This window comes from Miscanthus floridulus, chromosome 14, assembly GCF_019320115.1.
Source record: "Miscanthus floridulus cultivar M001 chromosome 14, ASM1932011v1, whole genome shotgun sequence".
Classification (NCBI taxonomy): domain Eukaryota; kingdom Viridiplantae; phylum Streptophyta; class Magnoliopsida; order Poales; family Poaceae; genus Miscanthus; species Miscanthus floridulus.
This window is the reverse complement of record NC_089593.1, coordinates 1,743,561-1,815,226: the sequence shown is the minus strand read 5'-3', so window position 1 is coordinate 1,815,226 and position 71,666 is coordinate 1,743,561. Positions and strand designations below refer to the sequence as shown.

Below are 71,666 nucleotides of genomic sequence, written 5' to 3'. Positions count from 1 at the left end.
AGGATAAGGCCGCATCTTCTCCTTCATGAAGTCCACAGAAGCAATACAGTGATGTGCAGAAGACTGTCCTTCTACAATCTTACATGCATAGAAGCACACTTCTCAATTGCAGTAGTAGAGACTATGCTGATATGTTTATACAGGTTCAGGTTTTAGAGGAAGTTAGTTACCTCTTTAATCCTCTTCATGAGATATGATAAACCTTCATCTGAAATGCTCCTCATGGTGCCACCAAAGGTCACAGACTCTGGAATAACATTGAAAGCTTCTCCTCCTTTCACAAAAGTGATAGATACCACCTGGAAGATTATTCAGTAGCAACAAAGAGGCATCAATCTTTCAGCATTTCTACGCAACCCATTCATACACACATAATTTTTTTTTTGCAACGCAGTGTAGTAAGCTTAACATCACTTACTGCGCCATGGAGGGGATCGACTTCACGAGCAACAATCACTACCGGAGATGGCCTCAAAGGCCTATTAACCCTCGGCAAAGGCTTTGCCGAGGGCGGCCCTCGGCAAAGAGCTCTCGGGGAATTTTGAGTCGGCGAAGAGGGTCTTTGCCGAGGGCCCTTTATCGGGCACTCGGCAAAGCCTTTGCCGAGGGCTGGAGCGGCACTCGGCAAAGAAAAGCAGTCGTCACGGCACCGGCGCCTGGGACGGAGTCTTTGCCGAGGGCCGTCTCCGGGGGCCCTCGGCAAAGAATTATTCTTTTTTTTAAAAAAAAATCTTTGCCGAGGGCCTCGGACCATGGCCCTCGGCAAAGAAATGTTGCAGAATTTTTCCAAAAAAATCTTTGCCGAGGGCAATGGGACAGCCCTCGGCAAAGAATTATTCTTTTTTTAAAAAAAAATCTTTGCCGAGGGCTTCCCCGCAGGCCCTCGGCAAAGAAATTTTAATTTTTTTTAAAAAAGTCTTTGCCGAGGGCCTCCAACCATGGCCCTCGGCAAAGAAATGTTCCAGAATTTTCCAATGAATCTTTGCCGAGGGCAATGGGACGGCCCTCGGCAAAGGACCCTTCTTTGCCGAGGGCCTTGGTCATTGCCCTCGGCAAAGAGGCAGAAATTTAAAAAAAAAAATTTGTTTTTTGTATTCCATCGACACAAGCATTTCATATATATACATACATATATATATATATATATATATATATATATATATATATATATATATATATATATATCTCAACCATCACATATATATATCACACAGAACCCATTTTCTCACGATATATCACAACCATAATTGTGAACCACAAATCACAATATATTACAACGACAACCCTACATATAGTTCTATCAAGTACAAGCGTACAAAACTCAGGGGAGAAATAGGGAAGACAAAGTGGGTTCGCAATCACTATCCTGAACTACGTTTTAACTGGCACCATCGGCACCTCAGTAAACAAAAGCAGATAAGAATACCTTGCACAAACTTGAGAGTAATCAATCTTTAAGGCTGCAAAAGAGAAGAGAATGAGACGAATTGAATTAAATGGTACTAAAAACAAAAAATAAGCATGTTCAAGTAAACACAAAGTACAGATCCGATTGATACATCAGATAGATCAGACACAAAATAACCACACCTTACCGCATAAATCTCTATGTAAGCTATGGCCAATCAAAATATTTTCTTTGGATAACATTCTCTTCAGCGATTTCTAAAGAAGGGATATAACTTCCATGAGATAATATTCAGAGAAAATGCTTAGATGTTAAAGACAATATACCTGAACATCAACTAATGATGATGTGACTCCTTCTAAATCCTTCTTTGATACACCAGTGATGTGTGTCCTATAGTCAGTTATAGTCTTCAAGGGGTTTACAAGTATGTCCAACTTAGCCTGGAGAAGAAAAGAGAGAATATGGTGAGACCTTGGAACAAAGATGGAAATCCCTGACATGATTCACTGATTCATAGTCAATAAATGCTAAGGAAATATGTATTGTGTAAGTTTTGACAGAAACTTTATTGAATTCATCTAACATTACAGCAATGTCCATTAATGCACACGATAGTTCCATGAATCTTAACATACTTGTTCTGACTAAATAATCTAGTACCTTGAGCTTGTCATCTACCACGCACACTCTGACCACAGCCTCTGTGCCATCATTGCAAAGGACCATCTCACAGTCAATTGCCAACATAGCACTTGAGCTCATTAAACTAGAGACTTCTCCTATCCGCAGTACTTTCCACTCCTGAAAATACTAGTAATAGCTGGTTATGGATCGGTCTCATTGTTTGTTTCTTTTTTTTATCAATTATGAGACAAACAACGTGGATACAAAAGGTTCATCCATTATGGGGATGAGAGTATAAATCAGTCATTTGTTTTAGAATTTTGACTAGCAAAAAGCATGCCTTTGTGAAGAGTACAATATAAGGTGCAACTCTAGGCAGAGTATTAGCAATCATGAAGATTATTGGACTACACTGTTTAAGAATTCGTCATTAAATCATGAATAGGATATATCAAAGGAAGATCACCAAGGAAACTATACAATCCAAAAAGGGCTTAATCATCATTCGTGGATTAACAGAAGCACAGTAAAGCTCATACCTCCTGGTATGATGGGAAGCAATAGTGTTTTCTGTACTCCGGGTGCTCTGCCGTCAGTTGAACAAGTTTCTGCATTTAGCATGCACATCAATACAATTGTTGATCAACTGATGCTTGACACCCAGGCGTCAGTCCTATTCAATGTAATGCACAAATTCAAATGGCATGATCTAGCATACATATCACCTGCTCGGGAGAAACTTCGTCAGGAAAATCAGTCATATACTGCTGAACGGCACTTCTTTCCTTATGACGCTTCACCAATTTGCCGAAGTACTGGAACCAAAATGTTGCGACGTTTTAACTATCAACACCAGTACTAACCAGTACCAACTACCAAGCCGCTTATAGACTGCAGCAGCTGCCAGTGAAACCAGGCATGCTGAACTGAAGTGTGAAGAAGAAAACAAAAGAGTAGCCAACCTTCTGCAAATCCTTGGAGAAGGTTTGCAGGAAGGCGAGCAGCACATCCCTGGTGCGCTTCCTGGGGTCGCTCAGCGACGCGCCAAACTTCCTGCCGTTCCGGGCCAGGAAATCCTTGCACCCGCCGTCACAGCCTCTCAGGCCGTTCTTCTGCGTGAACCTCACCACCTCGACGAGCACCTGGCGCAGACCAAACGGGTGAGCGAAACGAGGAGGCCAGCCCGGTTCGGGTGCTGCTGGCGTGGCGGGATGCCCCTACCTCTTTCTCGGCGGCGGCGAGCCGCTTGGCCATCGGACGACTGCGCGGAGACGAAAAGCAGCGGGTGCAGCGGGGGACGGAGGCAGTAGTATCCGCGAGTGGTTGCTGTGGACCTGCGGTCGGCGTTCGCGTCGGCGTCGGCGGCGGCGGTGGTCGCGTGGCGGGCGGCTCGGGAAGGCCGGCGCGCGGGGGCGAGAAGGCCGGCGCGGGGGGCCGCCGGAGGGCCGGCCGGGGCGGCCGAGCTCCCCTTGCTCGACCGAGACGGGGAGGGGAGGCAGGGCGCGCCCCCGGGGCGGCTCTGGGGCGGCGTCGGCGGGGCGGCGTCGGCGGGGCGGCGCGGAGGTCGGGCGGCGGGGCGCGGGGCGGCGGCGGGGCGAGCAGCGGCGACGGCGCGCAGCAGCTGCGTATGAAATGTGGGCGGGGATTTTGGGCCAGGCCGCTGGCCGATTTAGGGTTGAGCCCTTTGCCGAGGGCCCAGATCCAGGGCCCTCGGCAAAGATTTTTTTATTTTTTTTAAATATTCTTTGCCGAGGGTCATTGGCCAGGCCCTCGACAAAGACCCCCTTTGCCGAGGGCCAGGCTAACCCTCGGCAAAGAGAATTTTGTTTTTTTGTTTTTTTTAATCCAGTTTTTTTGTGGTGCTATAATACATTATTTAAAACTCAATTTTAAAATTTGGGCCAAATTTGACTTTTTTTTATATCTTTCCCTAATTTATTTCTTTTCGTTGATTTTTTTCGAATATTTCAAATTTGAACTGCAGGTGGATGGAATAATGCAATTTAGTGATTCGAAAAATGATATTCATGGTATTTGGTGTATGTTGAGTCCCTATCCACGAACTCACATCAAATTTCGGGCATCTTCTTCACGTAACATGACGAGGAACTTGTCGGAAAAGTGTTTTTAAATTATATAAGATCCATATGAAGTCCGAAAATCATTAAACTTGTCGAGGTGTCATGTTATTGCATGTGTAGGGTGTGGTAAAAATTTGAGAAGGTTTCGAGCAAGTTGTGACGTCGGATGCCTAAAACCCAGACATCTCCGCATGTGATCACATGTGGATATGTCTGGGTTTTAGGCATCTGACGTCACAACTTGCTCGAAACCTTCTCAATTTTTTACCACAGCCTACACATGCGATAACATGACACCTCGACAAGGTTTCGTGATTTTTGGACTTCGTATGGATTTTATATAATTTAAAAACACTTTTCCGACAAGTTCCTCGTCATGTTACGTGAAGAAGATGCCCGAAATTTGATGCGAGTTCGTGGATAGGGACTCAACATACACCAAATACCATGAATATCATTTTTCGAATCACTAAATTGCATTATTCCATCCACCTGCAGTTCAAATTTGAAATATTCGAAAAAAATCAACGAAAAGAAATAAATTAGGGAAATATATCAAAAAAAAGTCAAATTTGGCCCAAATTTTAAAATTGAGTTTTAAATAATGTATTATAGCACCACAAAAAACTGGGTTCAAAAAAACAAAAAAAAAACAAAATCTCTTTGCCGAGGGTCTAGCCTGGCCCTCGGCAAAGGGGGTCTTTGCCGAGGGCCTGTCCAATGGCCCTCGGCAAAGAATATTTAAAAAAAAATAAAAAATCTTTGCCGAGGGCCTGGCCAATGGCCCTCGGCAAAGAATATTTAAAAAATAATAAAAAATCTTTGCCGAGTGCCTGACGGCGGGCACTCGGCAAAGAATGACGCCAGTGGCCGCCGTGACCCATCCGGCCATTTTGCCGAGGGCCTTTTGTTTGCCGAGGGCCAGGCCCTCGGCAAAGGCTTCTTTGCCGAGGGCCTATCTTTGCCGAGGGCTCCTGGGGCTGGCCCTCGGCAAAGACCCCTTTGCCGAGTGCCCGAGATCTGGCCCTCGGCAAAGCCAAAAGCCCTCGGCAAAGAGGCCGTCTCCAGTAGTGAATTTGCTGAAGATTGAGGATTGCAGTGGACGCAACCACAACAGGATCAATGGATTGATGGGGCATTGCAGCATGACCACCTTTCCCATGAATGGTTGCCAAGAATCGACCTGCTGTTGCAGTGACGGGTCCTGGTTTAGATGCAACAACACCTACTGGAAGTGCTGGGTCCACATACAAGCCAAATATGGCTGACGCGTCGTCTAGGGCACCTTCTTGCAAGACATAGTAGGCTCCTCCATAGCCCTCCTCTGATGGTTGGAACACAAGTTTTACAATACCCTAATGAACAAAATAATTGTAACCACATGAGTTGTGAGCATGGAATGCAAAACAAAATTATCTATTGAAAGCAAGCCCCTAGAAGAAAAAAAAAACATATATAACTACACTGACGGTTCTTTCTTGATAGTAAAGGTCATCAATTCGCTGATGGCCTGTGATATTTCAAAAATTCAGATTATATATTTCAATTGCAGATATAGTACCTTCAAGTCACCCTTCCGATCTTGAAGTAGCTTAGCAGCTCCTAGGAGCATTGTGGTGTGCGCATCATGTCCACAAGCATGCATTTTCCCACTTTCTTGGCTCTTGTATGCCCAATCTACCATTTCCTGCAAAAAGACAAATAATACCAATTTAACTACTGAGCATTGTTGTTAGCACTACAGGGGTACATTGAAAATATGGCACTGACTAGCCAGGACCACATCCAATTCATGATTGTGGTGCAAAGAATACCAAATGGTGAAGCTATTTTTTTCCTCTTAACTTGCTGGCAAACTATACATTACGTTGGCATTTGTGTTGCTTTCACTCCCTCACAATTTCTTCTAACATGTTCCTTATTCATTCCAGGATTTAAATGACAAAACAGTATACTTGAAAATAATCCTGTTCAGAGTTGATGCATTTAGTTGTGTGAAAATTGGGTATGGACGTATGGTGTTCTATCTGATACACAATTGGTAAAATCTTAGTGAACAAATAATCCTATAGAGATAATGTGATAGATATATACCTCAAGTGCCAAAAAGGAAAAGGTAAGTGGAAATTACTAGTGGTTAGATAACAAACTTTCATATGACTTATTATCAATTATCAACAAAGCTGGCTATAACTTCTATAATCTTTTTCTCTCGAAAACAACTTCTATAATCTTGGCGGCCGGACATGTCCACGTTAACCAAACACTGAAGAGATGCTTCATGGTTGTACACAATAATATTGAACTTCATGTTACATCCTCCCCAGAAATAACTTGCGTTATTTTGTTATTGATTAAAAAGTTCATAAGTCCCTCGCTGCTGGCTTCTCCATGGAACCAACTTTTATCGATCATTATGCCCGATCCTATTTCATGAAAATAATGCATCATCTTGTACAAAGTTTGACTGAAACTCAAATTAATCTCTCTTCTTGGAGAGAATTAGATCGAAGTTCTTTTTTTAATTTATTTTTGGAGAATTAGAAACCACGGAAGTATAAACAATTCTTTCTCTAGCTATGTCCATACATACCTGTATGGGGAGCGCGTCCATGTCAGCCCGGAGCGCGACCGTGGGCCCGGCGCCGCCGCCGCCAGCAATGGTGGCCGCAACTCCGGTCTCGGCGACGGGCCACGTGTAGGGCACGCCGATCGCGTCGAGCTCGGCGCGCACGAGCTCGCTGGTGCGGTGCTCCTGGAACGCCAGCTCGGGCCGCTGGTGGATGCGGCGCCGCACGCCGCGGAGCCACGCGGAGAACCCGTGCCCGCGCGCCTCGCCGAGGTTGTTGTTCTCCGACGACGGCTCCGACCGACGACAGGCACAAGGGGAGTACTGGTGCTAGGTACAGGGTGAGGAGGAGAGCAGAGTCGGCGGCCATGGCATGGCACGTATGAGATGGATCAATTTTCAAGTGGTAATGGTCGCTTTGAGTCTGCATGCAATGTGCATGCTGTGACTTGGCTTTATTTTCCTTCCGTTTGATGTTCGTTGGCCGATCCGATTACAAAGGGATAGATATATATGTGTATGTACTGAGTTAGTCAGTACCTTGATGACTCTTAATATCTCGATCATTTGACAAACAGTACGCATACATCTACAAAGCTTTTTGCATACGCCAATATTTTGTCACGAAGGACAGGGCCGGGCCATGCATCCTATTCTATCCTATGCTTTTGTAAAGTAAAACCCCTCTAGCAATTTTTCTTGACATATAAGGTGTCCACCTCAGCAGTCCACTATCACTTGCAACTAAAGTTCACTAGCACAAGCAATTATGATATCCACGTCAGCGAGACACACACTACTAGAGAACAGACTTTAGAACGATGTCCCAATTTGGCGTTAGCTTCGGCATTTTTTGCCCTCGGGACTAAAGGACCCTTTAGTCCCGGTTGGTAATACCAACCGGGACTAAAGGTCCCTGCCCAACGGTCGTCCGGGGGGCAGAGATCTTTAGTCCCGGCTGGTATTACCAACCGGGACTAAAGGATCCCGGTTGGTAATACCAGCCGGGACTAAAGTTTTTAGTCCCGATTTGGGTGATGCCCCGAGAATAAATATTAATCTTTAGTCCCGGTTTGGCCCCATAACCGGGACTAATTATCTCGGCCTATACACCGGCTCATTTCTTCCTCCCCGAGCCCGAGCCATTCTATTCAAACTCACTGCCTCTGTTCTTCAGCTTGCTGTTGTTCTTGCTCTCTCCCCCTCTATTGGTGTTGCTCTTCGATTTTGGAGGTAACAAACTTAATCCTCTTATGTTTTATCAGTAGCTTATCTCATTTTGCGATGTAGATGCATATGTAACTTTATATGTTGGACTTTATTATGATTTTATATGTCATTTTTAGCTCAAAATCACATGATGATTTGCATATATGTTTGGATAAACAAAAGTTAAATTAGTTCATCAAAATCACGCCTCGCTCGTCCTCGCTGGAGCACGCGCCATCCTCGTCCCCGGCGGCTTACGTGATCTTAGAATTAATTTTTTCATGAAATGAAAAACTTGGAAAATAGTTAGAAAATTATAGAAAATCCATACTAGTTGAACTTGCGGACCGTGTTCAGCTCGGCGAGCATGTTCTCTGCCGAGCGGTAACGGACGTCAAGGAGGAGCTTTGATTCTACGAGGGAGAGCGGCAACGGTCGTGGAAGACCGTGTTCCCTTCCTCGTAGAATCGGAGCTCTTCCTTGGCCAAGTACGGTGCCGTCCAGTGGAAAAATGCTCGTCGAGATGATCACGTAAGCAAGGTCAACTAGTACGGATGGTTATTTATTGAAACATGTTTTTGAGCTATAATTTGATGGATATTTGATAACTTTAGACCTACAAATGTCATCTACAAATGTTACTATCCTCGGCAACCTAAACGCCCGCGAGCTCGCCGATATCGAGCAGGTCACTTAGAATTATTTTTTCCATGAAATGAAATACTTAGAAATCATGCCTTTTATTTTTTAGAATTAAATTTTCCATGAAATGAAAAACTTAGAAAATAGTTAGAAAATTATAGAAAATCCGTACTAGTTGAACTTGCGGACCGTGTTCATTTCGGCGAGCATGTTCTCTGCCGAACGGTAACGGACGTCAAGGAGGAGCTTTGATTCTATGAGGGATAGCGGCAACGGTCGTGGAAGACCGTGTTGCCTTCCTCGTAGAATCGGAGCTCTTCCTTGGCCAAGTACGGTGCCGTCCGGTGGAGAAATGTTCGCCGAGATGATCACGTAAGCAAGGTCAACTAGTACGGATGGTTATTTATTGAAACATGTTTTTGAGCTATGTGATTTCTATGTCATTTTTAGCTCAAAATCACATGATGATTTACAATAGTAAAATCACTTGATAGTTTGGTATTTTACTATTATACATAGTACATATTTCATGGTTTAGTTAGATAAATAAATAATTTTAGTTTTGTTTAAATATATTATTTTAGAAAATGTGAAATTTACACTAGTTTGCAAAAATAAGTATAGAAAGTAGATGACAACTGGTACCGGATCCTCGGCCTCTCGTTCGGTTGCGAAATGACTGATGCCAGAACTCCCTCTCATTATCTGCGGCAAGTGTAAGCAGAAGATTGTGATGGAGTACCGAGTCAAGAGACAGGGACCCAACAAGGGTCGTGTTTTCTACAAGTGCCCGGATCGCGATGTGAGTTTCTTACGCATTTGATTATTATGGCTAATTGACCTGCTTTTCTTGAATATTTTTGACTAAATATTTTTTGGCTTTAATTTCAGTGGGAGGGCAATGGATGCGATGGTTGGTACTGGGAGGAAGATTATGCTATATACGTGCAGAATTCGGGTGCGCTTGAGGTAGCGGCTGATGATGATGAGGCAGTGAGCCAGCATGAGAAGCTTATTGATATTCAACAGAAGAATGATTTGTCTGTTTTAGTTGCGTATGGTCACGAAATAATTATGTTACTGAAGTGCATTGTAGTTTTAGTTTGTTTAGTGATAGTTGGGATTGCTTACGTTGTAGCCAGGCTTAGTTAATTAATCAACCATGTGTGTGTCATCTATGTTGTGTAATAAAATACTTAATTATGTTCAAGGTTTTTATAATTTGTCGTGTAATGCAGATTATGTCACACCATTGGATGTACAATGCCGATCGCCGCTCCCAAGACTTTATTGAGGGCGTGCACTATTTCTTAGGTGTGGCCGAGGCAAATAAGCGGGATGGTTTCATGTGCTGTCCATGTGCCATATATAAGAATTTAAAGGAATATTCAAGCTCAATGAGTCTTCATTCACATTTGCTTAAGTCAAGTTTCATGTCAAACTATATATGTTGGACTAAGCATGGAGAAAGCGGGGTCATGATGGAAGAAGGTGAAGGGGAAGATTTAGACATTGATGACATTATTGCTCAGTATGGTGCCTTTGATGATACTACAATGGGGAGAGATGAAGAAGAGGTAGCGGCAGAAGATGATCTCGGTGATGCTCTTGGCGATGCCATTCGTGATGCACAACAAGAATGCGAAAGTGAAAAAGAGAAAGTTAAGTTCGAGTGCATGCTTGAGGATCATAGGAAGTTGCTATACCCGACGGCCGAAGAGGGGCAAAGAGGGGCAAAAAAAGCTGGGTACAACACTGGAATTGCTACAGTGGAAGGCAAAGAATGGTGTATCCGACAAGGCATTTGGGAATTTATTGAACCTCATAAAGAAGATGCTTCCGAAGCCAAATGAATTGCCCACCACTACGTACGAAGCAAAAAAGGTTGTCTGCCCTTTGGGATTAAAAATCCAGAAGATACATGCATGTCCTAATGACTGCATCCTCTACCATGGCAATGAATACGAGAATTTGGATGAATGCCCGGTATGTAAAGCAGCGCGGTATAAGATCAGGCGCGATGATCCTGGTGACGTCGAGGGTGAACAACGTCCTAGAAAGAAAATCTCTGCCAAGGTTATATGGTATGCTCCTATAATACCACGCTTAAAATGTTTGTTCAGAAATAAAGACCATGCAAAGTTATTGCGGTGGCATAAAGAAGACCGTAAGGTAGACAATATGCTGAGACACCCAGCTGATGGGTCCCAGTGGAGAGCGATAGACAGGGAATTTCCAGAGTTTGCAAATGAGGCTAGAAACTTAAGGTTCGCCTTAAGTACAGATGGTATGAATCCTTTTGGGGAGCAGAGCACTAGTCATAGCACTTGGCCAGTTACTCTATGTATCTACAACCTTCCTCCATGGTTATGCATGAAGCGGAAGTTCATTATGATGCCGATCCTCATTCAAGGTCCGAGGCAACCTGGCAACGACATTGATGTCTATCTAAAGCCATTAGTTGAAGAACTTCTAGTTTTATGGAACAAACCAGGTGTACATGTCTGGGATGAGTACAAACAAGAACACTTTGACCTATGAGCAATGTTGTTCGTAACAATCAATGATTGACCTGCTTTAAGTAATCTTTCAGGTCAGACAAACAAATGATATAATGCATGCACACATTGTTTTGATGACCTTGACATTATATATTTGAAAAGATGTCGAAAGGTCGTGTACCTTGGCCATCGTCGATTCCTTCCTTTGAATCACCAAGTAAGAAAGAAAGGTAAGCATTTTAAAGGTAAGCCAGACCACCGGAAGAAGCCTCATAACCGAACCGGGGAAGATGTACTCGCAATGGTCAAGGATGTGAAAGTAGTATTTAGAAAGGGACAAGGCAGCGAATCTGTTCCCAAAGATGCTAAGGGACACGCACCCATGTGAAAGAAGAAGTCCATCTTTTGGGAGCTACCCTATTGGCAAGTCCTAGAGGTCCGCAACGCAATCGACGTGATGCACCTGACAAAGAATCTTTGTGTGAACCTGTTAGGATTCATGGGTGTGTACGGGAAGCCAAAGGATTCACTTGAAGCATGCCAGGACTTGCAGGGCATGAAAGAATGAGACAACCTTCATCCAGAGAAGACAAATGATGAACGTCATTACTTAAGTCCTGCTAGCTACACGCTTAGCAAAGAAAAGAGGGACAGCATGTTCGAATGTCTAAGCAGCATCAAGGTCCCATTGGGATTCTCCTCCAATATAAAGGGTATAATAAATGTGCCAGAGAAGAAATTCCTAAACTTAAAGTCCCACAACTGCCACGTGCTTATGACGCAATTGCTTCCAGTTGCTTTAAGAGGAATTCTACATCCACATGTATGTCTAGCCACCGTAAAGCTATGTGCATTCCTCAATGCAATTTCTCAGAAGGCAATCAATCCAGTGGAACTAGCTACTCTACAGAATGATGTGGTTCAATGTCTTATCAGCTTTGAGTTGGTGTTCCCTCCATCCTTCTTTAATATCATGACACACCTCCTAGTTCATTTGGTGAAGGAGATTAGTATTCTTGGACCTGTGTTCTTACATAACATGTTCCCCTTCGAGAGGTTTATGGGAGTCTTGAAGAAATATGTGAAAGTTCGTTCTAAGCCTGAAGGAAGCATCACCCAGGGATATGGAACAGAGGAGGTCATTGAGTTCTGTGTTGACTTTATTCCTGACCTTGCCCCGATTGGCGTTCCCGAATCGCGACCCGAGGGGAGACTCAGTGGTAAAGGAACTTTAGGGAAGAAAACATATATTGGCATGGAAGACGATTATTTCAATAAAGCACACTACACAGTTCTTCAGAACTCATCATTGGTGCATCCGTACATCGAGATACATAAGGAGTTCTTACGATCCAAGTTTCCAGGGAAGACTGAAGCTTGAATTAGGCGTCAGCACATGGAAAGTTTCAGTGGTTGGTTGCGAAAAGAATGTCAAGGCGATGACAATATTGATGAGCAACTGTATTTGTTGGCTAGGCAACCATCATGGCATATCCTCACGTACCAAGGGTACGAGATAAATAGGAATACATTTTACACAGTTGCCCAAGATAAAAGGAGCACCAATCAAAATAGTGGTGTTCGCATAGATGGCACAGATCCAAATGGGAATATACAAACATATTATGGCCGCATAGAAGATATATGGGAACTAGACTACGCATCTAATTTTAAAGTCCCTTTGTTTCGGTGCCAATGGGTGAAGCTGATCAGAGGAGGGGTAACAGTCGACAAAGAGTATGGAATGACAACAGTGGACCTCAACAATATTGGGTACAAAGACGAACCATTCGTCCTTGCTGCCGATGTGAGTCAGATGTTCTATGTGAAAGACATGTCTACAAAATCAAAGAGAGGAAAAAACGAAGACATCAACTCAATGATCAATGAGCCAAAGTGTCACATAGTTCTTTCTGGGAAAATAAATATAGTGGGAATTGAAGACAAGTCAGACATGTCAGAAGATTATGAAAGAAATGTCCGAATTCCACCCTTTATAGTGAAGAAAGATCCAAGCATCATGTTAAATGATGAAGACACTCCATGGTTACGATAAGATCATAACCAAGGGTCATACGTCAAGAAGAAATTCACTGTTGTGCCCGCATGATACAACGATGCACTGTTGTGACATAGTATTAGAAAGTCTATATGAGATTCAAGAATTTGTGACTAGTGTTTGATAAAACTTTCTCAAATGGGAAAATGAGCTATGTAACAATTGTAGATCTTGTTGAGATGATCAAACTTGGTATTCAGAGTTTTTTCATCTGAGGTCATTTAGTGTCTCATTTGAGCAAGTTTGACCAAGTCAAATTTGGTCAAATGAAAAAAACAACACTTTGACTCTAGTATTATGAACTATAAATGACTTAAAATTGAAAAGTTTTGAATACCAAGTTTGTTAAAATCATCAAGATATACAATTGTTGTTTTGGCCAACTTTCCATTTGAGATAGTTTGGACGGTTCAAATTTGTGATTTTTAAATTTCGACGCCTACAAACTAGTTTTTGGAACCCTAGATTGTCTCAAATGAAAACGTTTTGAATACCAAGTTTGTTCAGATCATCAAGATATACAATCCTTATATAGGCCATTTTTTTATTTGAGAAAGTTTGAACAAAATGTAGTTTAAATTTCACAAGTGTGAGACATAGTTTTAGAAAGTCTATATGAGATTCAAGAATTTATGACTAGTGTTTGATAAAACTTTCTCAAATAGGAAAATGAGCTATGTAACAATTGTAGATCTTGCTGAGATGATCAAACTTGGTATTCAGAGTGTTTTCATCTGAGGTCATTTAGTGTCTCATTTGAGCAAGTTTGACCAAGTCAAATTTTGTCAAATGAAAAAACAACACTTTGACTCTAGTATTATGAACTCTAAATGACTTCAAATTAAAAAGTTTTGAATACCAAGTTTGTTAAAATCATCAAGATATACAATTGTTGTTTTGGTCAACTTTCCATTTGAGATAGTTTGGATGGTTCAAATTTGTGATTTTTAAATTTTGACGCCTACAAACTAGTTTTCGGAACCCTAGATTGTCTCAAATTGAAAAGTTTTGAATACCAAGTTTGTTCAGATCATCAAGATATACAATCCTTATATAGGCCATTTTTTCATTTGAGAAAGTTTGAACAAAATGTAGTTTAAATTTCACAAGTGTGTGACATAGTTTTAGAAAGTCTGAGATTCAAGAATTTGTGACTAGTGTTTGATAAAACTTTCTCAAATGGGAAAATGAGCTATGTAACAATTGTAGATCTTGCTGAGATGATCAAACTTCGTATTCAGAGTTTTTTCATCTGAGGTCATTTAGTGTCTCATTTGAGTAAGTTTGACTAAGTCAAATTTGGTCAAATGAAAAAACAACACTTTGGCGGGCTGCAAAAATTTCAGGCCTTCAGTCCCGACCCAGGCCAGGAACCGGGACTAAAGGGTGGGCGGAATTGTCCGCCCAAAAATACCTTTAGTCCCGGCTGGTAACACCAACCGGGACTAAAGATCCTTTAGTCCCGGCTGGTAAGCCGAGCCGGGACTAAAGGGTTGAACCTTTAGTCCCAGTTCGACTTACCAGCCGGGACTAAAGGCGGTTGGTGTTACCAGCCGGGACTAAAGGGTCCCGGCCTATATATATCGAACGGTTCCTCTGTTCATCTTCTACTTTTTGATCTACAACGTCGATCTCGTCGTCTCTGCCGCGCCCGGCCGCGTCGAGCTCTGCCGTGCCGCCGCCGTCGTCTACCCCCGCCCGGCCTCGTCGTTGAGCCCCGCCCGGCGGCCGTCGAGATCGTCTCCGCCGTACGTCGTCCTCGCGCGGCTCAGCTCGGCCCCGTGGCCGGCCAGCACGCCCGGCCGCCATGGCCATCCGCCCCTAGCCTGTTGCTAGCGCTAGGCCATATTTTTTTAGATACTTTTTAGATAGTTTTTTAGGTAGTGTTTGATATATATGTTAGATTAAAATGTATTAAAATTTAATTAGTAGTTTATTCATAGATAGTTTTTTAGATACTTTTTTAGATAGTTTTTTATTATAGTTTTTGATATATTTAGTAATTATTATTCTATCTCTCTCTATATATGTGTTAGATTTAATTTTGATTTAGTAATTCTATCTATGTATATATGTTAGGTTTAATTAGATTTAGTAATTAATTCTATCTAGAGATTCTATATGTATACACATATATGTACTTAATTATTTCTATGTGTATATATACATGTACTTAATTATTTCCATGTGTTGAGAGAGAGAGAAAATTGTATCTAGAGAGACATTCTATTGGTTATCACATGCATATCTAGAGATATATACATATGCACTTATTCTATGTGTTGAGAGAGAGAGAAAAAATTATATCATTCTATGTGTATATATACATGTACTTATTTCCATGTTTTTGGATCAAAAGTGTTTTTTATTCGATTCCAAAGCCTATACCTTATTATTGTTTATCCTTATGAAATATTATGTGTTATTATATTTAATTGGATTTAGTAATTCTATATGTGTTATCACATGTACTTATGTTATGTGCCATAGTAATTCTATCTATGTATTATCTTGAAGATACAAATGGCTGCTCTGGATGATAACTTGAATGATGACATAATGGCGAATATTATCAACGCCGACACCAATGTGGATGTAGATGACACGAGTCAGTACTTTGCTGATTATGAGGATATCCTGAATATCCTGGTGGTTGAAGATCAACAAATTGTCGCGCAAGAAAATACTGGCGAGGTATATTCGATTATCTATCATCTCTTATAGATGCATGCGTACGTATATTTGTTGTTAATCGTTGTGTTTCTACTCATGTAGCCAGTCTCTGGATCTACATCAACCACCGGCAAGAGTAGGAAAGTTCGAGGGCCAAAAAAGCCATTAGAGGGCCGTTTCATAATATCAGAATTCGACACCGACACCGGCAAACCATTGGGACCACATGCTCAGACATATGTCAATCAATGTGGGTTCATTGTAAGGGATAGGATCCCAGTTAGTGCTCGTGAATGGAAGCAAAAGATATCCACTCCTAATGTTAGTTTTGTATCTGATCGTGAAGAACCTAGCTTGGAGAGATATCACTCAGCATTTCACATTACAAGCAGATGATGCTTTGAAGGAGCTAGTGAGGGATTGGACAATGAAGAAGATGGCAACATTGTTCCAGAGTTGGAAGAAGACATTATATAAAAAGTTTATCTTGAAGAATGAAACGCCGAATTTCAATGCTAAGGCGTTTGTCAAGTTGGAGTCCCATTGGGATGACTTCGTACAATACAAGACATCTCAAGAGAGTGAGGAACGTGTGATGAGGAATTAGCAGAATGCCCGACAGGAGCAATACCATCATCGCATGGGATCAGGTGGTTATAAGAGTGCTATTCCCAAGTGGCAGAACCTAGAAGCAGATATTACTACCAAGGGAATCATACCTGAAACAATAGAGAAGAACTGGCCTCAACGCACGAAGAATTGGTTCTACGCTCATGGGGGAAGCCTAGACCCAGACACTGGCAAGCTAATTTTCGGCCAAAAAATTGAGAGAGCAACACAGAGACTAGCTCGTGCTAGGGAAGAAACTAATAGTGGTGTTTTCAAGCCCAACAGAGAAAAGGATGAATTGACATATGCCCTAGAGAATCCCGAACACTGTGGTCGAACAAGAGGCTATGGGGTGGTTCCGTGGCTACAAGCATTCCCAGCAGACAAGGATACCTATAGAAGCCACCAGAGAAAGAAGGATGAGGAGGCAGACCAAATCTGTGTATTGGAGCAATTTGTTAATGAGTCACGACAAGCATTGCTTGAATCACGTGAACGAGAAAAATCTCTTGAGGCAAGAATGCAGGAGGAGATCAAGAGGCAAGTGCAGCTAGCAATGAGTCAAATGCAATCACAATCAACGCCGGGAGTCACCATTAGCCCCGTTGGTCAGATGAAAAGTAGTTGTGCTTCTATGGAGCTGCTAGTTATTCAAGGTGACGCTAGGTTGCGCTTCCCTGTTGATGACATTACTGAGCCTCTAACAACATGTGAGTTGCACATTCTAGATGGTAATAATGCATCAATCATGGTGGCTGTCGGGGTTGTATCTCTAATAGACCGAACGAAGACACCAAGAATCCATGGGTCAGTTATTCAACCTGGATATGCTAGCGTCTCGGTCGATAGAGTGCTTAAAGGTTACAGCAATGTTCCTCTTGACATTGAAGGCGGTGATGGGGAGAAGACACTAGGAGAAGCAGAGAAGACATTTATTCAATGGCGCAAATGCTTCATCATCATTCCTGGGGTGCCACCGCTTCCCCTACCTCACCCTAGGTATGAATGAAAGTGAATGAAATATTATTTTCCATTAATTTTATATTGGCTTCAAAAATAATTGACCCACAACTTGTTTTTGTAGCAGGGTCTCCCCCCAGCCTAGCCCAATCATTCATTCCCCATCTCATCACAGTGTCGCGGGGGGCGAGATGACTTCATCCCCATGGCGATCTCCAACTCCTACACCGGCCCCATCGCCTCCACAACGATCTCCAACTCCTACACCGGCTCCACCGCCTCCACAACGATCTCCAACGCCTCCACGCCGGACTCCAACACCGGCCTCATCGCCTCCACGCCGGTCTCCAACACCGCCCCCACCCCCACCATAGCTACGCACTACAAAGACGTCTAAGGTCCCGGCGGCAAAGAAGACCCCAAAAAAAGAGTTATTTCTCAAGAAATACTTCCTGAAAAGACTGATGAGCAAATAGCAGCTAAAGAAGACAAAAAAGTGAAAGATTTTTTTATAGATATCCAAAAGCAGAGACAAGTGAAGCTTAAGGAGAAGTCGTACATTTACATACCACGAGATCAGCTGAGGCAGAAGGTCGAAGCTCATAAGAAAAAGATGCTTGAAGTTCGTAATCCTCCGCCACTATCAGACTATGACCGCTCCCTCGTGAAGTCACATGATGCACATAAGAAAAGGAAAAGAGCATCAGGGAAGGATGTCCCACAGCTCGGACAACAGAAGCAACCAATGCAAAATCTTGTTGTTGCTAATGAATATGGTTCCAACATAGAAGTCTATCGACCAGATAACTCTGGAGAAGTGTTGGTTCAAGACCTTAATGCTTTTTTTAAACAAACTAGTTTAACCTTGGATCAAGTGACGGGCAAAGCTCCAATCTAGAACCTGGAAGTTGATACCTAGAAGACTTATAAATTTGGCAAAAGTCTGTACAACCCTGTGGCTCTGAATGAATTGGGTACGCAAATGTACTTGCTCAACAAGTGGTACATGCAGGCGTGCGGCAGGGGTGAGCAGTGGATCTTTGTCAGATTTAGAGACCATCATTACTTCCGTGGCGATGACATCTTACATATTAGTTTCGAAGAATTGCATCAACTATACCACTTGGACGCTCTGGACAAATCAATCATTAGCTCCTTTTGTTTGTAAGTGATTTTTACTTTTATTTAATAAACTCACTTCCATGCGTACGTGTATATAATTATCCTCACATGTAACTTATATTTATATATAGATTCTAGATGTCAGAGCTCCAAAGAATACAAGACACCAATGTTGGCTTCATTGATCCTTATATCGTATTCAAAACTGATATTATTGTCAAGGAGCACTGGGTATCTGAAGCACAGATGAATATCATGAAGTTCTTCGTGAAGCAGCATGACAAGACAACAATACTTTTCCCGTACAACTTTGAGTAAGTGTTAATAATAATGTAGTCTACATATTTTATGTAATATCAATACAACTTATATGCATGTACGTGTGTGTATAAACCAATGCAGGTTTCACTGGATACTCATTGTCATTGAGTTAAACTCAAGTCAGTTAGTAATCTTGGACTCATTGAGAAAAGAGCGAGCACTATACCAAGATATGATAGACATTATCCAGGGGTAATTTCGATCTCTCGCGCACAACAATTATTGAATAGACTTTGCCATAATTTATTAATGATCAAACATTATTGGTCGCATAGGGTTTGGAAAGAGTTTATTCGGCAACACCGCAAGGATTGCAAGGCACCACTTAATGTAGTTGAAATACCAGTAAGTTGTACTATATATACTTCCTGTGGTAGAACCTCCTAAGGAATCGGGCCCACATGCACCTATCGTTGTCTTAACAGACCTCAGATAGCGTACACGAGTTCCCAACAACTCAACAGGTCTGTCGGGTATCCTCGGGAAACCCGAATCATCCATGATTCTCTTTTCAAACAGGATTCCAATCACATTCATTGCAGATTACAACAGTTTATTCAAATATATACCAGAGTAAAAGATAGCGGAAGTCTTAAGATAACATAATTACAAACCAGTTGTTTTCAAACTTACAATACCATAAGTGTCATACAACCATAGTAGCGGGATAATATTACATTAGCTTTATTTATCATACAAACTAGTGCCTTGTCCAAAGGCCATTCATCACTCCTCATCGTCATTGACTTCAAACACAGACATGCAGCAGGGACCAAAACAAGCCTGCGCATGTGACTCACCTGCAACAAGGGTTAACAAACCCTAAGTACAAAGGTACTCAACAAGACTAACCCGACGTAACAGGGTGTAAGACTTTAGAGATGCAGGGGTTTAGGGCAAGGTAAGGATGTAGCAAGATTCAAAAGTTCTTTGCCAAAAGCTTACTATTCTTCATTCTATTTTCAAGTTTTACCACTAGTCCTTGTTGTTCATTATCTCAACTAAATATACATTTCCCATATTCCATTCCTTCTCATTCCATTCTTTTTCTCATATTTTAGTAATTCACCAGTCCTACATTGCTTCTGTAATGAATCGAGTCTCCATATCCGTGGAGCACCGGCAATTCGAATTGATTCAAGTCCCAGCTGGGGATTCCTTATCACACGACATATGTAGAACTTAATCTTGCATATATCAACCTCGCTACCGGATCCTCCTATACTAAGCCGTCTCCACGCCACCCGAGAGCACAGCACACCTCAAATCCGGCCACATTCTAGCCACGAGGGTACACGCTACTCCCGCCATCTCTCCACTCCCAGTGCGTGGGCATTCGTCTTAGTATCGGATTAGCCGAAGTAGGCTTACCGGAGTATGTGACTAGTACTACAAAGTGTCTCATTCAGAAGATCCACAATGAGTGGCCTTTAAGCGACATAGCCGGCAACATTACCCAACATTCAAGATAAGTCACCCGACTAGTCTCTAGTTCATTCAACCTTCTTTCTTTCTTTGGCCAGTATAACATCTTTGATTGTATCAAAACTTTTACTTTGAAAGCCTACTATAAAGCATACTAAGCATTCTACGCCTTTGTAAATAAAAACATCTTCAAGGATGGTAAACAGGTAACAAGGTAGGTAATGCATCAAGTAGGTAACATTTGAATTAAACAACTTAATGCAATAAGTAACATAGGTGATAAACTTTTCAAAGTAAACAAGGTAATGGCTTAATGCTTAAACCGGGGCTTGCCTTCGTTGACGATCTCAGGTTCCGGGTCAGTACCACAATTATCGAATCCCGTGACAACCGGGGATTCTTCCAGAACTTGCTCAACTAGAATCGTTTCGTTCTCGGGTTCTACACGAAATGATAACATATGCTTTAACATGATGATAATGTAAACATGATGCTTTCACGGTACATGAAATGTAAAAACACCCGCAAATGATTTTATTTCACGGTACAGTTGCAAGCCAACAAAACCAACTTGCAATCCTACCATTAAGAACCACACATGTGACTTGACCAAATGGATCTTGAAACCCTACTAGTCACAAAACATGACCAAAACAAGATCCAACACTAATCAAACACTTAGGGTTTGCTTTTATCTATTTTTGAATTAATTTGGAATTAAGCCCAAAAATGAACTTGTTCCAAATGACCTGAAAATTTTATGTAAGATTCCTCATGACAAATTAGTGTACCAAAACAAATTTCATAATATTTGGAATTATACAGTGACCTACAAAAATCATGGAAATTACATTTTTCAATTAATGGACTGAATATTTGAACATTAAAAATTTATTCAGATTTCAAGTTTCAAATTTTTAAATCATACTAGAACATGTACAGAAGCTACACACAAAATTTTAGAATTTTTGGAGCTATCATGAATTTTCTACAAATTCCCAAAGTTTCAGCACTATTCACAAATTCAGAAAATAAAAATCATCACTGTTCTTCTTCCTCACTCGCACTGACAGCCAGGCCCCACTGTTAGTGACTCAAAGCAAATGCACGGCGGCGTGGTCAGTTCCGATCGGCAAAACACGCCGGCGGTGCTTCTCCGGTGAGATGGACTGCACCAACGTGATCTACACCATGTCGCGAATCTAACCCAACCCTCAGAACAGCAACAGGCACACCAGATGGAACCCTACGCCGGCCATGGCGACTCGGACCCGACGGCGGTCGACGTAGCTATGGCTACGGTGCAGTAGAGTCAAAAAGAAAGGCGAGCATCACGCTCCGGAGCTCACCGTGATCACGAGGGTGTACTTGGTGCAGACGGAGGCGTACTGAATCGCCCTGGCCACGGTGAGGTGGGTCGCGGCGGAGCTTCGGCCGGACTCGGGGAAGACGACATCGCGCGGTGGCGCTGGACTTCCAGGAGCAACACGACCAGGCTTGGGAGGAGCAAGAAGACGAGGCGGAGCTACTGGCGGATGCTACTGACTCAAGATGCTACGTCGGCGGCGAATTTTGCGAGCGCAGCGAGATCGTCGGCGGTGAGCAGAGGCAGGAAAAGAAGAGAGGGACGACGATGGTACGACTATTTATAGCCGGGGGAAACTCGTCTGGCTTCGACAGCACACGACGAAGACGCCACGGCGATGAAGACGTGCCAGGGCGCGAGGAAGCAGCGCAAAACGCTCGGCGGCGGCAGAGGCGTGGCGCCGGCGGTAAGCGGTGATGTAAATCTTAATTTTTGAATTATTTACAGAACTGCCACTGAGTCTATTTTTCAAATTACTCCCAAATTTTCTAAAGAAGTTGAAAATCTCCAAAAATGAAAGTTGTTCAATTTTTCAAACTCTACAACTTTGCTTCTAGAAATATTTTCAAATTCTGCCTCCATTTTGAAATTTGAATTTGGGGTGCATTTGAGCATTTGAATCATTTCAAAATTACTCCAAATTTTATATGTAAACTTGAAAAACTTTGAATACCAAAGTTGATCTACATAATATAATCTTCAACTTTGCTTTTTGCCTCAACCCCAAATTCCACATGGACATTGAATTAGTCAAAAGGGACAAAAAGGACTTTTATAATTTGAATATGAATTCAAATTTGATTTGTCTTCCTTTTACTTAAATTTTGATTTTTGACCAGTAACATGGCCCATTAGGGTTATTTAAGTCAAATGACACATGGCCTCACATGATCACATGAAATTTGACCCTTGTGGTCATGATCTTTATTTAGGGTTTTTGAAACACATCACATGAAATAACAACATTATGAAATAAACCTTATTTAGTGAATGCATTCAAAACTTTATACTATATGAATGCTTTGCAATGCACATGATGACATGTCAAATTTTAGTATTAGGTCAAAACACCAGAGGTGTTACAACCCTTCCCCCTTAAAGAAATCTCGTCCCGAGATTTAAAACTTAAGGCTAAGTAATGGAAAAGGAAATGTGTCAAGCTAACACATCATAACTTTATTCAAAAGGCTAGTGAGGGGGTTTTCCATTCTGTTAACAACAAGACAAGTTACAATATAGACAAGGTATTGCAACTAGATAGAAGGGAAGAAGTCAGGAAAGTTCTCTTCTAAGTAATCCTCGGACTCCCAAGTAGCTTCATCTTCCGTGTGTTGATTCCATTGTACTTTGTAGAACTTGATTGTACGTCTGCGAGTGACTCGATCTTTCTGATCTAAGACTCTAATGGGGTACTCGGCATAAGTCAAATCAGGTTCTAGTTCTACATCACCAAAGTCGATTTCTTGGTCAGGTACTTGAAGACACTTCTTTAACTGAGATACATGAAAGATATCATGCACCGCTGACATGTGATCTGGTAGCTTGACGCGATAGGCGACTGGTCCACATCGTTGTTGGATTTAAAAAGGACCTACATAACGGGGTGCCAACTTTCCCCGAATCCCAAAACGATGAACTCCTTTCATCGGTGATACCTTAAGGTAGACATAATCTCCCACTTTGAATTCTAGCGGTCATCTCCTCTTATCAGCATAGCTTTTCTATCGGGATTGAGCTACCTTCATATTGGCTTGTATGAGTTTAACTTTCTCTTCAGCTTCCTTGACCACATCTGGTCCAAAGAACCAATGTTCTCCAGCTTCTGACGAATTTAAAGGTGTTTGGCACCTACGGCCATACAGTGCTTCGAATGGTGCCATTTTAATGCTCTCTTGATGGCTATTGTTATACGAGAATTCAGCTAAGGGAAGGCATTCATCCCATTTAGCACCAAAGGAAAGGACACATGCCCTTAACATATCTTCAAGAATTTGATTTACCCTTTCAGTCTGTTCGTCTGTTTGCGGATGATAAGCAGAACTACGGATAAGTTTAGTTCCTAAAGACTCATGTAGACTTTTCCAAAACTTGGATATGAACAATGACCCTCTGTCAGAGACAATGGTCTTGGGTGCCCCATGCAGACTGAAAATTCTATCAAGATAAAGCTTGGCATATTGTTCCGCTCGATATTTATCTCTGACTGGTAAGAAATGAGCTATCTTGGTTAGACGATCAACAATAACCCATATTGAATTGTAGCCTGCAGATGTCCTGGGTAATCCCATGATGAAGTCTATACAGATATCTTCCCACTTCCAAGATGGAACTGGCAACGAATGTAATGGACCTGCAGTCTTCATATGAACTACTTTGACTCTCTGGCAAATATCACACTTGGCCACATATTGAGCTATTTCTATTTTCATTTTGGTCCACCAATATCTCTTTCTCAGATCATGATACATTTTGTTGCTACCCGGATGAATGGAGTATCTTGTAGAATGAGCTTCATCAAGAATCTGCTTTCGCAGCTCCGGATTTTTGGGTACTACCAACCTATCCTTGAACCATACGACATCTGATTCATCAATCTTGAAACATGTTGGTCTCCCAGATCTGACTTTATCCTTAATATGGGCTATGCCCTTACTTTTCTGTTGAGCAGCAATGATCTAATCTTTGATAGTGGACTCAACTACAATATTGGACAGGGAACCTTGTTGTATGATTTGTAAATTCAGATGCTCCATCTCTTGACACAATGTTCGTTGCATCGGTTCTACAATCAGGCAATGACAATGACTCTTGTGACTCAGGGCATCGGCAACCACATTAGCCTTGCCCGGATGATAGTGCACTTCTAAATCATAATCTTTAATAAGTTCCAACCATCTTCTTTGCCTCATATTCAACTCTGACTGGGTGAAGATGTATTTCAAACTTTTGTGATCCGTATAGATATGACATATATTGCCCAATAAATAATGTCGCCAAATCTTAAGTGAATGGACAACAGCAGCTAATTCAAGATCATGGGTGGGATAATGTTCTTCATGCTTCTTAAGTTGTCTGGAAGCATATGCTATGACTCTGCCTTCTTGCATCAGAACACAGCCAATACCAATCCCAGATACATCACAATAGATATCAAATGGCCTCTCGATATCAGGTTGTGCTAATACTGGTGCAGTTGTTAGCAACTTCTTCAATGTCTGAAAGGCCTCTTCACATTCTGTTGACCATACAAACTTTGTTTGATTTTTCAGCAATCCAGTAATTGGCTTCGCAATTCTGGAGAAGTCATGGATAAATCGACGGTAATACCCTGCCAACCCCAGGAAACTATGAACTTGATGAATAGTTGTAGGTGCTTTCCAATTAAGGACTTCTTCTACCTTACTCGGATCAACAGCTATACCTTTAGCAGATAGCACATGACCCAGAAATTGTACTTCCTCCAACCAAAATGCACATTTGCTGAATTTGGCATATAGTTGGTGATCTCTTAATCTTTGTAGAACAATACGGAGATGTTCCACATGTTCCTCTTTGCTCCATCATAACTGGTTCTCCTTCTGGAATAGATTCCACTTGCGTATAGAATACCCTTCCAGTTTTCTTCTCAGCCTGACCCTTTTGATGGTTCTGAGCATTGCCCTTGTACTGATTCTAAGCTTGATTAACAGGGGCTTTGGGTGCATCAGGATTGTTCTTCCTAGGATACGGATATTCTCGGGAAAAATGTCTGGGTTTACCACAATTATAGCATGGAAAATTGTGATTCTGGGGAGTAGCATTGCGGTTTGCATTATTTGTATTGTTCTGCTGCTATGGTGCTTGATAAGTATAAGGCGTATTAGTTGCAGGGCGAATGAAGATTTGCTGCCTGCTTTGGCCTTGTTGTGGGCGGAATGGCATACAGCCATGATTCTGAGGATGGTATACTATCTTCTGACGCTTGCCACTTGATGATCCGGAAGCAAATATTTTCTTCTTCTTCGCCTCTTTGTGTCGGCGGTAATTCTCTTCCGAAGCGATAGCAATGTTGATTGTCTCATGGTAAGTTGCATTACCACAGGCTGCCATCATTGTCTGAAGTTTAGTGTTCAAGCCTCTAAGAAAATGATTCTTTTTCTTCCTGTCAGTATTCACATACTCAATAGCATACTACGACAGGTGGTTGAAACGCCCAACATAATGCATCACCGGGTGCTCCCCTTGCTTAAGAGCCAAGAACTCTTCCAACTTCATGGTCATCACACCATCTGGAATATAATGTGCCCTGAAGGCATCCTTGAACTCCCTCCAGTTGATTTGGTGACCAGCGGGCTGTACTGCTACCAAATTTGCCCACCAGGCAGTAGCAGCTCCTCGGAGTTGCTGTACCGCAAACCTTGGTTTTTGAACCTCAGTACAGTGGATCAGCTCGAACTTTTGCTCTATTGTCCTAAGCCAATCATCAGCTTCTAAAGGTTCGTCTGCCTTAGAGAACACAGGCGGACGTGTGTCAGTAAAATCCACATAAGTTGACTCATCATTTCCATTACGACGGCCACGATGAGGGTATGGTGCCTGCTGGTTCTGTGCCAACTCCCTTAACAGCCTAGCATTCTCTGTTGTTGCGTTGACGAGTGCAGCTATGGCATCTGCCATAGTCGAGGGCATTGGTGGAGGGTTTGGGCACTCATCATCGTCATGCAAGCCACTAGCACCAGTTTGGGTGATAGGACGAGGCATCTGTTAGAGAAACACATTTACTTACATTATTCTTTATTGAAAGCTTTTAAAAGGTTTCATGCTACAAAGGGTTCTTATTTATATTACATGTCTTGTATCCCATAAGACAACCCTGGTTTTCTAGGAAAGCAGTAAAGGAACTACTACTACTCCAAGCTTTTAGTCTTCGGCATCCGTGCCTGTATCAGACGAAACCTCATCTTCATCTAAGAAGTACACTAACTCCTTAGGATCCTCCTCCTCTTCTTCATTCTCGACTTCTCCTGGATCTACAATCATTTCTTCATCTATAACTTCACCATCCCCATGAGGAGGATGAAGTTGAGCATACAGCATATGGACATTCTCATGCAGAATGGCATTGTCCATCTCCAGGTCCTCTACGTAGAACTCCAACTCATTGACGCGTTCATTGGCTGCGTCTTCTCGTGTCTAGGCTTCATTCTGCAGCTCCATGGTCATGGTGATACCCCTTTGCATTTCTGCCAGCTCTTCTTGGTCTTTGGCATGAGCTCAACGAAGAGTGTTGAGCTCCTTGTTAAGGTTCTCGACGTTGGCGGGGTTGCTCGAAGATCCTTCCTCTCCTAGGTTCTTGGAACTTCCTTCACCAAGCTCATGATTTCTTGGTGCCAATTGGTGACAAGGGACTCCATGAGGTCCAGTGGACTTGCGTGCGGTTTTCTTGGTCTTTGCCATAGCCTGTAGAATTTAGGGTAGGACTATAAGAATAGCTTGAGGATAATGGAGGTTAGCAAGAATGGGATTGACATTACTTACCCAACCACTATTAAGGGGAATTATAATGCAAGGTGCTCAAGCATGATGCATGAATCGATCTTACCAATCTAAGTACAAAAGATTAATATAATCATAAGTACTAGATTTTTTTTTATACATAGGACAAACCTAATCATATTATCCGCCACAAACTTTTCAAATAAGTCAGGATTGAGTCTAGATCAAAGGTAAGAAGAAAGAAATTTAAACTTTAAAATATCAAGTTTACTTTCTTTGATCTAAATCATTTTGAAGGTTTCCAAAGTAACCTACAATGATCTTAGATGGGAACTGCTCTGATACCAGCTGTGGCAGAACCTCCTAAGGAATCGGGCCCACATGCACCTATCGTTGTCTTAACAGACCTCGGATAGCGTACATGAGTTCCCAACAAGTCAACAGGTCTGTCGGGTGTCCTCGGGAAACCCGAATCATCCACGATTCTCTTTTCAAACAGGATCCCAATCACAGTCATTGCAGATTACAACAGTTTATTCAAATATATACCAGAGTAAAAGATAGTGGAAGTCTTAAGATAACATAATTACAAACCAGTTGTTTTCAAACTTACAATACCATAAGTGTCATACAACCATAGTAGCGGGATAATATTACATTAGCTTTATTTATCATACAAACTAGTGCCTTGTCCAAAGGCCATTCATCACTCCTCATCGTCATTGACTTCAAACACAGACATGCAGCAGGGACCAAAACAAGCCTGCGCATGTGACTCACCTGCAACAAGGGTTAACAAACCCTGAGTACAAAGGTACTCAACAAGACTAACCCGACGTAACGGGGTGTAAGACTTTAGAGATGCAGGGGTTTGGGGCAAGGTAAGGATGTAGCAAGATTCAAAAGTTCTTTGCCAAAAGCTTACTATTCTTCATTCTATTTTCAAGTTTTACCACTAGTCCTTGTTGTTCATTATCTCAACTAAATATACATTTCCCATATTCCATTCCTTCTCATTCCATTCTTTTTCTCATATTTTAGTAATTCACCAGTCCTACATTGCTTCTGTAATGAATCGAGTCTCCATATCCGTGGAGCACCGGCAATTCGAATTGATTCAAGTCCTAGCTAGGGATTCCTTATCACACGACATATGTAGAACTTAATCTTGCATATATCAACCTCGCTATTGGATCCTCCTATACTAAGCCGTCTCCATGCCACCCGAGAGCACAGCACACCTCAAATCCAGCCACATTCCAGCCACGAGGGTACATGCTACTCCCGCCATCTCTCCACTCTCAGTGCGTGGGCATTCGTCTTAGTATCAGATTAGCCGAAGTAGGCTTACCGGAGTATGTGACTAGTACTACAAAGTGTCTCGTTCAGAAGATCCACAATGAGTGGCCTTTAAGCGACATAGCCGGCAACATTACCCAACATTCAAGATAAGTCACCCGACTAGTCTCTAGTTCATTCAACCTTCTTTCTTTCTTTGGCCAGTATACCATCTTTGATTGTATCAAAACTTTTACTTTGAAAGCCTACTATAAAGCATACTAAGCATTCTACACCTTTGTAAATAAAAACATCTTCAAGGATGGTAAACAGGTAACAAGGTAGATAATGCATCAAGTAGGTAACATTTGAATTAAACAACTTAATGCAATAAGTAACATAGGTGATAAACTTTTCAAAGTAAACAAGGTAATGGCTTAATGCTTAAACCGGGGCTTGCCTTCGTTGACGATCTCAGGTTCTGGGTCAGTACCACAATTATCGAATCCCATGACAACCGGGGACTCTTCTAGAACTTGCTCAACTAGAATCGTTTCATTCTCGGGTTCTACACGAAATGGTAACATATGCTTTAACATGATGATAATGTAAACATGATGCTTTCACGGTACATGAAATGTAAAAACACCCGCAAATGATTTTATTTCACGGTACAGTTGCAAGCCAACAAAACCAACTTACAATCCTACCATTAAGAACCACACATGTGACTTGACCAAATGGATCTTGAAACCCTACTAGTCACAAAACATGACCAAAACAAGATCCAACACTAATCAAACACTTAGGGTTTGCTTTTATCTATTTTTGAATTAATTTGGAATTAAGCCCAAAAATGAACTTGTTCCAAATGACTTGAAAATTTTATGTAAGATTCCTCATGACAAATTAGTGTACCAAAACAAATTTCATAATATTTGGAATTATACAGTGACCTACAAAAATCATGGAAATTGCATTTTTCAATTAATGGACTGAATATTTGAACATTAAAAATTTATTCAAATTTCAAGTTCCAAATTTTTAAATCATACTAGAACATGTACAGAAGCTACACACAAAATTTCAGAATTTTTGGAGCTATCATGAATTTCCTACAAATTCCCAAAGTTTTAGCACTATTCACAAATTCAGAAAATAAAAATCATCACTGTTCTTCTTCCTCACTCGCACTGACAGCCAGGCCCCACTGTCAGTGACTCAAAGCAAACGCACGGCGGCGTGGTCAGTTCCGATCGGCAAAACGCGCCGGCGGTGCTTCTCCGGTGAGATGGACTGCACCAACGTGATCTACACCATGTCGCGAATCTAACCCAACCCTCAGAACAGCAACAGGCACACCAGATGGAACCGTACGCCGGCCATGGTGACTCGGACCCGACGGCGGTCGACGTAGCTATGGCTACGGTGCAGTAGAGTCAAAAAGAAAGGCGAGCATCACGCTCCGGAGCTCACCGTGATCACGAGGGTGTACTTGGTGCAGACGGAGGCATACTGAATCGCCCTAGCCACGGTGAGGTGGGTCGCGGCGGAGCTTTGGCCGGACTCGGGGAAGACGACGTCGCGCGGTGGCGCTGGACTTCCAGGAGCAACACGACCAGGCTTGGGAGGAGCAGGAAGACGAGGCGGAGCTACTGGCGGATGCTACTGACTCAAGATGCTACGCCGGCGGCGAATTTTGCGAGCGCAGCGAGATCGTCGGCGGCGAGCAGAGGCAGGAAAAGAAGAGAGGGACGACGACGGTACGGCTATTTATAGCCGGGGGAAACTCGTCTGGCTTCGACAGCACACGACGAAGACGCCACGGCGATGAAGACGTGCCAGGGCGCGAGGAAGCGGCGCAAAACGCTCGGCGGCGGCAGAGGCGTGGCGCCGGCGGTAAGCGGTGATGTAAATCTTAATTTTTGAATTATTTACAGAACTGCCACTAAGTCTATTTTTCAAATTACTCCTAAATTTTCTAAAGAAGTTGAAAATCTCCAAAAATGAAAGTTGTTCAATTTTTCAAACTCTACAACTTTGCTTCTAGAAATATTTTCAAATTCTGCCTCCATTTTAAAATTTGAATTTGGGGTGCATTTGAGCATTTGAATCATTTCAAAATTACTCCAAATTTTATATGTAAACTTGAAAAACTTTGAATACCAAAGTTGATCTACATAATATAATCTTCAACTTTGCTTTTTGCCTCAACTCCAAATTCCACATGGATATTGAATTAGTCAAAAGGGGCAAAAAGGACTTTTATAATTTGAATATGAATTCAAATTTGATTTGTCTTCCTTTTACTTAAATTTTGATTTTTGACCAGTAACATGGCCCATTAGGGTTATTTAAGTCAAATGACACATGGCCTCACATGATCACATGAAATTTGACCCTTGTGGTCATGGTCTTTATTTAGGGTTTTTGAAACACATCACATGAAATAACAACATTATAAAATAAACCTTATTTAGTGAATGCATTTAAAACTTTATACTATATGAATGCTTTGCAATGCACATGATGACATGTCAAATTTTAGTATTAGGTCAAAACACCAGAGGTGTTACACTTCCCCACGTGTTTAATTACTATATCGTACTTCAATTTACGTGTGAGATGATGAGAATAATCTTCTTCTCGTACAGTGGTGTTTGCGGCAGGAACCAGGTAATAACTTGTGTGGATACTATATTTGTGAATTTATCACTGCACACATAAGAAGAACTCCTGAAGATGTCCTCAGAGTACGTATATATCAATTTTTTATTTATTTTTAAATGAATATATATATATATATATGTATTAATACCTTTCCTTTTATTTTAAATGCAAGACTGAATGGTTGAAACGAAGGGTCATGCAAAAAGACCATCTGAAAGCAGTTCAAGAGTCAATAGCAGGATATCTTCTAGAAAAAGTGCTAAATCCCAACGACGAGTTCTACTTTGATCCTAAGGAACTAATGATGTAAATTAAATGTTTATTGATATCGTTATTTTCGAGAACAAGATTATGAAAGTGTTGTATATATACATATATATCTATAATATATATAGTTTCATACTTTATTCGAATATAATAATGCTCGAGATGAGAATTAGATGTAATTATATGCGTGCGTGTATTTATATTAGCAGCGTAGAATACGTACATAAAAACATATTATATATTAAACAAATATGTGTAACTGAACTGAAAACAAATTAAACAAAAAAAAGAAAAAGAAAAGGAACCTTTAGTCCCGGTTGGGGTTACCAACCGGGACTAAAGGGTGCGGCCACGTTTGCTCGGCTGGAGGGCCTTTAGTCCCGGTTGGTAACACCAACCGGGACTAAAGGTCCCTCTTTAGTCACGGCTCGATGACCCGGGACTGAAGGTTCCACCTTTAGTCCCGGGATCATTATCCCGGCACGGTAACCGGGACTAAAGGCCGTTATTGCCCGGGACAACAAGTCCATCCTGTAGTAGTGACATCATCCACTAACATATATTTTGTTATCCATATCAGCGTGCCACACTATCAACTAACATCAGTTTATAATAATTAATCTATTCCTAAAAATTATATGAATAGTTAAATTTCATTCCAAATCAGTAGCTCCCGCAACAACGCACGTGGTGTTCGGTGTTCTTCTAGTTTCTAATGTTGAGATGTCATGATGGTGATTGTCGGTGCGGGACCCACGGGGTACCCCGCAAGGAAGGGAGAAGAACTAGCCTGATTAGGATTATTCCCCTGTAATCTTAGTAGTAGTATTATCCTGTAATCCTACTAGGAACTCTCACTGTAAACCGACTAGGACTCTGGCCTCCTGACTATATAAAGGAGGGCAGGGCTCCTTGAATCGGGAGATCAGACAACAATTGTACGACACAACACTTGACGATCAATCCAACGCAAAGGCTAACGCCGACTGGACGTAGGACTATTACTCGGTCAAAGATCGAGGGTCCGAACCAGGATAAATTGACTGTCTCTTGCGTTAACCATCGAGTTCCGCATACGCTGAAGCCCGAACAATACTGCCCCGGGTACCCCCATGGCAGGCTATCGGTGGTCAAACATCGACAGTGATCTAGCTAAATTGGCCGCCACATGTATTCATTCATTCATAATAATACTCCCAGTATCCATATATATAAGTGTTTTCCTTTACCAAATCATTGGAGGGGGATTTTTTTTTCTTTTTTTTGCTAAAAAACCAAAAATAGGGTGTTATTTTACAAAAGTCATGGAGATGCTCTTAGCATTCAAAAATTGTCCATAAATGTACCCATTTTTAGCATAATCTAACCCCACATCTTCCCATCATTAAAATAAAAACTAATTAGTTCTTGTCATTTTAATTAGCGTTTGTCAGTGTAATCTTGATATTTAAAAATTTAGATAGCACCTACCATTTGCTGTGCTCCCTCCGTCATGTAATGTGGAAATCTAAGCGATTTTTAGACAAAATAACAAGCATGGCAAAAGATCACTTTACCTCTCACTAATTATGATGGACGGAGTAGTTTAGTTGTTATTTTTTTAATTAATGTTGTTTGTTTTGGTTGACACTAAAAGTTTAAACTCAATATTTCCTACCACAAAAGACAAAGGAGAGAGGAGGCTCATAACCCAGAATACCTTCTATTTTTGTTATAAATTTTGAACTCTAGATCCTTTATATTACAGAATGAGGGGAGTAGGTGATATATTGATGGGTATTGTAGTAATTTCCCTTCCTCTTATTAACCTATCCTAAATAAAATAAACTAGAATGCTTTGTGAGGGAGGGAGTATTCCTGGTCTATAGATTTGTCATTGATTAATAACATTGTTCTTTAATTTAAAAAGAAACTAAGGGTATTTGCTAGATACTCTTCAAATTAAAAATAATCTAAGATGTTGCTTTGTCGAAAAGACATGAGCAAAATACTAACTTTTAGGTGTACATTTATAGTTTAGTGAGCCACGTATTTCTAAAAAAAATACAAGCAAGTAATTGGTAAATCTACAAGCACCGGTGTCAGTTTGATGATTTTTTTTGAGGAAATGTCAATTTGATGATTTAACTCTGAGTGAATACGTTTCGCCATAGAAAAACCAAACCAACTAAGCTCTTATTTGTGTACTAGCTTCGAAAAAATATTCAGTGATGAATCTTTTTAAAGTCTTATATTGATAACTTTTGAAATATTCTATTTATTTGTGAACGCGACACACATGCATAGATTTGTCCTAAACGCATTTTTGTAATCTCAGAAATTTGTTGCATTTTATTGAATATATACATTATGACCATACTATAACTATATAGCCATATAGGAAAAGATGGTGAAATGTAAGTATATATCTCTATTAGAGATCGTGCCACTTCTAAAATGTAAAGTACTATGCAAATTTGACTAGAGGGAGTATTTATTCTATACATTAGCAAGGTAGGGTGTTTGGTTTGAGGAATGGATTAATCTATCGTCTTTTTATTCTTTATTTTTTATTTTGTTTGTGGAATGGAATGGGTTGATGCATCATCACTTTATTCCTATCAAGCTAATTTGAGAAATGAACCAATAAATTGAAGGAATAAGCTCATCATATTCCACCGCATCTAAAAATGGTTTAATTCCTCAAACCAAACATCTTGTGACTATGCGAAAAGAGAGCAAAATATTAGCGCATTTCTGCAAAATCTCCCAAAATTGCATCTCATTTCACACTCTAGTGTTTTAACTTCATGGGTTCCCCTACTGCTGGTATTATACTTTTACATTCAGAAATAATCCCCCCTCTCACTGCTCCAACAATCTTGTAAAGTAAGGAAACAATACAGTCCCTAGGCGACGGTGACCATGCCATCGGTCATGCACGCCGCGTCGTCGTCGTGGGATCTCGGCAGGACCCGGGAGGTGCCTCGAGCCGGACGTAGTCGTACAAGACTCCCAGGAACTCGCCGGCGGCCCTGGTCTGCGTGATGCTGACGCTGTTCTCGCCTTCCTGCAGCAGGTACCCCCTGATCGGGAACTCGAAGCTCCACTGCACGCCGTGGATCCCGTGCCGCGCGATGGCGTTCCCGCCGCCGAACTCCGGCGTCGTCAGCTCCGCCACCCCGCCGCCCCTCCCGTTCACGCGTACCTGCAGCCTCGACATCTGCGCGGCAGCGAGCGCGACGCGCAGCGTGTAGGTGCCGTCGGCCACCACGCGGTCCAGCGTGAACCGGATCTCCCGCGTCGTCGGCGCGTACCGCCCGTCGCCTACCTTCCTGGTGACATGCGCGAAGAACCAGTCCTTGGAAGCGTCGCTCTGGCCGACGGTGAAGACGGGGTCGCCGTCAGGGTACAGCTCGGCGTACCTCGCCCACAGCCCGTACTGCCTGTACCTGTCCTTGCTCAGGAAAAGCCTGTTGGCGTATCTGGGATCCACGTCGGGGACGAAGAACTCCGCGGCGGTCCGGTCGGGGACGCCGATCTCCCACACCGTCGGGCCCGACCTCGGGGGCCGGAACACGAGGTCGCCGAGGTCGACGACGGCGCCGCCCGCCGTCACGGTCACAGACGAAGCGGACACGTAGTCTCCGAGGACCCCGGGAACCCACGCGTAGAGGCTGTACACTCCCGGCCGGACGTTGGCGATGGTGAATCTGAAACCGCCGCCGCCGCAGGACCCGTCCGTCGTGGTCGTCGTCCAGAACTGGTAGCCCTTGCACTCCGTCGCCCACGAGCCAGCCTGCCCGGGCGCGGCTAGCCCGACGTACGCCGCCGTCCCGGCGGGCACCGGAACATCGTCGTCGGTGCTCGTGAACGTGTCCCTGACCACTAGCCTGCCGGTGACGGAGCCCCGCTCGGCGGCCTTGGCGAAGTCCGGCGACTCCGGGAAGCTGTACGGCCACTTGCCGGCCTCCGCCCGCGCCTGCGCCTTGGCGTCGGCCCAGAGCGCCCTGAGGTCGCCGCCTCGTCTGGGGCCGGAGTTGAGGTAGATGAAGACCGGGCCCATCACCTTCTTCCAGTACTCGCCGTTGCCGACGCTGAGCACGATGTCGTTCCCGACGTAATGCGTCCCAAGAAACATCTGAGATCAAAGTTTTCAGTTTCTTTCAGATGGGTTTCCATGGATTTGGAAACTCATTGATTTGGTCGTTGAAGAAGGACCGGAGCTGGATCGATCTTTGATCTTACAGTGAGTGAGGTGGGGCCGACGTGGGAGGTGAGCTCCCGCTTCATGGGGCCGCCGCTCTTGAACTCGTTGCTGGGAGTGATGACCCAGAAGCCCATGGGGCTGGGGTGTCCGCCGCCGCCGGTGATCCAGCCATGGACGGCGTTGTCCTTGTTGTCCATGGAGTACTCGTACTTGTCATCCACCTCGCCCTTGAACTGTGGCTCCTGCGGGTTCACCAGCAGCACGGCCTCCTTGTAGGCCAGCGGAGTGCCACGTGGCTCGTCCCTGTCCGCCGCGCTCGGCATGTACCTCTGTATGTCGTCTGAAATCGCCATGTAGTTGAACCTGACATACATTGATACATATATACAAAAATGTTTAATTTTGGTCAGCTGATCGACATGCAAAAAAGAAAGAAAGAAACGGGTTCTTTGATTTCTCACTTGTCCGTGTTGAGCTTGAAAGCGAGCCTGGCCTCGGTGATGTTGAGAGCAGGCCAGTCGCTGGCGTGCTCCAAGATGGCGTAGCAGTAGAACCCGGAGCTGCCTTTCAGCATCACAAGCCTGCATGAATAACAAACTGACAATTTTCATTTCTGGAAACGTAATTTCGTCACTGTAATAACAAAATAATATGATCCTTTTGAACACTGAATGAATATATGAAATCTGAAAACTACGAATTCGAATAATTCGAACATCACCGCGGCACCTCTTGTCAACATTTAGGCGAACACTATCTTGGCGTGACGGATTGTATGTGCTGCTGAAAGAGAGCTCCACTTGGTCCTCAGTTGAAACCACGACCTTGAACTCCGTACTGTCCAACCTGTACAGACGCTGCAGTTAGTTAGTTAGTTTCATCCAAAAGGACCAAATTTCAGCTTGTGCACATGCGCAAATATATGCTTCATTTCTTGGGCTGTTGCCTTATTGGTCCTTACCCCTTAGCTTGGAGATTATTATTAGTGCTCCGTATGTTTGAAAAAAAATGTTTCTTCTTAGATATGAAATCACGTGAACCAAGCAACAATATTTTTGCATGCTGTGCTATTACATTTTTTTCAGTGCTGGTTTATTTGTGACGGTGATTAACGCTAGCACTGAATTCCAGAGTTCAGAGCGAGCTGGAGGAGCACTTTACAGTGTGGATGGATGGGGTGGTTTGGTTTGGTTTGGTTAGTCCTTGCGCTTATGTTAGGAAGCCTGCCTGCCTGCATCTTTTCGGTGCACATTATGTTCAGGCAGAGTACATACTCAGCTGATCTGCTAGCTTTTTCTACAGGTAATGCATGCACACGCATGCTTGATTACGTTGTTGCATTGCCTAAGCTAGGTAGAGAAACTTGTTCCCAATCTGATTGTTGATCAGGCCTGCGTCTGTGACGGCAGTCCATGAATCCTGTCAGTTAAGGCATGCAGAAATTTGGTCGATCGGTGCAAGTTATGTCATCCGGTCAAGAGTGTCTAATTAAACTACGTACGCGAAATTGTTTGTGTTTGTGAGTTGCAGCTGCGAGTACAGTTAAAGCAGCAGTAGTAAATAAACAGCAGCACTAAAACAACACCGTTATATATCTGAAGAATTGTATGTCTGGAGTTTCAGACATGCAGGCATATCATCAGCAGTTCAGCACACCAAGGAGGTGGGTGGTCAGTGAAAGATCATTGGGGGGGGGGGGGGGGGGGGGAGTGGAATGTATACAATATTATCATCAGCAACTGAAAACTCACATGTCGATCATTCCTCTTGGCTGATCGGAGCCCGGATAGTTCCACACCACATCCCAGTACCTGAATGCAACAGAATTCATTCATCACTTACTACAGAGATATATTTATGTATATACAAATATATATATTTATTTACTACCCACCCTCCTGAGTTTTCGGTGCCGTCGAAGTGCAGGAGGTTGCGCTCGCCGTTGTAGCGGACGCCGGTGATGTGGCCCTGCGGCTTCGACAGCGTCACCTGCACCACGCCGTTGTCCAAAACCACCTGCATGCCAATGCAATACACGTTGGTACATGCAGAAATCGAGCACGGCAACATATATAGCAGGATTATATATACATATATAAATTGTGGCAAATTTAAAACATGGAAAATATATAAGTAACTTATTAGTGGCAGCAGTAGGTAACTGTAAATGCAGGCCCATAGGTAAGTAATTTGATTGATCGATTACTTAGTAGTTAATTACTACACTGCAGTAGTGACAAATAAAAGATATCCTGCCTGTGTACGTATATGTATGGAAGAAAAAAAAAGATACGAGTAACCTACGCTAATTAATTCAGTAGACTAGCTAGTATACGCACCTGATGCCGATCATCGTCGACCCGCAACGTAACGCCAGGGCCCGCCGCCGGCGACCTGGCGGCGGCGCCGCGGTGCGGCAGGGAAAATGGCGACCACCACGACGCTCCGACGACGCCGATGTGCAGGGTCACGGTCACCACTAGCAGCAGCAACACCGACGACGACGACGACCTTGTTATCCCCGTCCCCGTCCCAGCAGCTGCGGCGGCCATGGCTGATTATTGCTCGATGGCCGGCGGCCGGCAACACTGGCGCGCCCGGCCGGGGCTCGGGCACACTGCCAGTTAAGGAACACAGCTCGTTTGCTTGCCAGCTAGCTTGTTTGAGGGAGCTGGGCTGCGCCGGAGCTGACTATATATACGCAGGAGCTGACGAGCACGAAGCCGGCCACGAACCGATCGGATCGGGCCGCCGCGGTTGTGTACAGTGTACGGCGGTTCGTTAGGCGCGGCGGCGGCGCAAGTTGCGCGGTGAGCAGGGCTCGAGAGAAGGAAGGAAGGCTCGAGAGCTGGTTTGTTCAGGGCCTGTATGGGCAGCTGCTAGCGATGGCAATGCCTTTTTATAAAGGCCGGCGGCGCACGGCACGGCACGGCTCATCACATCAGCTGGCCGGTAGTTACCTCGCCGTTGCAACAAGCTAGCTGGAGCTGCTTTGCATGCCGCCGGCGCTGCCTCGATCAATGCTCCCGTACCCGATCCGGTTGCAACCGTATCTTTCTCCTCTATGCTTCTACCAGTGCTATATATAGGATGTGAGAATGCAACTATGCAAGCAGTCATACGTCACCTTCTTTAACTCCCAGAACGGACTCTACTGCTACAGCAGTTCAGTGGCTTGCGTGCTCATCCAGCCATCCTCTCAAAAAAAGAAGGGGATAATATCGGGACATGCCGGCCGGTGCGCTAGTTGTGTACGTATTACAAATCGCTAATGCTCAGGGTCGGACGTATCAGACGCCACTTCCCAGGCGCGGGGTACCCGCCCAACAAGCCTTCCTCCTCTGTATGTCTCCTCCATCTCTCTCGAAAATATCTTCCTACTCGCTCGCCTATCGTACGCTTCACAGCGCCGTGCGGCCGTCATCCCGCCCCACTCCGCATTCGCCGCAACGGCCATCTCCCTCCGCACGCCCTCATCTTGCGCTGCTCGCTCCTAGCTCCTGCCCGTCGCACGCCCCACCCGCGCCTCTCGCTCCTTACGCCCGCAGTCCCACCTGCCGCGCGGCCACCCGCGTGGTTGGGCGCGCCGTCCGCCTCTACTAGCCCTGGTGGTGCCATCGCGCGCCTCAGGTCGATCCCCACCGAGCCAAGGGCACCCACGAAGCGCGACCCGTGCTGCTGGTGCTCGCGCGTTGCTGCTCGGCGCCGACTCCCACTCCGAGGACAGAATCAACCAGCCCTGACCTCTCCCTCCCCCTATGTTGCAAATGTAAGTTTTAAGTGTTTCAGATGTTATCAGAGATATGTTGCAAAAGTTTCATATAGATGATGTAAAAAGTAGATCGGGATGTTGCATATATGTTGCTAGTGTTTTAGAGACATGTTGCAAGTGTTTTAGAGGCATGTTGCAAGCGTTTGTTTAAAATGTTTTATCTGTTTCAGACGTATGTTGCAAGTATTTTTTATCTGGATGTTACACATGTTTCACACATTGTTGTAAGAGTATGTTGGAAATGTTTCAGTTGTTTTGGTCTTATGTTGCAATAAGTGTTTTCATGTTGTAAGTTGCAAGTGTTTTATCTTCATGTTGCATATGTTTCACACACATGTTGGAAGTGTATGTTCCAAATGTTTCATCTGCTTCATACATATGTTGCATTCAAGTGTCTCATGTTGCAAATATTTCGCGTTTTAGAGGTATGTTTAGAGAGTCTTGGGGCACGGCCCGATCGCCGGCGGATGGGGCGCACGGCGCGCCTGGGGTCCTATGGACAGGGCGTGTTCGTCCTCATCCCGGCTCCCGGTCCCGCCTACGCGGAGAGAGAGGAGGGAGTCAGGGGGAAGGAGCAGCGGGCGCGGGGCGGGGCGAGGCGGATGGGGGCGGGGTACGCATGCAGGGTGAGATGAGGCGGATGGGGATGAACACGCGTCTGCAGCAGCGAACGGCACATCTGCAAGCGTGGGCGGGCTGGCGACCGAAGCCGTGGTCGTGCGATGGCGTTTTGATGGGCCGTTCTGCTAGGTCATTTTGGTGGGAGTATGCCCAGGTTACCTATCCCATCTAATGTCCGGGCGCCAGCAATTCTCATTACAAAATCATCCTTCCGGTTTTACCAATTTCGCCAACCAAATAAAAATCTTGAGATGGACCCGACCCCAGACTAAACACAGTGGTTGAAACCATCCTTAAAAATAGGGTTAGGTTTATCGCATCCCTTCGATCTTTATCTCCAAACTAAACACATGCTTAGAGAGTCATAGCTACCACTTGATTTTTTTTTTGTGTTCAACTTTTTTATCAAGATCTATGTTTTTTTGAATGCATGATGGATAGAATAAATGGGAGAAGGAAAATTTGTATGCTTTATTTATTGACTTCTAAGATACTTCATCTATCCAATTAGTTATGTTTTCTGATTGCACAACTTCCTTCAAATCCAGCACTTTGAAACCTATAGTGGCCCTGTTCGCTTCTCTTATAATCCGTGCTTTTCAGCTTATTTTTTCAGCCGGAACATCGTTTTTCTCTCACAACAAATCAGCAGGAACAATGTTTCGGCTTGTTTTTTTAGCGAAGCGAACGGGGCCAGTATCCTAAACACTGTTGAATGCTATCTTTATCTTCCCATTTATCTCCATCTGCATTAACCGGTAGTGTGGGAAAAATGACCCAAGCTTTCAGGTAAGAAGCGAAAGTGTAATGGCTTTCGGGTAATAATGAACCCACTTTGCTAGCCTTGAGAGAGGGGAATGACCCTAGAGCCCAAGCAAACTATCTACACAAGAGTGATAAAAAATCGCCAATCAAACTGCTAAAGCAATCACAAATAAGTGACATTTTAGAATTGTTCAAGTCAATCATCCTAAACCCTACCTAGGAAATACTTTTCATGTGCTGAGTTTTAATGTTTGGAAATGGTACACGTAGATCTTCCTTGAAATATAATTCAACAACAGTATACATTTGCTATATTTACTAGCTAGCAAATAAGTAATGGTCAAAACTTGAGAACTAAGTACATACAATCATCAAGCGTTCCTTATTTGTGACAGGTGTATATTTTTATGCCTAGTTACAATTAACTGATTAAGGCACATTTGGTTCTTCACAACCACTCGCATCTCCTTACTAAGCGAGATATCACATGAGAAGGGGTGTTTGGTTCACTGCCGAGGTTTAGTAGGAGAGTCATTTTAGTTCACCTAGCCTAGCAAGGAAAGGCTCACTCGCATGGGCGAGGCGAGGCAACCTAGCCTCTGGAACCAAACTATACCATTTGTTTATCTTAGAACACAAGTAGTCATGTTGTACACTAGAATGTACCCATGAGCAGGTCAAACCAAAATTTGGCAACAATAAATGCTTGCCAAACATACCACATTAGTCTTGCCACACTTTAATGGCAACAAAATCCATCCCCTATAACCTTAGAGATTAGAAAAAGTTAGGTAAACAAAAGTTGAGTGTGGACCAAGTTTCTAAAAAGTTAGGCAGACTAAGGGCCTGTTTACTTCCCAAAAAATTTTGCGCAGTATCCATCACGTCAAATCTTGTGGCACATGTATGGAGTAGTAAATGTAGACGAAAAAAAACTAATTGCACAGTTGGGTGAGAAATCGCGAGACGAAACTTTCGAACCTAATTAGTCCATAATTAGACATTAATTGCCAAATACAAACGAAAGTGCTACAGTAGCCAAAACCCAAAAATTTTTGGATCTAAACGCGCCCTAAGTTGTGTCAGCAACCAAGCAATGGCTAAAACAATTGTGTCTACCTACGGTTAATTGTGGCAACCATAGATTGCAATCCAAACATACCAAGAAATGTCAAAATGTGGCAAAAGAGAAGATGGTTGGATCATAGCCGAACCAATCTTGGTAATGACAGAATCTAGGGCATTAATAAACGGTGTTTGGGTTACTCCTAAACTTTGCCAAAAATAATGAATGACATGGATCCATGTGTCACTATTTTTTTTAATCTAGATACATGAATCTTCGGGTCAATAAATAGAATATATAAGATGACGGAGGAAGTATATATGTGCATCCACTAGCAAGCTGCCACGTCACCCTCTTATTTGGCCAGCCAAACCAAAGCCAGGCCACCAAAACGTTCAATCATGACTTGCCACCAAAGCCAGGCCAGGGCCAAAAATTTTAGAACGAGCCAAAACTTGTAGAGAACTAAATATTGGCCAAATTTTATAGACACCTCAAAATTTGGTCAGGCCTTAATCGGCACCAAAATTTGTGATGACGATGACAAAGCCCAGAAGAATGTCTCACTGTCCCGAGGAGACCGAAGTGGAAGAGAATCACAAGTCGTAGACGGTATCCTAATTTGAGGACAACAATATACAGAGAGCCGAATCTGAGACAAATCTACAGTTCTTGTTTGCTTACAAACACCACCAGATGTCACCATGCCGTTCTCAAAGACTGCAAAGAAATCTCCACAATCTCATTTCGCCAATAACATCCACACATGCATTTTGTCTGGGTTTACTTGCTGCTGCAATGGTATGGGCTGCTATCACCATTGCTGTCACCCGCTGGCCTCCACTAAAACTCGGTTTCCATAGCCATGCCATCTAAGGTCCTGGACGGCTGGACCTGTCAATTCAAGTTGCACAGAAACCTACATCAAAACTCAGTTTCCATAGGTCCTGGAGTTCATTCAAGTTGGCACTGAACTCATCAGACCCAACAATTCTTCATCGAGTGGAGGTCTGGGGGAAGAAAGTTTGGGATTCGGATGCTTTTCTGCTATCAACTTTATCAAACCCCAGTTGCTTGCGAGTTGCGATGTTCTGACACCACATTGTTGCCATGTCAGTTTATCCTGTAAAACATATATACAAGATACTTAATTGACTTTAATTTAATGGAACAGGCATTCAGGCTCCAACATAGACCCAGCAAAACTGATGCAAATTTTTAGAAACCATTCACCAGAAAAATAAATATCCAGCAACTCTTACTTGGTTTAAAAAAGTTTGGCAACAGGATTAGAGTAGAAAGGTAACAAGCATTCATTAAGACTGACCGAGCGAGTGCCGAGTGGTACAACCGTACAAGTGTTTAAAGTCTTGAATGGACCACTAAATACTTATTCTACATGGATGCTGCTTAGTTACAGCTTATTTTTGTTCTCCATATATTCAAGCACAAAGGCTTGTTGTACTTTCATATGTTGGACAAATAGACAGTCTGATACATCATTATTAACCTTTTTCTTGTGTACTTAGAATTTAGAAAGTGTACTGACATGTGGTTTCAACTTAATGTTATGCTTAATGATGTGGCTGACTGATTACCCAAAACCAGCCACAAATACCTTGTTATGTAATTCTACATTGATTTTGACATTTGGGGGATATGTGATCAACAAGTTGCACATTAAGTATGCTCAGACGGAAACTAAACCACACGAAGAGTTGAGGGACCACCACGGATGTACTTTTTACTAAATGAAATAAAAATCTAGAACCTAAGGTGCAAATAATTTGACATTCACATGCTCACCTTTAGTAGCTTCAGCCATAGAGGGCTACAGGCAGCACCATACAGGCTGTCTACTGAAGTGACAAAGACTTCATCACAGAAATGATCTGGCATCTTCAAACTAAATTGTCCTTGTAAAGTCAGGTGGAGGACAGTCTGAAAATTAGAATATTATCATTGCTTAACGTGGTACAGTAACGTTGGATACTGCTAATACTGTAATAATTAACATTTACCTTCTCATGGAAATCATTTCATGTTGAAACTAGAATAAATGGCGCGGCGTTGCCGCGCCAGCCGATGTTGCCATGTTGGGTTTGTGGAAGCTGAGTAGAGCACTGAGATCTTTACCTTGATATAAATCTCTGCAAATCCTCCTCGAAAAAATCATGGCAAATCTCTTGCTGTTCTTTTTGTTAAAAGAAAGAAAGGTAGCAAGTCATTTGAGTAGTCAAGTATAAACAATTACTAGATCTTGAGACGCTATGGCTGTAGCCGAACTCTAAAATTCAGCAAATTATCTGAGTAGGCAGTGCGTATTCTAAAAATAGGTGAAAATATGTATAAATGCAGTATACTGGAATGTGTTAAGAGTGATGTAGTGTAGCACACCAAAAATTTGGGAAGTATATTGATTGACCCAACATACAAGTACTCAAATTTAAGAAAACAATACCATTACATAGATTTCTTGATCTGCCAAAGGTGTTCATAATCCAAGAGGATTAAATAACTAAAAGAACTTTACATCGCAAGAGTGCTCCACGCATCGAAAGTTTCAGTAACCAACATTTCACTAACAGTCCAAGAACTTGACACTTCATGAGACCCAAGCTGGAAGGATCGTAATGAGCCAGTGCCATTGGGATTCCATATCTGGATGTTGGTTCCTTTGAGAATGTTGAAAGCAATGGTATAGTAACCGGTGTGTAACGATGGAGTGTCCCTTAGATCTTAATTGTTACCTGCATGGACATAATTGATTTGCAAGAGTCTAAAGTTAGTTCCAATAGTAGTTTTCTTAATTTTACTCAGAAAATTGCATGTCTCCTCTCTTAGTTTGCTCTTTGTTGGTAGATAACTGAATGAAGTACAAACATCTTATTCAGATCACGGGGAAAAACAACATAGTCCACGAAGAGTAAATTCAAAAGGTAAAATATGGTTTTACACTGATAATGTCAAGTACAGAAATGAAGATTAAATCTAATGTGAATAGTTGGGAAAGTTTGATAAATATGATTGGCATTTCTCTATGTCTGAATTATTAGTAACACTTAGAAATTTTCCTACTAAAATTTAAAGCAAATGCAGGTACAGGAAAAATAAAATTACTGAATAGTTGGGAGGAGATTTCACAAGGCTGAGGACAAATCCTACCAATGGGATAGGGATTAGGAACAATAGCTCACGTATCTCATATATCTGATTGATGGATATAGGAAACTGAAATATTGGATTCTAATCAAGTCGCTCACGTCAGATTGATCCAGGGGGGCTATCAGAAGCACTAAATGGATGTCTATACGTGGAAAAAAAATTGAGAAAAAGAAACGGCGCTTACTTAAGTCGTTGCAGTTGGATGAGTTGAAGTCGTTCACAGTCACACTTCCTTCCACCGGCTGGGTACGCAACCAAAGCCGGCGTCATTGAAGCTGGGTTAGTCGGGGCAGATGCCGGAGTCGAGCAGGCCGATGATGGCGTCCGCCGCAGGAGACGATAATGGAACGTCGGTGGGTGCCGCGTTGCTGACACGCGGGGGCCCGGCGGCGACTGGGACGCGAAGCAGGGACAGAGGCAGCCCCGAGCAGTGCCCATGAGGTGTCGGCGGCGCACGGCGGAGGGTAAGCAGAGGAGGAACAGAAGGGGAGCAGCGTGGCTATGGATTGCAAGGAGCGGCAAAGCTCGTGGTAGTTGCAAAATTAGTGGCTGCGCTAGGGAATCTGCAAGGTGATAGAGGATTGGGAAGACCGGAAGAGACGTTCAGGAAGAAATAAGCCTGAACGAGGATGGTAGCCTGTTCTGGAAGCTCGTGGACATACCTAGCCCAAGCTGTTGTACGGCGTCCGATCTATATCCAATGGCCAAGAAATTTTCGTTGACGTGGCCCAATGGATGGCCTGAGCTTGGCCCTGCTTTCGTCTTGTAGAGATGTCCAAATGTAGTTGGTCTGTTCTCTGCTACCCAATCCAAAATAGATATTGCATGCCAATCATGACAGCTGATAATGCTGCTAAATCACATTTCCATCTCCAAAGAGATCACAAAAACATGACTAGACCGGAGACCAAGTGGAGTCAAGAAACTGGCCTAGTAGATTAGTCACCTGAAAGGGAAACCAAATATCTCATTCTTTCTGTGTAGCTTTTGATAAAAAAATATATATATATGACTATATGCAGATCAGAATGGATGCTCTATTATTCTATTTAGTTAGCACTAGGAGTAAAAAATAGGAAAATATATGGTAAGTTTTAATGAGACACACTCTGCTCATCTCAACAGGATAAATACACAATACACCTTCTGTCATAAGTCATAACTCATAAGTACCATCTACTGTCCTTGCACTCATAGCACAGAATGATGCTAGGAATATGATTCTCCTGAAGAATTTACAGTTTAACATTAGGCGTACCTTTCGTCCAGAATCTGGCATAGATTGATCATTCATCGCATCATCTATCGTGACATCCTCGTTGATGTTTATAGCATCCCTTTGAGATCCCCGGCCAGGATTTCTTTCATAAGCAATAATCTCTTCATATGCCTTCTGTAAGATATCTTTTGCTGCTTTATATACTGCCTCTGATCCAGCTCCTTTCTCAGCACATCTGATGGCATCAGCACATAGGGCATTGTAGCGGCTTGTGGTGGACTGAGAAGCATCCTCATCGTGAGTATTGTTGTTATTATCTTCTAACAAAGCATCATCATCTCTTGCCCACCTTGTCCAACGTTTCATAAAATATTCAAGTGGAAGTGTCCGCGGATCAACTATTATGTATACTCCAAGAATATGACGGCACAATATACCTGAGAATTCAAAATACTTGCAACTACAGTTTGCCATCTTATTGGAAGCATTGTAAGTCACATAGAATGTGTCCGATGGATCTTCATCTTTTGTGATGCTGTATTTACTTATGCAGCCATCTTCAGTCTTCTGAATGATAAACCCCAGAGACTCTGTAAATTCCTCCTGAAACTTACTGAAGACTGCTTTGGTATAGGTGATTGCTGCCTGTTTTTCTATTAGTGATGCAGTTTTTGTAGTTGCCTTATTTAAGCTGGCATCCATATCTGCTTTTGCTTCATCCTCATATCGGCCTGCCAAGCTCGAATCAAACTGATTAAGAAAAACTTCAAGCGTTGTTTTTGAATTGAAATATTTCTTATAGAAATCATTCATGGTTTCCAATTTCCATGTGGGAGATGTTTCTGCAAAGAATGTATCCATCAGGTACAAAGGAACCCACTTTTGGCGGATATTGTATATTGCTTGAAGCCATGAATTCTTTCTCAAGTCATATCTATCAATGATTGACATCCAAGTTGTTTCGAAGGACGAGATGGTTTCAGACTCAAGAACACAGCTCTCAAGCTCGTCTCTTAGGGTTGGATGCTCTGAGTATGTATGGGTCAGCTTTTGCTTGGTTCTACTCAAAATATTCCACTTACAGAAACGGTGACAGGAATTCGGAAAAACCTTCCCAATTGCAGCCTTCATAGCCCTGTTTTGATCAGTGACCAACGAGCATGGCGCCTTACCTCCCATTGCTGCTAACCATGTTTCAAATAGCCATATAAATGAGAACTCCGTCTCTTCCATAAGCAACGCACATCCAAAAATAACAGGCTGCAGATGATGGTTGACTCCTGAGAAAGTAACAAAGGGCATCATATACTTGTTCTTCTTGTACGTCGTGTCGAACGTTATAGCATCCCCGAAATGCCGGTAAGCTGCTTTGGCCCTAGCATCAGCCCAGAAAACATTCACCACACAGCCATTCTTGTCAACCTGTATAGCATGGCAGAATGCAGGGTCATTGGCTTGCATCTTCTTGAGATAATCAAGCAGGCCCTGAGCGTCCCCTCCTTCCCCAAGGACATTCTGCCTGAGAAACGCCATCTCGTCAGGCCCCACCATCGTGGCCTTATCAGAGCCACCACCAAGCAAACCTCTCGCACGAAGGTACCCAACCTTGGCACTACAAGTTCCCAGGTCATGGTTGTGAGCCTTCTCAAGCTTGGAGACAACCCAGTGGTCCGCCTCCCGAACCACCTCCATCATAGCGTTGCAACCTTCCCGCATAGACATCCGCTCACGCTTCCTCGTCGCGTCATCTGGCGAGGTCTGTTTCTTCTTGTACATCCCTTCCCTGGAGCAGACGAACCTCTTCATGACGACAACCTCCTCCGTGCCCTTGGACCGCCGAGACCTGCCGACACGGAAGGGGAAGCCGAGCCGCCTGGCGTACTCGTTGTAGAACGCCTTGGCAGCCTCATCGGACTCGAACGTCATGCCGAGCACGGGCTCACTGGGGTCCTCGGCTGAGGGGAAATCTCTCGTGCCATCTGGATCCGTTCCGGCCCCGACTGACCCTCCTTCCCCGACTGCAGTACCGAGGATGAGACCGTCGCTGTGGACAGGACGGGCATTGGTGTCCAGAGACATGAGGCAATCCACATAATCGGCAATCAACTCGTCGCCTTCCGTCCTTTCCCCCTCCATGGCCATTACCATCTGCGTGTTCAAGAATTCAAGATCCCGTACGAGCATCCATCACCACAGTTACACTGTTGTTGAAACCAGTAAAAAAATCGGAGTGAGTAGGCATCTACACTTGTGATTTGGCCAGATCCGAATACAAATTGCTAAATAGCTCAAGTTAGGGTTCGCGTGCTCAAATTTGCGCAGCAGGAAAGGAAGAGAAAGGGGTGGGCATACCTGGTGCGGTCGGTTCTCGTCGCCGGAAAGGGGCCGACGAAGACCTGGCAGCTGGGCGTAGGGCGGCGGCGGTCCTGCTAGTTGTCGCACAAGCGAGGGTGCCTTTTGGTTTGTGGGAAATAGGCACCGGGACAGGGAAATAGCCGGTGGGTTACCATTATAATTTTTGAAGTTTTCGAGAATTCACCTATTTTAAAACTTTATTATAATTCGTTGTCTACGTGATCTGTGCCATTTACTATGTTGCCTGGGTGCTTAGGCCCACTGTCAGACCATTTTACGCGTACGCATCTTCCGTATAGACAAAAACACCTCTGTTGCTTCTCTCTTCCTCAACTCACTGACATGTGGGTCCCACAAGTCAGATTCTCCTTCGACCTCCGGCCATCCTCCACCACGCAGCGGGTGCAATACGGGGTGGTGGCAGCGGCCTCGAGCTGGAGCAGCTCGTCGCCTGCGGCGGAGAAGACGAAGACATGGCCACGGGAGTCCCCAACGACGAAGTACTTGGTGAGCCCGTCGGGGTCCTCGTATGGCAGTGTGGCCGCCGCCGCGGCGTACGCGCCCTCCCTGAGCCGCGTGGCCGCAGTGAAGTGGAAATGCTCGGACCATACGGGACGGTGCTTGGTGACCGCCACGCCCTACGGGGAGCTCCGGTCCCCGACAACCGCTGCCGCGGGGCAGCCGATGGCGGGGGATCCCTGGGTCCGTGGATCTGGCCCGAGCGCGGACTCGAGCAAGTGGACGGACCTCGTGAGCGACTCTGCCAGCTCCTCCATCCTCGCGGGCTGCGCCGCGTGCCGCTCCAGCAGCGCGGCCTTGGCCGCCGCCTCCACCAGCGCTTCCTCCGACGCGCTGACGAGCGGGAGGAGGAGGAGGGCAGCGATGTAGTGGGGCATGGCCCGTCGACGAGGACTCTATCGTGCTGGTTGCGGATGCCTCCACGTGCAGCGCCGCCGACACCTCCCCCGCGCCGAACGGCCCATCGTCGTCATGAGCTAAACCACCCACTTTCCCCCTGACGACCAGCCTCTGATTGAGCACCCTGCGGCAGCGGAGTTGGAGATGCTAGCAGCATAGAGGATGGAGAGGTAGGAAGCAGGAGCCCGACTTCTATCATTGGGCGCGGCAGTGGTGAGATGCACGGGTGGTGGCGAGGGAGATGGGAACCATCGGCAAGAGAAGGAGACAAAGGGGCCTACGTGTCAGTGAGTAGAGAGAGGGGTGTAGGTGAGGCTAATATTGTCCATACGAAAATACTGTATGTCCCGTACATCTGACAGTGGGCCTCGGCATCCAGGAGATGTAGAAAATGGCATAAATCATGTAGACGAAGAATTATATTGACAATTTGTAACATCCTCGGTGTTACACTGTACATTTTTTGCTAAAACATTGCATATGCATCATGTTTATGTGATAGTGTATGAAATATAATGTGTAAATAAATTCCTGTGACTTGAAACGTTTATTGGAAACGCGAAACGAAAGTTATATTTTATGTCGCGTTATATCGCTTAGAGTTCTAGACGAATTTTTAATGAATGAAAATGCTATAGAACGCATACCCGATGTAAGGAAAATGGACCCTTGGGCCATTTACTTTGGATTTTGATGTTTGATGACTAACACAACCAAATTGGACTAATGAACTTGCAAGCGATTGTTTTGTAGTTCAATAGGATGCAAGACGTGACTTGGACGAAGGCGACGTGATGATCCGATGATCAACGCCATAAGTAAGACCCTAGGAGCACAAGAGAAGACCCAAGATATCAAGCAAAGTCCAAGCATAAAGATAGGAACCAAGCCGTACGTAAGATCGCGAAGAAACGAGCTCACGGAAGTGATCGGACGCTGGACCGGACGCTGGAAGAAAGTGACCGAACGCTCCGATCAAGAGGCTCGGCAACATGCGCAACCAGACGCTGGCGGCAGATCAACCGGACGCAGGACAGCAGAGTCCGGTCGAGTACAGAGATGTTCCAGAGCGGCGAAACTACGACCAGACGCGTCTAGTGGCAGTGGCCGGACGCTGGTAGCGTCTGATCAAGTGTTCGTGGCTCCAACGGTCGGGACGACCGGACGCGTTCGGTCAGGACGAGTTCAGCGTCCGGTCAGTAGCAGAAAAGCAGGATTTCATCCCCAATTGCTACTTTCTCAGTGGGGCTTATAAATACAACCCCCAACCGGCCAAATGAGAAGTGTGGAGCTGAGGAAACATACCAAGGGTGTTGATACACCATTTTAGTGATCTCCACTTGCATAGTGCTTAGTGATTCATTAGGTGATTAGCGTAGGTGCTTTGCGAAGTGCTTAGGTTGATTAGACCACCGCTTATGCGCTTGCTCTAGGTTTAGACCTAGTGTTTAGTGAGGTTTGCATACCTCTTACCACTCGGTGCTTGCGCGCACCATTGTTGTACATCGGAGGGGCTCGAAGTCTTGCGAGATCACACCAACCGTGTTTGTGGTGTGGCCGCCACCGTGTATCGGAGGGAACAAGGCCCGCGGCGGTTTGCCCAAAAGCTTGATAGTGAAGACGACGGGGAGCATCCGGGAAAGGCTTGCCGGAAGGCACTTCGGAGACCCACTTGCATGTGGGGAAGGCTCGAGGCTATCCACGGAGTTACCCGGCCGGGAGCTTGGCCCTTGCGAGGGATTCCTTGCGAGGGGCTCCAACGAGGACTAGGGGGAAGCTTGCGCGCTTCTCGATACATCGGTAAAAATACTGGAGTCGTCGACGGGAGTTTGCATATCTCTACCTTGCTCTTTACCTTCCGCATTTATATTTATTGTATTACTCCTTTTGTGGTAGAGATAGCAACATACTAGCAAAACCGTAGTTGCACATTTAGATAGTTTATCTTTTGCATATGTTTTGCTAATGTTAGAAAAAGAGGCCATAGTTTAGAGTTAGAATTTTAAGTCGCCTAATTCACCCCCTCCCCTCTTAGGCGTCACGGTCCCTTCAATTGGTATCAGAGCCGGTTGGCTCAATTTGGACCTTTGGCTTAACCGCCGTTGAGCCGACGCTATTTAGAGTGGTTGGGATGGATACCTCTAGGCCTCCGCACTTTGACGACACTAACTTCCTTTATTATAAGGCTAGAATGGCTTACCACCTTGAGATGGTTGATTTGGGTGTATGGAGAGTCACTCGTGACGGGATGAAACCCATCAAGAATCCCGAAAAACCCACAAAGAGTGATGAAAAAGAAATGCATTCCAATGCTAGAGCTAAGAATTGCTTATTTGAATCATTTAGCAAGGATGTGTTTAACCAAGTATTCACTTTAAATATGGCACATGAAATTTGGTTAAAACTCCAAGAGCTCCATGATGGCACAAGTAATGTCCGTGAGCAAAAATATTGTCTAGCTAAACAAAATTATGATTCCTTTACAATGAATAATGATGAGCTTGTTCGTGATATGTATTCTCATTTGAATCTAATTATCAATGAGCTCCATTCAATAGGATTAATAAAGCTAGATGATGTAGACATTGTGAGGAAGATCATCTCCGTGCTACCACAAAAGAAATATGCAAGCATCATCACCATCCTTCACAACATGGAGGACTTGAGCACCATGACCCCGGGCATAGTTATTGGCAAGTTAGTGGCATTTGAAATGTCACGTAAGATGGGTCAAGAAGAAGCTTCTTCATCAAGCAAAGGTAAAGCTCTCGCATGTAGCGAGAAAAAGAAGATGAAGGGAAGCAAGTTGAGACAAGCTCAAGCTCAAGCTCCTCAAGTAAAGATGAAGAAGAAGATGAGGACGATGATGATGATGAAGAAGATTCAAGTGATGATGATCAATCTTCCTCCTCCACCTCCGACCATGACGAAGAATCAATCAAATTAATCAATAAGGTGGAGAAGATAATCCAAAGGCTCAATGTTAAGGGTGTGCCCATCCAAATTCAAGATCTCATTTTCATCAATCAAAGAAATGAGCAAAGAAAGAGAGGATGCTATGGATGCGGTGAGTTGGGGCACTTTGTGGAAGTTTGTCCAAACAAGCCCACACCCAAGACAAAGAAGAAGGCATGCAAGAACCAAGCCCTCACCTCAATAAGATCATGGGATGATTCTTCAAGTGAAGAAGAACACCATCACAAGAGGCGAGGCCGCAAGCACTCATCATCAAGCTCTTCACATATGTGCCTTATGGCACGAGGTAACGAAAGCTCATCCTCTAGTGAGAGTGATAGTGATGATGATACGCCTTCTTATGATGTAATTATGTAACAAAATCTTAAATATGCTAAAGTTTGCACTAGTCAACAAAAGAAGCTCAAAAGTTTAAAAGAAAAACTAGATAGTTCACAAGAAGCATACAAAACTTTGCTTGAACAATATGAGAACTTTGCTAATCTAAATGTTGAACTATCTACTAAAATTGAGCAACTTAAGGCTAGTGCAACAACAAATGAATGCACAATCAATGATGAGCAACTTGCAAAGAAAAATGAAAAACTAAAAGAAAAGTTAGCTAGCTCACAAGATGCTTATAAAAGTTTGCTTGCAAAAATGGAAACCATGTGCAAACATTGTGATGAGCTAACTAATAAAGTTGCTAATCTTGAAGCCGTAAGTACAACCCCCACCAAGGCATTTAAAAAGAAAAGTTCTATCTTTAACATGTCTAAAAAGGATGCCTCTACTTCTTGTAATGATTTATGTTTAGACTCACCTTTGTGCAACCAAGTTTGTGTTGAGAAAGTTGTTATAGACACATGCACACAAGAGGTCACAAAGGAGAATGAGCAACTCAAGCAAGAAGTAGCTCGCCTCACCAAGGACTTGACTCAAGTGAAAGGCAAGGCGAAGCAAACCCAACTTCATCAAGATAACACCATCAAGGGAGTGAAGACGCTTGATGAAGGAAAAACTGTGGTTTGCTACATGTGCCATAAGGAAGGTCACAAGTCCTATGAGTGCAAGGTGAAGAATGGGGGAGGAGTAAAGAAGAAAGAGAAGAAGCAAACAAGCAAGCTCTCCAACACCTACACCAACAAGGTGGACAAGAAGGCCTCCACACCTTATCTCTTGAAGAAGAAGAAAAATGACAAGGTGGTGGCCATCAAGGTGAACAAGCAAGCCAACAATGGGGTCAAACGCTTTTGGATGCCAAAGGAAATCATTTCCAACATGAAGAGCACCAAGAAGGTTTGGATCCCGAAAGGGAAGTAAGAAGTCTGATGGACTTCGGGGAATTTGGAGTCTTGGCAAAGTATGGATGCATTTCATGGGGTGCATCATGATGGACAAAATCATTGCCAAGTGGGTTGGTGAATACTATGGACCCAAATTCCCCTTTCCATGTTAGGTAACTAGATTCAATTTACTTCAATTGGTATTTGTTTTAAATTTTCATACAATTGGTATCTTTTAGCATCTAGTTACTATTCATGCCTAGGCTTGCATTTGCATGCTTATATCTTTTGTCATGCACACACTAGGTATTTCATATGGTAGGCTTGCTCGGTTTTATTCTTATTCCTTGGAGCAATCCTATATGGTTTAAAATTGTTTAGGAGCACGGCACATAGCTTGTCCTTCAATTGTTCATCTAATATGTGCCAAAGTCCAAATTGTAGATAATTTCTTCCGAATATCATCTTCGAAAATGATTCTCACATTCATGAGATGTCATCTTTCAAGTAAAATTATTGATTCTAAAATCAATGTGCATGGTTCCAATAAGTATCCCATACTTGTGTGCACAAATTTAGGGGGAGGTTACTCTACAAGTTGGATGCTTTGAGACTAACACCTTTTCAAGCTTACCATATATGTAGTAGTCTTATTGCAAGGAAAATAGAGTCCTCGGAGTTAAGCATCATACTTTAAAGATCCACCACCGGTTGCAAGTGGTAGAAATCAAATTGGTTTTCGCATGTGGTATTTCTAAACCAATATCATCATGTTGATTTCATTTTGATATTTATATGCTTTCTCCATGCATTATATAGATTAAATTCCCGTGAGCAAAAATTTGCCAATTATGCATATGCTTTGCCTTCTATCATATGTATGCATATATTTAGGGGGAGCTTTGACTATATAATGTGAGAGTCAAATTTTGTGATCTATTTCACTCTACACATAAAGGATCACAAAGTTTGACCCTCCCTTGTGCAACTAATGTCTTCCTTTTCGGTGTTTGATTCCAAAGGGGGAGAATTTAGAGGACCAAAAGCAAGCATTAATTTATAGTAATTGTCCGAGGAAGGGAGGATAGTTGATTATGGATTAGCCTATGTAATGAGAAGAATTTATAAGCAAGGCTTAAATCCATAATACCACATGGGGACATTTGTAAGGGCAAGATAAGTTTTTATAGTCTTACAAGTAGTATCTTTTAGCATCATATAATCCTGCTCCTTGCATTGCATCCTAGCAAGTAGGTAGTTTTTAAATTTCAAAATTCTATTATTTGCTTGCTTTGGTCGTGTTGTCATCAATCACCAAAAAGTGGGAGATTGTAAGGAAAATGGACCCTTGGCCCATTTACTTTGGATTTTGATGTTTGATGACTAACACAACCAAATTGGACTAATGAACTTGCAAGCGATTGTTTTGTAGTTCAATAGGATGCAAGACGTGACTTGGACGAAGGCACCGTGATGATCCGATGATCAACGCCATAAGCAAGACCCTAGGAGCACAAGAGAAGACCTAAGATATCAAGCAAAGTCCAAGCATGAAGATAGGAACCAAGCCGTACGCAAGATCGTGAAGAAACGAGCTCACAGAAGTGACCGGACGCTGGACCGGACGCTGGAAGAAAGTGACCGGACGCTCCGATCAAGAGGCTCGGCAACAGGCGCAACCGGACGCTGGACCGGACGTTGGTGGTAGATCGACCGGACACAGGACAACAGAGTTCGGTCGAGTACAGAGAGGTTCTAGAGTGGCGAAACTACGACCGGACATGTCTGGTGGCAAGTGACTAGACGCTGGCAGCGTCCGATCAAGTGTTCGCGGCTCCAACGGTCGGGACGATCGAACGCGTCCGGTCAGGACGAGTTCAGCGTCCGGTCAATAGCAGAAAAGCGGGATTTCATCCCCAACGGCTACTTTCTCAGTGGGGCTTATAAATACAACCCCCAACCGGCCAAATGAGAAGTGTGGAGCTGAGGAAACATACCAAGGGTGTTGATACACCATTTTAGTGATCTCCACTTGCATAGTGCTTAGTGATTCATTAGGTGATTAGCGTAGGTGCTTTGCGAAGTGCTTAGGTTGATTAGACCACCTCTTATGCGCTTGCTCTAGGTTTAGACCTAGTGTTTAGTGAGGTTTGCATACCTCTTACCACTCGGTGCTTGCGCGCACCATTGTTGTACATCGGAGGGGCTTGAAGTCTTGCGAGATCACACCAACCACGTTTGTGGTGTGGCCGCCACCGTGTACCAGAGGGAACAAGGCCCGCGGCGGTTTGGCCGAAAGCTTGATAGTGAAGACGGCGGGGAGCATCCGGGAGAGGCTTACCGGAAGGCACTTTGGAGACCCACTTGTGTGTGGGGAAGGCCCGAGGCTATCCACAGAGTTACCCGACCAAGAGCTTGGCCCTTGCGAGGGATTCCTTGCGAGGGGCTCCAACGAGGACTAGGAGGAAGCTTGCGCGCTTTTCGATACCTCGGTAAAAATACCGGAGTCATCGACGGGAGTTTGCATATCTCTACCTTGCTCTTTACCTTCCGCATTTACATTTATTGTATTACTCCTTTTGTGGTAGAGATAGCAACACACTAGCAAAACCGTAGTTGCACATTTAGATAGTTTATCTTTTGCATAGGTTTTGCTAAGGTTAGAAAAAGAGGCCATAGTTTAGAGTTAGAATTTTAAGTCGCCTAATTCACCCCCCCTCTTAGGCGTCACGGTCCCTTCACCCGACACTTTAATAAATTTGTGGTGCAAACTTCATAGGTGGCAGTGAAATACTTGCGGTCGGGAGTGGGATTCGCTAGCTAGCATCCTTGATAGCGTAGAAATCGAATTTGACGCGAAACCGATAAGAACATAGTTGACTTTCTTAAGTTAGAAAATGCTTCGACGAAGCTAAGTTCGGAAATTTTTGTAGGCGAATTGGATTAAGAAGTAGGGTAATTTCATGGTTGGTTTTAGTAGTGTGGCATACCATCTCGAGCGTTAAATAGTTAGTTTTGCCACTGGTCATCGAGTTGGGTTTTAGGACCACTTTAAAAATCGTGCATGTCACGTTCCGCTCGGTGTCTGTGTCTAGATGCGGTCATCGCCTCGGTTCGGCTCACCGCCGCTGCACTGGCCTGCCCAAGCACGTGCTGCCGCGTCGGTCGCATCTCTGCTACCACGCCCAAGCACGCGCTCACGCACGCGCCACCTCGCTGGTGCCGGCGGGCCCAGTCGCTCTGCTCCGCCATTGTCGTCTACCTCGCTGGGTCCCCGCATGGCTGCTGGCCTCGGTCGCAAGCGCTGGATTGCCCGTGTGTGCTCTCGCCATCGGCGTCGCGTCTGCCTGCGTCGCTGCGCCATCGTCCCGTCACCGTGCCGCTGCTGCCCGTTCGCCGTGTCTTTGCCTATGCTGCGTTGTGTCGCATCAACGCGCTGTTGTGTGTCGCGGCCGTGAGTCTGCATCGCCCGCATACGCTGCACCGTTCACGTCGCGCCCACCTAGGATGCTGCACCAGCATGTGGCCATGTCGCCGTCTGCTTGCAAGACAATGCGCTGCGCCTGTCGAGCCGTGCCAAATTATACGAGCACGTGTGTCTTCCCTGTGTGTACCTTGTCCGTTGTGTTGCATGGCGAGCATCGCTCTGCGCTCCCGGTCACCGCTGCCATTAATGGCGTCACGCCAGAGTCGCGGGCCACGCTAAGGCCAGCTCGCAGCGCCGGTCGAATCCATGCAATTGCGTGCACCTGAGGATTGGGTAAGAACCTAGCTACGCGCCGAACACTTCCACTGCTGCTGCCAGCCGGTGTCGAGCCCCAATTGGAAGTTCCTTCACCGTCGACCACTTTAAGACTCCACGGCATCACCCGTCAAATTCCCCTAGCCCCGTCCACCTCCGTCCAATTTGTTGGCACTGTATCTTTGCCCTGCTCCACTCTATCCTGTGCACACCCCATTTTGCCCTGCTACTGCCTGCTCAGCGCTGCCAACATAGTCGTGCCACCGCCGCCATCACGAGGCTTGCCGTGCACGTGTGGCCGGACTCGCTCGGTCAGTCTCTGGTCAAGCCACCACGTCCGGTAGGTTCAGGGTGAGTCAATGTTGCCCATCCTTGAGCTTGTTCATGTTGTCCGTGCCTTGGCTCACGGGAACGTGCCCGCCGTCGTAGGGAGGAGTCCGCCGTCGGGGAGGAAGCTCGGGACAGCATCTCCGTTCACCGCATCACCGCCCATCACTTGGGGTTTACGCCTAGGTAAGCATCGGCTCATAAATGGGGCGTGGAAGGGCCGGTCTGGCCGGCGTAATCGCCCTATGCCAGCGCTACCGCGCCGGGGCGCGCGCGCGGGTGCCAAGGGTGTCATCATTGCGAAGATGGATTATTCCAAGGGCTTATCTGCAAAGTAACTATCTGTAGAAATAGTGCCATGGGTCTCAGGGTGATTCGTTGGTAGGTCATGGGTGTTTTCGCAAAACGACCGTCGCGCGCGGGCCTTCCCGTCGTGGCCCGGCGTCGCTCGGCTAGGCCACGCTCCCGCGTGGGCTGCGCCAGTGGAGCGCGAGCACGCGCGCGTCGTGTGGACGTGGGCCGCGTCGCGAGCAGTGGGCCATGGTTTGAAATTTGGTTTTCTATTTTCCAATGAATTAATAAATGCTTATTGAATTTAGTTTTGAGCTGAACTATGATAAATTATAGTAAATCTTGTAGATGTCCAAAAATAATGAAACAAAATTTGTTAGGTTCACAAAAATGTTATCTATGTGTTGGTATAGTTAGTTTATAGTTAGTTGTGATCAGTGTTTTCCTAAACGCTAAACGGTAAACAGTCGGTCACCTACTGTTTAGCCATTATTCGGGCAAAACGTCCCATTAAACAGGCTAAACGGCCAATTAAACGGAGTAAACGGGTGATTAAACGGAAACGGCGGTCCACCGTGTAGCGTTTACACGGTGTTTAAATAGGTTAAACGACCGTTTAGGTGAACAGTGGTTGTGATACTGATAGGTTCATAAATTCAAATTAGGGAGCTTAGTATTATGTAGCATAATATTTGTAGGAATTTTTATGGCAAATTAATGATAGATTTAGCCATGAAATTTTTATAGTAAGACCATTAGATTATTATATACTCACTGCAATTTTTGTAGCCCTCGAGTAGGTTGATAAGTAGAGTAGCTAGTACCCCTTGTTTTATCATATATCAAAATAAATCGGTATTAGGAGTAAGAATACCTTTAGTTGCTAAGATAATATATGGCATGCTTCATACTTGTTAGTGGTAAAAGTAGGTAACTTAGCACCTTAGTCGGTAGAACTCACTTAGTAGCTTGATAGCTATATTTTATTTTAAGAGCTGCTGTTGTCGTATTACTAATTGTTGCATCATCATTTCATGCATGTAGATCACGAGTTGGTAGAGTTCGTGCCCGTGGACGAACAGGATTACGAAGAGGTCATTGAGGAGTACGAGGAGGAGATCCTCATGCAGTAGGGAGCCCTGGAGCCTTTTTGTGCTGACTTTGTTGACCCACCGCCTGCCCAAGGCAAGCCCCGGTGCATAACCTATATTTTTACTGATCACTGAATATATATATATATATATATATATATGATGTGCATTTATGTTTCAGGTATTTTATGAAAACTACATGCATAATACATCTACTTATGAGTCCTACTAGTACAAGTCGAGTAGCTGCTATGCTCAGGATTCCGATAGGCTGAGTAACCTGCCGTTACTTGCAATAGGTGATAATTATGATCACTCATGATAAAATAGTGGAAATGAAAAATGGTGACCGGGCAGGGATATAGTTTGGGTATTGGTGGGTGTAAGAGGTTGTGTCCTGCGGACAACAGGGTATAGCTTGGTTACACTTTTTTCCTGTCTGTGTCGGTTAAGGACCGCCATTGCATAAGGCTCTAGGCAAGTCACAGATTTATTATCCCGAGCACATACTTGGGTATGGGCGCAGGGAAGACTTGTTGCTCTCTTGTCGTGGGTTTCGGCTCTTTCTAGACCGACTGATTGGAGGCGGGGATGGTGGAGGTCCTTGCACCACACTAAGTCCAGGACTCAGGAGCGAGGGCTTGGAGTCCAAGTTTGGACGGGGACCTGGACCCCATAATAGGAGGGCGATGGGTTGGTCCTGCTTGTGTCTGGGGTACAAGCGGGGCATGTGTTTTCAGGGTACCTAGCTGGGGGCATTGATTTGCGAATCGTCGGGCGATCCGGTACGGCTTGTCTACGGTTTAGCATCGTGGTAAGAACTGAAAGCTGGAAGATGATGAAATGGAACTGATTGCTCAACCCTTGCTTGAAAGTATAATAGATTCTTACATAGAATGGCTAGATAATGAATTAATACAACTGTAAATAATAACATAAATAAGGAATCACTATTAGTATTGCTTTCTACAAAAAGAAAACCAACAAACCATAAAGCTTTGCATATCCCTTGGAGTCGTGAAGCTATTCCCACTAGTCGGATAAGTCTTGCGAGTATATTGTGTACTCAGGGTTTATTTACCCCTGTTGCAGGTAATGCTTGAGGAGTACCATTGCGTGAAGGATCCTTTTGGTGGGCATAGACGGATCCTCATCGCTAGATATTTATTTGTATTCTGTTGTTTAATATTCCGCACTCTGACATTTTGCAATGTAATAATGAATTTCTAAGAACTCGGGATGTATGAAATGTATTAAGTATTGTAACTCGTTCTTATTATTGGATCCTTGGGGAAAAATGTGGATCTTTCAGGTTCTCCCTTGGGGTGTGCCCGACGGATACCACCACTGTAGCTCGCTTTCGGGGTTCTTAGTGTCTGGTGGAAGACGAGTGCCTCCGTAAGTGTGTTATATTAGGCGGTTCTACCACAGTTGGTACCAGAGCCAATAATGGGTTACGAGTTCATCACTCTTTTCAAAAACTTAAAAATTTGACCAACAAAAGTTTTGGAAAAAATAGGACACGCTAAAGTATGTAAATATGTATAAGCCCCAGCAATATGGTCTATCTAGGATAGCGGCACTTGTTTTATCTAATCAGTTTTCTGCAGGTACACTGACTTACGTTGCGTAAGAAATCGCTTAGCATACGGAAAGTGAGTGTGCGATGTGCCAAAATTTTACGAATGCCGCTATTTTCTGGCTCGAGTGAACTTATAGGTTGATGCATGCATCATGATAATGGAATTTTGCTAAAAACTAAATCCCCCCTACACATATAATTGGATTAGTAAATTGATAGGACAATTAAAAGAATGCTTTAATAGATGTCTTATCATTCCTCTCATCCCTTGTTCTGATCTAGAAGGTCATCCTTAGTGGTTGGTTCCTATCTCTTACAGATGAATCTGAGGTCCGGACGTGGGAGCACCAGTGCTGGGGCTGGCCACAGTCTTGGCGAGGGCCAAGGTGAGAGTGGTCAGGCCAATGAGCACAACGGGGAGAGCCATGATGCTCCACGTCTGGCCCCTCCTCCTCCTCCACCACGACCACCGCCAATGACTCACGCGGAGATGATGGAGGAACTGATGGCTGCTCGCCGTGAGTCAGCACGTGCCTTGATGCTAATGGCATAGGTTGTCGCTGGCTTCGCCCGTGGAGGACACTGGGCAATGGTGGGAACGGGGGTGGTGCCCATGGTCCAGAGGGACCCTGTTCTTACCAGGATTTTCTCAAGACACACCCACCCACGTTCACACCATCGGCTAAGCCCCTGGATGCGGAGCATGGGCTTCGCATTCTAGAGCAGAAGTTCTTATTGCTCAACGTGACTGATGAGCAAAAGGTGCGCTTTGCTGCGCAGCAGTTGTTGGGGTCCACGAGTGCATGGTGGGATACATTCAATGCCATGCAGCAGCCAGATCACTGGGTGACCTGGCAGGAGTTCACCGCAGCATTCAGGGAATTTTATATTTCTGCGGGTGTCCTCAACAGGAAGCTGACCGAGTTCCTAGACCTACGATAAGGTAGTTTGTCAGTGATGGACTATGTCAACAAGTTCAATCACTTGTCCCAGTATGCTAGAACCCATGTGGATACTAACGAGAAGAAGAGGGATCGCTTCTATCACGGCCTCTCTTGTAGCCTTCAGGAGAAATTGTGTACTGGGAACTATCAGACTTTCAGGGCAATGATGAATACTGCCATCGCCATGGAGGGCTTGTAGCAAGATTCCTAGGCAGAATGGAAGAGGAAGTAGGTGGCTATGGGGTCTTCTAGCCACCCTCATACTCAGAAGGTATAGGTTGTCCGACGGGTGCCCTATCAATCATCAGGCGAGCATTTATTTCGGTAGCCCCAGCATACTTCTCAGGCTTCTTCCACACAGTACCGTGCACCTACTCAATAGGTGCCACAGCAGCAGCCCCAAGGATAGCAAGCCCCACCTCGGATGGGACCGGGAAACAAGCCGGGTGCTTGTTTCAAATGTGGCAAGGATGGCCACTATGCCCAAGAGTGTCCCCAGAACTAGCCAGCCTAGTCTGTTCAACCATCGGCTAACTCTAGGCTAGTCAAGCGGACAATGATTAAGAGGAAAGTGCCAGCCAGCCGATCCGGGCAGGTGAATTTCACGGATGCTGAGCAAATACTGCAGTAGGAACCAGTGATGGCTGGTATGTTTACCATTGATTGTCATCCAACTTATGTGTTATTTGATTCTGGTGCATCACATTCATTTATGAGCATGGGATTTGTAGGTCGGCACAATATACCTCTTATGGCTATACTGTATGCCTATAGAATCCATACTCTGAGTGTGCCGATGTGCATCAATACTCGGACGGACATAGTGAGCTTGGTATTAGCCACTCACACTTACTGTCTTTAGTTCATGATGCTGCCTGGGCAAGGCATTGATGCAATTCTTGGAATGAATTGGTTGCGAGTATATGGGGTAGTATTGGATTTGATGCGGAGAATTGTGGAGTTACAGCTTCCTTCTTCTAAGGATAGGATGTCTCTTCTTGTACCCTCAGATCCAGTCTTACTTATTGCTGCTCATGCTAAAGCCTCTCCTAATCTTGCCTCTATCCTGGTAGTATGTAGGTTCCCGGATGTTTTTCCTGAAGATCTACCTGGTTTGCCACTGGACAGAGAGGTGGAATTCTCCATTGAGCTAGAGCCTGGTACTGCTCCTATCTCTCGATGCCCGTACCGTATGGCTCCAAAGGAATTGGCTGAAATGAAGAAGCAGTTGGAAGAATTGTTGGAAAAAGGCTTCATCCATTCTAGTTCTTCACCATGGGGATGTCCAGCCATTTTTGTGAAGAAGAAGGATGGCATTCTTCGGATGTGTGTGGATTACTGCCCTCTTAATGCAGTAACTATTAAGAACAAGTATCATTTGCCCCGCATAGATACTTTGTTCGATCATCTAGCTGGTGCCAAGGTGTTCTCCAAGATTGGCCTCTGTTTAGGCTATCATCAGATCAAGATTAGACTACATGATATACCAAAGACAGCTTTTTCTACTATGTATGGGTTGTATGAGTACCTAGTAATATCTTTTGGTTTCACCAACGCGCCTGCATTCTTCATGCACCTGATGAATTCAGTCTTTATGTCGGAGCTGGACAAGTTTGTTGTGGTATTCATTGATGACATCCTGATATATTCTAAGAATGATGAAGAGCATGCCCAACACCTTCGGATAGTACTGGCTCGATTGAGGGAACACAAGTTGTACGCTAAATTCAGCAAGTGTGAGTTCTGGTTAGATCGAGTGTAGTTTTTGGGGCATGTGTTGACACCTAATGGCATTTCTGTAGATCTCAGCAAGGTGCAAGATGTGTTGAATTAGAAGTCTTCCAAGTCTATGCACCAGATTTGTTAGTTCCTTGGTCTAGCCGGGTACTATTGGCGTTTCATTCTAGATTTCTCCAAGATAGCTCAGCCGATGACCAAGCTACTCTAAAAAGAAGCCCAGTTTGATTGGAGCATAGCCTGTGAAGAAGCCTTCCAAGCTTTGAAGACATTTCTGACCACTGCTCCTGTGTTGGCCCAACCAGATATTGATAGACCCTTTGATGTATATTGTGAATTGTGATGCCTCGAAGGTGGGGTTGGGATGTGTGCTGATGCAGGATGGACGTGTGATAGCTTATGCTTCGCGCCAATTGAGAAAGCACGAAGTGAATTACCCCACTCATGATTTAGAGCTGGTTGTTGTGGTCCACGCTCTAAAATTTTGGAGGCATTACTTGTTGGGCAACAAAGTGCACATCTTTATAGATCATAAGAGCCTCAAATATATCTTCACTCAGTCTGAGTTGAATATGAGGCAAAGGAGATGGTTAGAATTGATCAAGGATTATAGCTTGGAAGTACATTGTCACCTAGGAAAGGCCAATGTGGTAGCTGATGCCTTGAGCCAAAAGTCATATCCAGTTGAAGAAACACCTTTGTCTCTCAACCATGCAGAGGTGTTGGCTCACATTGCCTTGACCTCAGAATTGCTAGAGCAGATTATTCTAGAGCAGAGGCAAGACCCTGAAGAAATTCCTCACATCAGGAAATTGATTCCCGAAGGATGTGGCCCTCACTTTCGTATTGATGAGCATGATGTGGTGAGATACAAGGATAGATTGGTGGTTCCATCAAATGATGAGCTGAAAAGGAAGATTTTGAATGAAGCTCACCATTTAAAGCTATCTATCCATCCTGGCAGCAACAAGATGTATCATGATTTGCGCCACTTGTACTGGTGGTCCAACATGAAGCAGGACATCACCCAGTACGTCGTGGAGTGTGACACTTGTGGGAGAGTTAAAGTAGATCACATGCGTACTCTGGGATATTTGCAGCCCTTGCCCATTCCTATTTGGAAATGGGAAGACATCTCCATGGACTTTGTGATGGGTTTTCCCCGCACATCCAAGGGCTATGATTCTATCTGCGTCATTGTGGACTGTCTCACTAAATTTTCTCATTTTATCCCGGTGGACACCAGATATATAGCCAGAAAGTATGCTCAGATATATTTTGACCGGATTGTGACCCTACATGGAGTTCCCCTTACTATCATCTCTGATAGGGGATCAGTTTTTGTCTCTCGCTTCTAGGAGCAACTCCAGGAGTGTCTTGGAACTAGCCTCCTCCGAAGTTTAGCTTATCACCCCCAGACTGATGGCCAAACAGAAAGGGTGAACCAGGTGCTCGAGGATATGTTGAGAGCTTGTGCCATTTCTTTCCCTAAAAAGTGGATGAATGCCTGAAGTTCGCTGAGTTTTCTTACAACAACAGCTATTAGGAGAGCATTCGTATGGCACCCTTTGAAGCTCTATATGGGAAGAAATGTAGGACACCACTCAACTGGGTTGAAGTGGGAGACCGTGGGTACTTTGTGCCTGATTTCATCAAAGAGGCTCGAGAGCAAGTAAGCATTATTCAGAGTCACTTGAAAGTAGCTCAGAGTCGGTAGAAAGCTTATACAGACAAGCGATGAAGGCCCTTCCAGTTTGTAGATGGGGATTATGTATATCTCAAAGTGTCTCCTATGAGAGGGGTGCACTGGTTTGGTGTCCGTGGCAAGCTAGCCCCTCGATATGTGGGTCCGTACAAGGTGTTGGAGCGGTGTGGCCTAGTTGCTTAGCGTCTCTAGCTTTCCGATATTTTATCTGCGGTACACAATGTGTTTCATGTATCGCAATTGAAGAAATGCTTGTGGGTGCCTGATGAAGCTGTGGAAATTGAAGGGCTTCCTCTCCAGCCAAATTTGACTTATATTGAGCACCTTGTCAAAATCCTGGATGAAAAGGAATGAGTGACAAGGAACAGTGTGGTAAAGTTCAACAAGGTGCAGTGGCAAAACCATTCAGAGGATAAAGCCACATGGAAACAAGAGAGCTATATATTGAAGCATGACCCCCATCTTCTCTATGGATCTGATAGGTAGTTGCTACGTTGAAATGTAATTTCCTATCTCCTTTCCCACACCAGGCACATGAAATCTCGGGTCGAGATTTTGTTTTAGGGGGGTAGATTTGTAACACCCTCGTGTTACACTATACAATTTTTGCTAAAACATTGCATATGCATCATGTTTATATGATAGTGTATGAAATATAGTGTGTAAATAAATTCCTATGACTTGAAATGTTTATTGGAAACGCGAAACGGAAGTTATATTTATGTCGCGTTATATCGCTTAGAGTTCTAGACGGATTTTTAATGAACGAAAATGCTATAGAACGCATACCCGACACTTTAATAAAGTTTGTGGTACAAACTTCGTAGGTAGCGGTGAAATACTTGCGGTCGGGAATGGGATTCGCTAGCTAGCATCCTTGATAGCGTAGAAATCGAATTCGACGCGAAACCGATAAGAACGTAGTTGACTTTCTTAAGTTAGGAAACGCTTCGACGAAGCTAAGTTTGGGAATTTTTGCAGGCAAATTGGATTAAGAAGTAGGGTAATTTCATGGTTGGTTTTAGTAGTTTGACATACCATCTCGAGCGTTAAATAGTTAGTTTCGCCACTGGATCATCGAGTTGGGTTTTAGGACCGCTTTAACAATCGTGCATGTCACATTCCGGTCGGTGTCTGTGTCTGGACGTATTCACCGCCTCGGTTCGGCTCACCGCCGCTGCACTGGCCTGCCCAAGCGCTCGCTGCCGTGCTAGTCGCATCTTCGCTACCGCGCCCAAGCACGCGCTCACGCACGCGCCACCTCGCTGGTGCCGGCGGGCCTAGTTGCTCCACTTCACCGTTGCCGTCTGCCTCGCTGGGTCCTCGTGTGGCTGCTAGCCTCGGTCGCAAGTGTTGGATCGCCCACATGTGCTCTCGCCAGCGGCGTCGTGTGTGCCTGCGTTGCTGTGCCACCGTCCCATCACCATGCTGCTGCCGCCCGTTCACTGTGTCGTTGCCTTTGTTGCGTTGTGTCGCGTCAATGTGCTGTAGTGTGTCACGGCCATGAGTCTGCATCGCCCGCGTACGCTGCACCGCTCACGTTGCGCCCGCCTAGGACGCTGCTCTGGCATGTGGCCGTGTCGCTGTCTGCTTGCAAGTCAATGCGTTGTGCCTGTCGAGCCATGCCAAATTGTACGAGCACATGTGTCTTCCCTATGTGTGCCTTGTCTGTTGCATTGCGTGGTGAGCATAGCTCTGTGCTCCCGGTAACCTCTGCTATTAATGGCGTCGCGTCGGAGTCGTCGGGCCGTGCCAAGGCTAGCTCGCAACGCCGGTTGAATCCATGCAATTGCGTGCGCCTGAGGATTGGGTAAGAACCTAGCTACGCGCCGAACACTTCCACTGCTGCTGCCAGCTGGTGTCGAGCCCTAATTTGAAGTTCCTTCGCCGTCGACCACTTTAAGACTCCACGGCAACACCCATCAAATTCCCCTAGCCCCATCCACCTCCATCCAATTTGTTGGCACTGTATCTTCACCCTGCTCCACTCTATCCCATGCGCACCCCATTTCACCCTGCTACTGTCTGCTCAGCGCTGCCGACGTAGTCACGCCACCGCCGCCGTCATGAGGCTTGCCGTGCGCACGTGGGCAGACTCGCTCGGTCAGTCTCCGGTCAAGCCACCATGTTCGGTAGGTTCGGGGTGAGTCGATGTTGTCCATCCTTGAGCTTGTTCATGTTGTCTGTGCCTTGGCTCACGGGAACGTGCCTGCCATCGTAGGGAGAAGTCCACCGTCGAGGAGGGAGCTCGGGACAACATCTTTGATCATCGCGTCGCCGCCCATCATGTTGGGTTTACGCCTAGGTGAGCATCGGCTCATAATTGGGGGCAGGGAAAGGCCGGTCTGGCCGGCGTAATCGCCCTGTGCTAGCGCCACCGGGCCGGTGCACGCGTGCGGGTGCCGAGGGTGTCACCGTTGCGAAGACAGATTATTGTGAGGGCTTATCTGTGAAGTAATTGTCTGTAGAAATAGTGCCATGGGTCTCAGGGTGATTCATCGGTAGGTCAGGGGTATTTTCGCAAAACGGCCATCGCGCGTGGGCCTTCCCGTTGTGGGCCGGCGTCGCTCGGCTAGGCCACGCTCCTGCGTGGGCCACGCCAGTGGAGCGCGAGCACGCGCGCGTCACGCGAATGTGGGCCGCGCTGCGAGCAGTGGGCCGCGGTTTGAAATTTGGTTTTCTATTTTCCAATGAATTAATAAATGCTTATTCAATTTAGTTTTAAGCTGAACTATGATAAATTATAGTAAATCTTGTAGATGTCCAAAAATAGTAAAACAAAATTTGTTAGGTTCACAAAAATGCTATATGTCTCTTGGTATAGTTAGTTTGCCGTTAGCTATGATACTGATAGGTTCATAAATTCAAATTAGAGAGCTTAGTATTATATAGCATAATATGTGTAGGAATTTTTTTGGCAAATTGATGATAGATTTAGCCATGAAATTTTTATAGTAAGACCAATAGATTATTATATACTCACTGTAATTTTTGTAGCCCTAGAGTATGTTGATAAGTAGAGTAGCTAGTACCCCTTGTTTTATCATATATAAAATAAATCAGTATTAGGAGTAAGAATACCTTTAGTTGCTAAGATAATATATGGCATGCTTCATACTTATTAGTGGTAACGGTAGGTAACTTAGCACCTTAGTTAGTAGAACTCACTTAATAGCTTGATAGCTATATTTTATTTTAAGAGCTGCTGTTGTCGTATTACTAAGTGTTGCATCATCATTTCATGCATGTAGATCACAAGTTGGTAGAGTTCATGCCTGTGGAAGAACAGGATTACGAAGAGATTATTGAGAAGTATGAGGAGGAGATCCTGTGCAGGAGGAGCCCCGGAGCGTTTTGTGCTGACTTTGTTGACCCACCACCTGCCCAAGGCAAGGCCTAGTGCATAACCCATATTTTTACTGATCACTGAATATATATGATGTGCATTTATGTTTCAGGTATTCTATGGAAACTACATGCATAATACATCTACCTATGAGTCCTACTAGAACAAGTTGAGTAGCTGCTATGCTCAGGATTCCGGTAGCGCGAGTAACCTGCCGTTACTTGCAATAGGTGATAGTTATGATCACTCATGATAAAATGATGGAAAGGAAAAATGGTGACCGGGCAGGGATATGGTTTGGGTATTGATGGGTGTAAGAGGTTATGTCCTGCGGCCAATAGGGCATAACTCGGTTACACTTTTTCCCTGTCTGTGTCTGTTAAGGACCGGCCATTGCATAAGGCTCCAGGCAAGTCACAGATTTATTATTCCAAGCACATACTTGGGTATGGGCGCAGGGAAGACTTGTTGCTCTCTTGTCGTGGGTTCCGGCTCTTTCCGGATCGACTGATTGGAGGCGGGGATGGTAGAGGTCCTTGCACCGCACTAAGTCCGAGACTTAGGAGCGGGGGCTTGAAGTCCAAGTTTGGGTGGGGACTTGGACCGCATGACAGGAGGGTCATGGGTTGGTCCTGCTTGTGCCTGGGGTACAAGCGGGGCGTGTGTTTTCAGGGTACCCAGCTGGGGGCATTGATTCGCGAATCACCGGGCGATCTGGTACGGCTTGTCTATGGTTTAGCATCGTAGTAAGAACTGAAAGCTGGAAGATGATAAAATAGAACTGATTGCTCAACCCTTGCTTGAAAGTAGAATAGGTGCTTACATAGAATGGCTAGATAATGAATTAATACGGCTGTAAATAATAACATAAATAAGGACTCACTATTAGTATTGCTTTCTACAAAGAGAAAACCAGCAACCCATAAAGCTTTGCATATCCCTTGGAGCCAGGAAGCTATTCCCACTAGTCGGATAAGTCTTGTGAGTACATTGTGTACTCAGGGTTTATTTACCCCTGTTGCAGGTAATGCTTGAGGAGTACCATTGTGTGAAGGATCCTTCTGGTGGGCATAGACGGATCCTCGTCGCTAGATGTTTATTTTTATCCCGCTGTTTAATATTCTGTACTCTGACATTTGGCAATGTAATAATGAATTTCTAAGAACTCTAGATGTATGAAATGTATTAAGTATTGTAACTCGTTCTCATTATTGTATCCTTTGGAAAAAATGTGGATCTTTCGGGTTCTCCCTTGGGGTGTGCCCGACGGATACCACCCGCTGTAGCTCGCTTTCGGGGTGGTTAGTGTCTAGTGAAAGATGAGTGCCTCCGTAAGTGCGTTATATCGGGCGGTTCTAAAACACAAGTTTCAGAATAGATGAATTATAATGGCAGATCTCAAAACTTTGAAAATTGTAATGGCATAGATCAAAATAACCCTAGATTTTATCCCTCATTTGGATGGTGGGAAATGGAAATGAAGCTATATTTGGATTGGGAAATCTCAACCCGATGGGAGGGGTGGGTTTCGACGTGAAATGAGATCCGCTCAGCATCGCGAACGGAGCAGGCCGTCGCCACGCCGTGAGCACGAGTAGGAGCGGCTCACGGACGCCGCGACACGAGCTAGAGTAGCGGCTCTTCCTCCACTCTCTCTCTCCCCTCTCCCTTCGCTCCCTCTCTCTTCTTCGGCAGCTATCTCGTGGAGGCACAACACCTGGGGAGCCTCACGGGCGGACACCGCTGCCCTAGCTGGGGAGGCGCGGGCACAGCCCCCGCGTGGCCTAGCCCTGGCTGGCCGCCCCGCCACCGCTGGCACGAAGGCAGCCGCTGTTCTGCCGGCCGGGTCGCCGTCGCCGCCGGCCCCTGTGGCTTGTGGGCACGGGTCGCTTGAGGATGACTGGATGAGACAATGAGTGTTTTTCTAATTACATTAATCTTGTGGTTCCCACTCAACCCAAACCCAAACCGGCTCCATCCAAATAAAGGATTGGACTAGAATCATGTATCCATGACCCTAACCCAGCCCATTTCCTTTTCCCTTACCCAGCGTGATTTTTAACACTTTTTTTAAACTATTTTCAAATCTGACACTGTTTTTTTAAACTAACACTTTTGGCCCGCCTATTCGCATGGCGTGGCAAAATCACTCTGTTGCGCCATACATGGCGGCGCGACAGGGGCAATCAATGGCTGCGGTGACCGCTGATGTGGCAAGTCTGACGCTCCACCTGTCACGGCGCGATGGGCCTGTCGCGCCACGTATCACGGCGCGGGACTGCCGCACCACGCATAACGGCGCAACAGACCTGCTACTCCTACTTGCCTTGTACTTCTACTGTTGTGCCTGCACATAAAGCTTTTATGGCCCTATGGGCTGTCTATGGTAGAGCAAGCTAGGAAGAGGCATGCACACAAAGACATGTGAGTGATGTGACACCACGGTAACGCAGGCTTCGCCATTATGACCTGACATAGTGACACCTCCCCCTCGGTCTCTGACTTGCTTTTGGACTGTGCACTTGAGCAGCGCCATTGTGACATGCACAGTGCTTGAGAGCAGCTCACGGGCTACTAGCATCTGACTGTGTGCCTCGTTGAGAGTAGACATAAGAGTGGTGGGTTGGTCTTGCTTGTGCCTAGGGTACAAGCGGGGCATGTGTTTCAGGGTACCCAGCTAGGATACATTGGTTCACGAATCGTCGTGTGATACGGTACAACTTGTCTATGATCTAACACCGTAGTAAGAACTGGAAGATGAAAGGGAATGAATTGATCTGATTGCTCAACTCTTGCTTAAAAGTAGAACAGGTGTTTAAATAGAATGATTAGCTAATGAACTAATCATGACTGCTAATAAAAACACATAAATAAGGATTCACTACTAGTAATGCTTTTCGTAAAAAGGAAACCCAGCAAACCATAAAACTTATCATATCCTTTGGAGTCAGGAAATTATTCCCACTAGTAACCCACTACTCTCAACGAGGCACACAGTCAGATGCTGGTAGCCCATGAGCTGTTCTCAAGCACTGTGCATGTCACAATGGCGCTGCGTCAAGTGCACAGTCAAAAAGCAAGTCAGAGACCGAGGGGGAGGTGTCACTGTGTCAGGTCACAATGGCGAAGCCTACGCTACCGTGATGTCACATCACTCACATGTCTCTTTGTGCACGCCTCCTCCTAGCTTGCTCTACCATAGCCAGCCCATAGGGCCATACAGGTTTTGTGTGCAGTCACAACACCAGAAGTACAAGGCGAGTAGGAGTAGCAGGTATGTCGTGCCGTGATGTGTGGCGTGGCAGCCCCGCGCTGTAATGCATGGCGC

General features: G+C 44.5%; 3 protein-coding genes and 1 pseudogene across 6 annotated transcripts; all 4 read right to left on the bottom strand.

Moving 5' to 3' along the window:
- LOC136505234 (IAA-amino acid hydrolase ILR1-like 9) overlaps window positions 1-7,055 on the bottom strand; it is a 7,382-nt pseudogene extending 327 nt beyond the window's left edge.
- Window positions 1,216-3,603, bottom strand: LOC136505235 (small RNA degrading nuclease 3-like). The gene is made up of 8 exons (XM_066500380.1): window positions 3,257-3,603; window positions 2,998-3,177; window positions 2,761-2,850; window positions 2,575-2,643; window positions 2,072-2,212; window positions 1,735-1,851; window positions 1,596-1,665; window positions 1,216-1,460 (listed from the first exon to the last, which is right to left on the bottom strand). The coding sequence occupies exons 1-8, from the start codon at window positions 3,287-3,289 to the stop codon at window positions 1,372-1,374; spliced, it is 789 nt and encodes a 262-aa protein (XP_066356477.1). The 5' UTR covers window positions 3,290-3,603; the 3' UTR covers window positions 1,216-1,371.
- Window positions 7,056-33,999: 26,944 nt separating the features above from the next.
- On the bottom strand, window positions 34,000-38,304 carry LOC136505844 (uncharacterized). The gene is made up of 7 exons (XM_066500984.1): window positions 37,791-38,304; window positions 37,346-37,467; window positions 37,203-37,262; window positions 36,181-36,297; window positions 35,913-36,032; window positions 35,490-35,814; window positions 34,000-35,382 (listed from the first exon to the last, which is right to left on the bottom strand). The coding sequence occupies exons 1-7, from the start codon at window positions 38,001-38,003 to the stop codon at window positions 34,177-34,179; spliced, it is 2,163 nt and encodes a 720-aa protein (XP_066357081.1). The 5' UTR covers window positions 38,004-38,304; the 3' UTR covers window positions 34,000-34,176.
- Window positions 38,305-42,250: 3,946 nt separating this feature from the next.
- Window positions 42,251-48,526, bottom strand: LOC136504469 (protein FAR1-RELATED SEQUENCE 5-like). Of its 4 annotated transcripts, none has more exons than XM_066499405.1 (7): window positions 48,412-48,526; window positions 46,099-48,260; window positions 45,025-45,786; window positions 44,137-44,425; window positions 43,697-43,864; window positions 43,482-43,616; window positions 42,251-42,798 (listed from the first exon to the last, which is right to left on the bottom strand). In XM_066499405.1, exons 2-3 carry the CDS (start codon window positions 48,241-48,243, stop codon window positions 45,736-45,738), a joined length of 2,196 nt encoding a protein of 731 aa, XP_066355502.1. In that variant the 5' UTR covers window positions 48,244-48,260; window positions 48,412-48,526; the 3' UTR covers window positions 42,251-42,798; window positions 43,482-43,616; window positions 43,697-43,864; window positions 44,137-44,425; window positions 45,025-45,735. The 4 variants fall into 4 exon arrangements, with proteins under 4 accessions (XP_066355502.1, XP_066355503.1, XP_066355501.1 ...); XM_066499406.1 differs by having other exon boundaries at window positions 43,697-44,425; window positions 45,025-45,403; window positions 45,503-45,786; XM_066499404.1 differs by having other exon boundaries at window positions 43,697-44,425.
- Between the last annotated feature and the right edge of the window lie 23,140 nt (window positions 48,527-71,666).

What these genes read in the sequence shown, in the direction of transcription:
- LOC136504469 (XM_066499404.1), bottom strand. Translation starts at nt 48,243, where the DNA reads ATGCTCGTACGGGATCTTGAATTCTTGAACACGCAGATGGTAATGGCC. An exon ending in TGCCAGATTCTGGACGAAAG is followed by an intron (nt 45,787 to 46,098) that starts GTACGCCTAATG and finishes TTTCCCTTTCAG; the next exon opens with GTGACTAATCTACTAGGCCA.
- LOC136505235 (XM_066500380.1), bottom strand. Translation starts at nt 3,289, where the DNA reads ATGGCCAAGCGGCTCGCCGCCGCCGAGAAAGAG. An exon ending in TCTCCAAGGATTTGCAGAAG is followed by an intron (nt 2,851 to 2,997) that starts GTTGGCTACTCT and finishes TTTTGGTTCCAG; the next exon opens with TACTTCGGCAAATTGGTGAA. An exon ending in TGGTAGATGACAAGCTCAAG is followed by an intron (nt 1,852 to 2,071) that starts GTACTAGATTAT and finishes TTTCTTCTCCAG; the next exon opens with GCTAAGTTGGACATACTTGT.
- LOC136505844 (XM_066500984.1), bottom strand. Translation starts at nt 38,003, where the DNA reads ATGGCCGCCGCAGCTGCTGGGACGGGGACGGGGATAACAAGGTCGTCG. An exon ending in GGCACCGAAAACTCAGGAGG is followed by an intron (nt 37,263 to 37,345) that starts GTGGGTAGTAAA and finishes TGTTGCATTCAG; the next exon opens with GTACTGGGATGTGGTGTGGA. An exon ending in TCGGCCCCACCTCACTCACT is followed by an intron (nt 35,383 to 35,489) that starts GTAAGATCAAAG and finishes CTTTGATCTCAG; the next exon opens with ATGTTTCTTGGGACGCATTA.